We start from the raw sequence: 72,089 nt of genomic DNA on the forward strand, positions 1-72,089 counted from the left end.
TAATGTGTCCGAGTTATTACATCAAACCCTCCACCTTCAACCCTAAGGTTGTGGTTCGAGTCATTAAGGGAGCAAAAAAGGTGGGAGATGCTAGGCGGTTTAAGAAAAAAAGTACTCTATTGTTCTTTCATTTTTCTTTTAGCCCATGTTCCTTCTACCTCTCTAACCCACAAAGGTAGGGGGTAAGGTTTGCGTACATCCTACCCTTTCTAGACCCCAGTGGGATTACACTGGGTATGTTGTTGTTGTTGCCCATGTTCCTTCTTCCTATATCTATTTAAGTGCAAAAAAGGTGGGAGCTCCCAGGGAGGGGGATAAGGATAAATAATACTGTAGTAGTAAAAGAAATAGAGACCTTATCAAAGACAAATGTTTTGTCAATCTGCTTATTAGCTATGTTCTGCATAGCAGAAATTTCTCTTCTTCCGTCATTGCAGGAAATCACAGCTGGTGTATTCAATCTCATCTCATCCTCACTCAACGGCCTGCATATTCCCATCAATTCAATTCATTAACTTAAACCAACACTAAAGCTTCCAAAAATGTACTACTACTAACCTGCAACGCACAATAACCTGCACATTGACGCCTTTATCTTTGTTGTCATGCTTTCCACTCATATTTCCTTCCGCTAATCGCAGATCTCTAACCGCCTTTTCGCTAGACCGCGGTGTCTGCGATGGTGACCGCGAAACATAGCCTCTTCTCTGTTGCGATGACTCCATTTCAACAATAAGAATGCGCTGTAACAGTTTTAAGGATAGGTAAAATATCAACATTTTCACGTCAAATTGAAAACGATTGATCGATGCTAGAGAAATAACAAAATCATGAAAAAATAAATCCGTTGATTGATTCAACTGCATTTATACAAAAACAAATGATTAATTACTTACCGACGATCAAATCGCCGTTACAATGTGAAGAACAACAACGGCGATATTTTAGAGAGAAGATTTTGTTGAGAGAGAGAGAATTTTGTTAGTTTGATTTGAAAAGAAAGACACTTATGATTTTATTTTCTATTAATTGAGAGAGGAGCTGTGTGTGTATATGCGCGTGAGGTGAGATAAATAAAGTTGAAGAGAGAGCTCAGATTTTGTGGCTGTTACAGGGCTTTTCAAATTGATTTTTGACCGTTGTAACATAAAAACAAAAATAAGAAAAAAATTAAACTTAATAGAAGGATCATCTCTAGATATGAGATAGGGCATTCTTTTGCTAATTATTACATGAAATGCCACACAGTTTGAATATACAACAACCTCAATCACATGATAAGTAAGGTGATTCATTTATGGAGTTTCCAAAACTGTGAATCTTCTAAATCTCTTGATTAATAGGCATATCAGTAGAGAAAATAATTAAAGAGTTCATTAAGAATCCTAGAGTTATTATTGATTATACATAAAGAAGAAGTTTAATTAAATACTTACTGAGAAATTAATGCAAAGAAATAAGGCAACATAACATTTGGAAAATTCTTAAACGAGAGGCGAATAAGATGAAAAATGATTAAATGGTGATAATACACAAATTAAAATCGATAAAGAAGGTGAAAATGTAAATATGGTGTTTATTAATTTGTGTGTTAATAATGTGAAAATAGTTACTACTACTATTTACCTTTAAGTTTTTAATTCGATTACTACTTCATCTTTAATTACTTGTTAGCGCAAAAAATTATCAACACTCGATTTTATATTAAATCATACTAATTTAATATTGGCATAATTATGTAATTAGATGATTTTTTCATATTTATCTAAGCTTTACAATGGTAATATCCATTGAACCCATCAATATAGATAATTCATCGATGTGTCTTTTCCTTTCCCAAAAAGCATTAGGGAAGTCTGAACAAACTTCTCGTTCGATGAATTCTTGTAAACTTTTTACCTTAACTTCTACCTCCGGGGTTTTAGAGAAGATTCAATCCTTTTAATTGTAGCTACTTGATAAAATATTATAAGTATGCAGCTTGTGTAGGTTGGTCCAAACACTATTATTATGAGACGATATTAAAAAAAAAATGTATTTCTTATGGCATGTATAACGCCATATGATTTTTCTATTAAGGCTAATATATGAATAAATTATGCGATTCTATTAAATTCTAAAATATTTCAAAGTAAGAAAATGATGTTTAAACTAAAGAAGGTTGCCATCTCAAATTTTATTTATTAGAGCTCTGAGTTTACCTTATCAGAATATTCCAATAAAGTAAAAATGAGATTTTCTTAAATATTTCTTTATGCCCTTAAAAGACATTAGATGTAGTGGCTCCAAAAGTTGGACCACTTGAATGACTCCACAATTGAGCTGCATAGCTGCTTATCAAAAGTGAAATAGCCGTTAATATTTCCTATCTGAATTCAAAAGTTTATTAGTGTTCAATAATTGAAATTATATACTCCACAGGTTATCCTAATTCAATAGTTTTGGCCGAGATTGCATATACCATTTAAAAACCCACTAATAAGTATAAATAAATAAATTCTGAACCAGTAAACTAGATGGTGTGTGGTGGATTAAATCCAAATCAAACTCATAAATTCAAAATCCACCTCTATTATGTATCAAAATCATTATAAGAGCTATCACAAGGAACACGAGATTGATAAATTAGTAGAAAAAATATAAGATAAACAGGAAAAGCAAGGCAAAAGTGGGGTTAGTATGTGGTGCCAAATTAGAGGTACCCCAGGTGACAAGAATGATGTGAGTCCTCACATGCATTTAAATTGGTATTAAATTGATAAATACTACTACTTGGTCTGTTAAATTATGAGTACAACTTTGAAAAAGGGTCGATAAGAATATGACACTTTGAAAATTGAGCATTAATTCTTCTCATAGTTGCTCCTTAGCTGGTTGCTGTGAAGCTGGTAGATACTGTTACTTAGGGCATACTCAACGGTACGCTTTACTTCTCCTATTTTCCTTTCCATAAGAAAGCTCTGCACTCGCTGACACCAGATTTTGATAAAGATCTGAACTCATCCCTGTATGTGACAATTCAACACCAACAATATTTGTCGTGAGATAGATATGATCCATCCACCTTTAATTATAGGTCTCCGGCTCGAGCCCTGATTATAGAAAATTATGTTATGGAGCATTTCACCCTTAAATGTGTCTCACGCAGCACAAATTCAAATTAGGCGGGATCCAAATATGAATATCCGACTCGTGACAAAAGCAACGGAAAAAAAAAAAAAAAAAAAAAAAAAAAAAACCCAACACTTTCGGCAGATCTTGTTGGAAATCTTACGGAAAATTCTTCATTACGAACACGTGTAGGGACTTTTCTAAGCTTGAAGAAAATACCTGATCACGAACAATTGTAGAGAATTCTTCGTAGCTTGAGGCATGCCAATGGCACTGTCCTTAAGGATATTTCACCCGGTATGTGTATCCCCTGATTCAACAAGCTCTTCTAAAAGCATGTTTGCCCAGAAATTAATCTAACAAAGATTTCTCAAAGTAGAAAACCCAGCACAAAAATATAAGAGCAAGTAAATATATTTGTATATGTTTTCTCCTCATATTCTTATCTCGCCAAAGAAATAGACTATGTATATATAGTAGAATTAGTGTAATCAACCGAATAGAGTTTCAGCCTCTTGCAACGGTTAAGAAATATTTGTTGTTGTGGTAATAAAAGAAATTAATAGGTTAATAAATAGCAAAATGGTTAATGACCATAAAGATGTCAAAGAATAAAGATAATTGTCGTTTATGGTATTAAAGGCTATAATGAGAGATGATGGTCACTTAATGTTATTCAATTCACATAATCAAAACATTGAAATAGTTAATGAGAAATAGAAATGCCAATCAATATGATAACGTTAGAATTGGTTTATCACCAATTCTTTTTGAGATAATACTAATATAACCTTTGTATTAAATTCAATTGACCATTGGTCTTTTAATTATTTTGAGATACTAAGAAAATTAATATTTTTTAACAGATCTCAACCTCTCATTTAATTTCTCTCTAATTCTTTTAGTCAGAAGCGGATCTAACTAAGGTGAACATATCTAGTTAATTTACATTTACATTTTATTTGAAGTTGTCACAAGCATTTACATGGTTCAAGATGAAGGTTGAATGTCTTCTAATTAATTTGGTACTTACATTACCCTTCCTAGGTACGTACATATATTTATATTAAATAAATTGCAACTAACTTTCTACTTTTGCTCTTTGCACCAGAAAGCACATGCTAGTTTGTTATCAAGTCACAGCCATATTCAAACTCCATATCCGCAATATCATGTGGAGTTCTACTTTTAAATCCACGTGGATAGGTGAAGGAATAGAGAATGTATTGTTGACGCTTCAACATCCTCTCGCCCCAAGCATGTGTTAATGCTTCGGATTTTTCATAATTTGTTTGGGCAACTCACAGGGAATCATATCCATATTCATTTTTACTTATGTTTTCAGTAACACCACTTTGTAGTCCAACACAAACCAACATCTGACCTCAACATTTAAATAAATTGTAAGCCACACTGTTCTCTCTTACCTTTGCTTAATCCTAGGTTAATTATAGTCATGGAAGAATCATGGTCATAATCACATTAGTGCCAGTTCAATTAAGCTCCGTTGAAGAGTGTCAGTCGCGTTACTTAGTTCATGTTACTAAAGTCAAACTAAATGAATTTGCAAATTAAGTGTATGCAAGCATGGTTTACATCACCATAAAATTAATGGAACGAGTGCGTAAATCCATAAATTTTACTGAATTAATCTCAATTCATGAGTATACGCATGCATTATGAGTATTTATCACAAATCGACTAGTTTTACGTTGGAGCCCTTAAAGTGGGGATTGATCCCTACACTTCTAGATAAATAACTCAACCTTTAACCAAGTGCACCATTTAACCTTTTTGTTGTATGGATTCCAGAATATAATATTATACCAATTTTAGAAAATATATACATAACATACCTAATTTTACGGAGAGATCATGTGTTCACGTGCCCCAAAATTACTACACAAATTTGCCCCTGGCTGACATGAATCAAAAGGAGCAAACATTTGACTCAAATATAACATCGTCTTAAAGAGTAATTTCTCAAGATATATTCACACAACTTTTGAAAATAGGGAGCGACGACATAAAATGAAATATTTGCGTAAATCAGCCAGGCTTGTTGGCGCTTACCTTGACTTCTGAAATAGAAAAGGATCCAAGCCCAAAAAATTCCCCAGAAGGTCCATCTGGCCCAAAACCCGCTTTTCCATCCGAGGCGTCAAAATTTTCCCTCTCATTTCGGGAAAAGTTCTTCAAAACCTCGAGAAAGTAAACACAGCATAATAAAATTAAGAAAAAACAATTGCCAGGTCATCAATCCTATATATCCTCCAGACTTCATCTGGATCGTCAATTTCTTAATCAACGGTATTAAACGCTTCTCCTAACAATCACACGGATCGAAGTAGACAGAATCACCATGTATAAATAAAACCCCACCTCAATTCCCATCTCACTTGTCTCATCATCATATCATTTCTCTTCTTCTAGTTTCAGAGCTCACAATTTTCAGGTTGGTTCTATCTCCCCCTTTTCTTTCTCATAAATAAGTACTTAATTAATATTTAATTGTATATGTATTAATCGCAAATTTTAATGAATTCTGTATATCTTTTTTAAATTTATTCCCTTTAATTTCTACAAATCTAGAGCGTAGCATCAGTTTTTCTAAAATTGAATACTGCATTATTTGAATTTAACTCGTGGGTTTTCGATTTGGATAGCTAAATTGCTTGCATTTGTTGATAAAATTACAGAAAAATCAAAGTAGATTGAAAATGTCGGGACGTGGAAAGGGAGGCAAGGGATTGGGCAAAGGAGGAGCCAAGAGGCACAGAAAGGTGCTTAGAGATAACATCCAGGGTATTACAAAGCCAGCAATTCGTCGATTGGCACGTAGGGGTGGTGTGAAGCGTATATCAGGTCTGATTTACGAGGAGACACGTGGAGTCCTCAAGATCTTTCTAGAGAATGTGATTCGTGATGCTGTTACATACACTGAGCACGCTAGAAGAAAGACTGTTACTGCTATGGATGTTGTCTATGCTCTGAAGAGACAGGGTAGGACTCTCTATGGTTTTGGTGGTTAAGTGTTTGCTCTGCAAAAGTCTTGCTGTCAAGAATTTAAGTATTACTATAATGGTGTCAAGGAGTTGTTTTGTGGGTTGGTGTAATTAGGGTCATTTAGGAGTAGTTGTTTCGTAAGATAAACATTTCTCAGTTTATCTAGAACTAGAATATGCTCAACTGAAAATTTATTTCGACAGAAGGATTCAAGTTTTAATTCTATATATTAGTAACTACTTGGGTAAATTTTGTGAATCCTCTATTTACACTTCATTTAGTATTATGACCATATGTTCCAATATGTTTGGATGGAGGTGCTAAGAGGTGCATCTTAATTTTATGTGAATCCTCGTGTATTTCCCTCTAATTTGCTTCCGTTTGTCTATGGTCGTTTTGCAATAAAAAGTCCACTATGTTTTTCAAGCTTATATATATGCCATTGTGGTTCATTTGGAGGGCTGAAGAGTTAAGCAATATATGCCTATGTTACTTGCAATGCTGAAAATGATGATTATCAGAAAAATCTGGTGTGTTTGATCATATGATGCATGATATGCTGGGCGGAGTAGATATGTCCCCTTATGATCATATGTGATCAACCAAAAAACTCAAACGGATATATAAATTGGGAATTAATTAGGCGTATCCATCAAGATTCAATAAGCTCATTTAGTTATAAACTAGGAATAAGAACTTAAGAAAGGAAAACCAACTTATAAGAAGGGAGAGGAGAAAGAAAAACGACTTAGAAGTAGATATGTCTCTGTTTCATATGTGATGTATGTGAATCAAACTTATAAATTGGGAATTAATTGAATGACCTCTTTCCTAATTTGGAAATAAATTTACTTTATGTTATAAACAAATATTTAAAACTTATTTTGAAAACCAAGTTTTAAAAGGACGCTTTATTAAAGAAAAACGACTTAAATTGAAATCTATACAAGTTTTCAAATAGCTTGTATATATAGGTGTTGGACTATCTATAATGGTTAGTTTGATCCTATTAATTCTCCAACGGCTAGTTTGACCCTATTACATGCAAGATAAATAATCTAATAAATAAGAACCAGATGTAAAACATAATATTTTATTTTTAAAAAAATTCCGAACTAATGATGGACATTTCCTTTTGAGATAATATTAATTTGTAGCATCTCTTTGGCAGTTTCGGAATAAAAGTTCCATTTTGTTAGAGTACTATTTTTGCTTCGACTATTTTTCTCAACATAACTAAGTTGAAATTTTTAGTAGGTACATGGCATTGGGCCTGTTCTAGTTTTGAGAGCATGGCTCCGATTCAACCTGAAGATACAACATTAAAACCTAGCTAAATAAAATGAGGTGAGGTATATTAACATCCTGTTCGAGCTATGATTGTTGTGGTAGATCTCGTATTGCGAGCACAACTATCCGGAATGTCAATAATGGTGCAACTTTTAACATACTTGTCGATAAAGGAACATAAAGAAAAGATATGAGAGTTGTTATTTTAAGGTGGCTATGTCTAGGACCAGAGAGAGTCGATAAATAAGAAGTAAAATCTGGAACGTAAAACAACTTTTTATATAAAAGATTAAATTTCACAGCTAGTGTCAATTTCAGTATATATAGATTAAATCTTTCGTTTCTATTTGGATTTGTCGATTTCTTGTTTGATGGTGCACATGCAGTATGCCCGGACGCTCAACTAACAACTTTGCTGTATCCTGGAAAAGTTAGTGCTGTGGCTATTCCACAAGTCAAGTTCTTCTATGTAAATGGTATCCGTAGTGAATTAGTCCATATTCTTTATGATGGTCTTTGAAAATCTTTGACTTTGTTGATTCGAAAGCTTTTCAAACATTTATATAGGAGTAGTTGTTTTGAAAGATACGCATTTATTAGATATTCTGAAATTTGCTGAACTCAAAAATGTATGCTGACAGAAGGATTCAAGTTCTAACTATCTCTCAATCTATCTATTCCTTGAATTCAATGCTGGTTTTCAAGCACATACTAGTTGTGCATATAACTAAGATACCTGCATTTAAACGTCAATAATTTAGGTTAATTATGTGAATCCTCTACATACTTTTTATTCAATATAAGTTTGTATGTTCCAATAAATGTGTACTTAGTGACAATGCTGCTATATGATGATTCTTATTTTTCTAACTTAATTTGTATATAGAGACTCTCTCATTCTCAAATTCTATGGAGTTATGTGTTTGATTGTAATACCAATGGTATTTAGTATGCATTCTTCAGATAATGTTAACCTGAGCGAAGCCTGAGTCCTTTTGTTCTTTGTTTACTCCACAGTTGTGGTCATGAGTATCTTAGTAGGTATGGTAGCTTAATTTTCTAAAGGAAGCGAAGCTACTTGATACCCGAATAATTTTTTTTTATCTATGGTGGTTTTTAAAAAGGAGTTTTTAATTATATATATGCTTCCGTTGACGAGTTCAGCAATTTAAGCCCAAGTTACCTGCAATGCTCGTTATTGATCCAAATACTGGTTTTGCACTAAGGTGGACAAAAGGTCCATTATTGTTTTTCAAGCTTATATATACGCTGACTAGTTTAATTGCATCGATACAGGAATATTTCATTGTACTGGTGCTGACCAGTGTTGACGATGGAGATAGAGGATCAAGCAATTTAAGCCATTTTTCATGATAGTTACTGTTCTATGTTTTCAATTTGTTCCAACTTTTATTTGTTTTGCAAAGTTGAAATTTTCTTATTACAGTTTCATTTTTTAACTTATAGTCGAAGTCTTGATTAGTTTCAACAATTAATTTAATTGAATGTTGAAGTTCATATCTGTGGAAATGTAATTTAGGCCGGCTATCGCCATTTTTAATAAGGTGGTGGAGGGAAAGAAAATTTTAGAGGTGGAAGAAGAAATAGAGAATAAGGGTAAAATGACGTCATGCAAGATCCACCTTATCAAAAACATACTGTTCAACTTATATACAACTATATTCTTGATGGTATTTAGCGCGCATCTTCAATTAATGTTATCTTGAGCTAAGAATGAATCTGTTGTTCCTTATTTACTCCACTAGTTAATTTGCATGCCCTTTCCGTGGTCGAACATATCTTTTGACAAATGTAGTTACACAAAACAAATAAAAATATATATACTATAAAGAATTAAAAGAAATAAATATAGAAGACATACGTATGAAAAAAATTAAAAGAACAAATATGGTGTTAAAAAATTCAACAAATATATAAGTAACAACCTTGACTTTTAGAAAGTAACAAAGCAGCACGAACCAATAGTGAATTATAGGGATGTTGGGTAACTATAATTTAAAGATGAAATGTTGGAATATTCAATATGATGCTGGCATCTTTCCCCATTGTAGCATACACTTCTACGCTTCTTTTGAGAAAGTTAACTTGACACGCATGGTATGTTCGACCCACCACTAACCTCTGTCAAATTGCCTCAAATTCACTATTCAATGACAAATTCAATTAATTTGAAATTGTAGAAGCCTGCTCTTCATACAATAAAACGAACATTTGGATTAGTTTTGCCGCCATAATTCATTACTACATAATCGTCATTATTTCTTCATGTTTTAGTTATTTTTTACCAACTTATTTAACTACTCAAGGCATAATTTCATAGGACAACATTAGGTAGTGGTTTTTTAGTAATCACCTACTAAAAATAACTTAAAATGAAGAAGCATGTAATCTTGCTTGGTGAAAACGAAAGGAATTTTTTTCTGTTCCATAACCTGGAAAAGCAAACATACCAACAATCAAACATAAAATGACCAATAATATAAAGATCCAAATACCAATTAGTGCAAATCAAGAGGAAAAATAAATCAGCAAAAAAGAATGTGTAGGAACAATGAAATCTAAATATCCAATACCAGAAAGGATTAAAAATTGTGAAATATAAGTGAAATAACTAAAAGGCAATATCTTAAAAATATTAAATAGGGAATAGTTAAGTAGGGACTTAGTAGCTTAGTTGGTTGGCTACCTGAACTTTCACCTTGTTAGTGAGGGTTCGAATCCCCATATTGTAATCCCCTCCCCATTTCCCCTTCCCCTACCCCCTATGTAATAAAAACAATTTAAAAAAAAAAAAAAAAAGATTTTAAAGAAACATGAAAGAGAGAATAACTATATTTCAAAGGCAAAATACATGAAATCACACTTAAACTATACCCAAAATGTCGAATTCACACTCAAGCTGTACAGGCGACCTATTACACACCTGAACATCTAAAAACTGAATTTATTTGCACCCTGTTAGATGACGTGGCCAAAAAAATTATAATAAAACCAAGCGCGTATGCAATTGAAAATTAAAGCAAAAAATCAGAATCCCTCCCCCCCCCCCCCCTCTTCTTCACGCCCCACCGTCTATTCCTTCAACTTCATTTTTTTTTTATCACAATTCTCTACAACAACTTCATCAATCCATAACGATCTTCACAATTCTTTATCAATCCATATAGAAGAAATTCACCATGTTACAACAACTTCACCAATTTAATCTTTTTCACTATCCACAATCAAATCCGTAAACACCAACCATGGATTTCACTACCCCTCTAAAACCCCACCCTAACAATTTCACCACTACCAAACCTTCCACCACCAAAAGTCACAACACCACCATCACCTATTTCAACACCCATCACCAAATATCACAAAGAAGACCGCGCCACCACTAAAGGACGACCACCATCATCAATTTCATCACCTTCCACCAAAACCACCATCGAAGAATAATTCGGTGCAAAATCAAGAGAGGATTTTACAGAGAGAGAGAGAGAGAGAGAGAGAGAGAGAGAGGAACGGTCCAAGAAAATAACAAAGATTGAATTTTGTGCAAAACCCAGAGAGAATTTTCCGGCATCTTGGCCGGATTTTTTCGGCAGAGTCTGGCTTCTTTGTTTTCTGTCTCTCCTTTTCTCTCATCATCAAGATTCATTTTTTTTTTTTACGGTGGGCCGTAAAATTGGTGGTGATGGCATTTTTGTTTATAACTAGTAAATTTGATGGTGATGATGGAATTGATGATTGGGTTTGGGGATGGTGATATGCCACCGGTGATAATGGCGGTTTTGTAATGAGTATAGTAGAAAAGGAAAATAATAAAATTTATTTTATTTCCACGCGGCGCTGATGTGGCATGCGCGTGTGGAACACCACACACTGTGAAAGTGGTATAATGTCTTGCAGGGCGTAAATAAATTCAGTTTTTAGATGTTCAGGTGTGTAATAGGTCGCCCGTATAGTTTGAGTATGAACTCGATATTTTGGGTATAGTTTAAGTGTGATTTGATGTATTTTGCCTATTTCAAAATCATAAAGAAGATATTTACCTGGAGAATTCAAAGAAACAACAGAAGTCTGTTACAAAAGGAATTTTGATAGACAGGACCGTTGTTTTTTGTTTTTAACATATCACTGCTTTTTCTTCATTTAAAATAGGCAAAATTCTAAAAAAAAAATAGATAAATAGAAACCTTTTAAATGTCTTTCCCTTTTAATGGAGCAATGATTGTGGACAATTATCAACTTAGGCCCCGTTTGGACATGGTTTGAAATCATGTTTGGACATGTAATTTGGATATTTTAAGTTGTATTTTCTCTTATAGACATAAGAACCTCACAAATTTTGAAAATTATCAAAACATTCTCAATTCTTATACAATCTTACCAAATGAGCAAGTCATAGTTCATAACAAAATTAGTACACTATTAGAAGGCCTTTCTAAAAAATACAACATCAATTAATCAAACTTTAGTTCAATAAAAACGAAAATTTAACATGAATAGTAATGTAACTACTATTTAATATAATCCTCCCACATAAATTAAAGGTCGGTAGACATAAATAAAGGTTGGTGGAAGTTAATGAGATTGGTAAATGATTGATGGGGGTAATTGTTAAAAATATCTACCAACTTATGGGTCTTTTTTTTACAAAATATAAACTTATGGGTTAAATTTTATATTTAAAAAAATTGAAACCATAGTTTCAAACCCCAAATCATGCCTTTTTGGATGATTTGGGGTTTGAAACCATGGTTTGAAAACGCATGTCCAAACGCTGATTTGGGGTCATGGTTTCAAAGCATGATTTGAAAACGCATGGCCAAACGCCTACTTACTAGGGAATTTGACGCGGTTCGCACGGTTATGAAAAACATCAGTAAGTTTAGAAATAATTCTTCTATAAATTTAATCGAGATAGAAGAAACAAAAAAAAAAAAATTCAACCATAGAAATAAAAAAAATGATAAAATCACAATATAGACATTTTAGTAGTTGGAGCTTATAAGAATTACAATTTTATTTTCAAATAATCTTTAATATGAAAAGAATAATTTATTAAGAAGTTTAATATATTATGAGGTTAATACATGATTTTATTATTTTAATATAGTCCGAATACATATACTGTAAAATCTTGCTCGTGAATCTTTCTTCTATCCAAGTAAAAGAAAAAAGAAAAGAAAAGTGATGAAACTAAATAGGAGGAAAAATAGGTCAGTATCTATTTCATTTCCTTTTTGATATTTTTTCCTTTCATTGTAAAAAAATTCAACCATAATAAGAAAATGATAAAATCATAATATAGATATTTTAATAGAGTTGAAGCTTAAAAGAATTACATTTTTATTGTCATAATTATTTATTAAGAAAATTTTCATATATTATAAGATTAATACACGATTTTCTTAATTTAATATAGTTGTAATTCATATATTTAAGGACTTGATTTTTTTCATGCTTTTTTAAAATAATAAAACTCTTGTTCGATGAATCTTTCTTCTATTCAAGTAAAAGAAAAAAGAAAAGAAAACTTATGAGACTAAATAGGAGGAAGAAAAAAAGATAAGTATCTACTTCATTTATTTTTTTATATTTTGTCCTTTCGTTGTTCTTGTTTTTTCTCTCATTTTTCATCATCATCTAATAAATTCCTCTTGTTAATTTCATCTCTATCCTCTATTACAGTATTTATTTTCTATTCTGTTATTGCTTCTTTCTTCCCTTTTTTTTTTTTTTTTTTTTTTTTTTACTTTTCCTTCCTCTGTCCTATAGTTAATCTCTATTTGCCTACTCTAAGACATCAAAATTTATTGCTTTTAATATTTTCATTACCCGTCTTACAAATAAAGAAAACTACATCTCCAAAAAGAGAGAGAAGCAAATAGTTGGAAAAGAAGAAGAAGAAGAAGAAGAAGAAAACTTACATTTTACGTAATTTATAATAAATTTGTCTTTAGCAAAAACATTTAGTATTATTTTTCGTTTTACCTTTAGTCCATTATGAGCACCTCATATGACAATAGTAGATTGAGATTGTTACCTGTTCACATCATCTTTGCCTCAACCGTGATCAAGAATTTACTTGAAGATATTGCTGATCTTCTTATAAATAAATTTTAGTTTATTAAATTAGATATGATTGACTCTGTCAATCCTATTGCTAATTTTTTGAAAGTGGAAGAAATGAACAAATCTTTAAAGAAAACGTAGATGGTTCTTCATACCATAAGAAACACCTAAAGAGAAGGGTGTGTTTCAATACTTAATATATATTCCTTTTAAGCAATTAGTAGTATTTTTTGAACCTTCTTGATGTACTTGATAGAAGGATTCAAGTTTTAAGTACATCTGAAATCCCAACTTCTTAGGTTAATTATGTGATTCCTCTATTTACCCTTCATTCAATATATGATAGTATGTTTCAATATGTATGAATGAAGGTTCTAAAAGGTGCATCTTTATTTTATTGGACAACCTACTTAATCCTCGTATGTTTTCCTCTAATTTGATCCAATTTTCTGCTTCCTTATGTCTGGTGATTTTATTATGAAAAGTTCATTATTGTTTTTCAAGCTGATATATTTCCATTGAGTTTCTGTTTGGAGTATGGAAGAGCTAAGGAATTAAGCCTATGTGGCCAGCAATGCTCTGCTGTAACCCAAATACTCATTTTGAGGATGACGACCATAAGAAACACATACAACACAATTATGTGTCCACCTAATATCAAGTGTATGTTTTGAGTGTATTCTTGATGGTTAGTGTGCATTTTCAATTAATGTCATCTTGAGCTAAGAATGAATTTGTCGTTCCTTATTTACTTCATAGTTTTTAATTGTGATGGATATCTTAGTGGAATAGTGGTTTAATTTTCTCATCTAAGTTCTTAGGTGGTCTTTAACTTGTTACAGTATGTTTTCTTATGGTCTTCATTTTTGAAATGAGTATTTGGGTCACAAAATAGCATTGCACGTAGCATGTGTTATAATTGCTGAACTCTTTAGTACTCTAATTGAAGTGCAATGATGTATATCAGTTTGGAAAACGGAAAATTGGCATGGACATATGGAATCAAAACATTGACTCAAATTAGAGGAAAATATATGAGCACACCTCTCATATATTGATCAACAAATTAGACCGCAAACATTGATTCAAATTAGAGAAAGATATATGAGCACACTTTCCATATATAAATTAACAAATTAGACCCAAAACAGAGAGGCACCTCGAGGAGTCCACCAGAGGAAACATTGATAGAGGAACGAATGAAGGAACCATTGGTGAAGCCATTGGAGGAACAATCGGTGTTGGAGCTACAAGAGGAACTAACAAAGGAGCTCTTGGTCTCTCGACGTTGGTCCTATCAGGAATCATTTGTCCAATAAAGGGTTGAAGGCCATTCGGTTTGAAATCCACTTTACCAACTTTCTTTTCCATCATTTCATATATCCGTTTGAGGTTTGATTGATCACATAAGTGAAATCATTGAGACCATGAGGATGTATGTTAGGGGACATATCTACTCCACCAAACATATAATACATCATGTTAGTGAATCCCTTGATCCTGTTCTCTTTCCTTACCTTCCTCAATTGGTCCTCCAACTTCTTGATCCTTTGCTTAAGGAAAGGTAATAGGATCAAGGAGTTCACTAACATGACGCATGATATGTTGGGCAGAGTAGATATGTTCCCTTGTGATCATATGTGATCAACCAAACACTCAAACGGAAATATAAATTGGGAATTAATTAAGGCTATCACCAAGATTTCAACAAGCTCATCGGTTATAAACTAGGAATAAAAACTCAAGAAAGAAAAACCAACGTATAAGAAGAGAGAGGAGAAAGAAAAATGACTTAGAAGTAATCTATATACAAGTCTTCAAAACACCTTGTATATATAGGTGTTCCTCAATGACTAGCTCTAACGGTTAGTTTGATCTATTAATTCTCCAACGGTTAGTTTGATCCTAATAATTCTCCAATGGCTAGTTTGACCTTACATGTAAGATAAATAATTTACTTGAATAAGAACTAGATGTAAACCATAATACTTTATTTTAAAAAAATTCCTAACTAATGATGGACATTCCTTTTGAGATAATATTAATTTTGTAGCATGTCTTTGGCGAGTTTCGGAAGAAAGTTCCATTTTGTTAGAGTACTATTTTTGCTTCGACTATTTTTCTCAACATTACTAAGTTGAAGTTTGTAGTAGGTACATGGCATTCACGAGGGCTGTTCTAGTTTTGAGAGATGGCTCTGGATTCGACTAGAAGATACAACATTAAAACCTAGCTAAATCCAATGAGGTGAGGTATATTCACATCACGTTTGAGCTATGATTGCCATGGTAGATCTCGTATTGCTAGCACAACCATCCGGAATGTCAATAATGGTGCAACTTATAACATACTTCTCGATAAAGGAACATAAGGAAAAGATATGAGAGCTGGTATTCCCATTGAGTTGTTATTTTAAGGTGGCCATGTCTAGGAACAGATAGTCTTTAAATAAGAAGTAGAATCTGGAAAGTAAAACAACATTCTATATGAAAAACTAAATTTCACTACTAGTGTCAATTTCAGTATATATAAATTAAATCTTCCGTTTCTATTTGAATTTGTCGATTTCTTGTTTGCTTGTGTACATGTAGTATACCCGGACGTCTCAACCTACGGTTTTGCGTAACTTTGGAAAAGTTAGTCTTGTGGCTATTCCACAAGTCAAGTTCTTCTATGTAAATGGTATCCATAACGAAGTAGTCCATATTCTTTATGATAGTCTTTGAAAATCTTTTCTTTTGTTCATTCGAAAGCGTTTCAAAACATTTATATAGGAGCGGTTAATTGGAAAGATATGCATCTATTAGATATTACACAATTTGCTGAACTTAAAATGTATGGGGACAGAAGGATTCAAGTTCTAACTATCTCTCAGTCTATCTTTTCCTTGAAATCAATGTTGTTGGTTTCAAGCATACACTAATTGCATATAACAAAGATACTCGCATTTGAAACCTCAATAATTTAGGTTAATTATGTGAATCCTCTGTATAAATTTCATTCAATATAAGCTTGTATGTTCCAATATGTGTGTACTTGGTGACAATGCTGCTATATGACGATTCTTAATGTGCTAACTTGTTTTATGTATAGAGCTCACTCATTTTCAAATTCTATGGGGTTCTGTTTTTTATTGTAATATTGATGGTATATAGTATGCATTCTTCAGTTAATGTTACCGTGAGCTAAATGTGAGTCTTTTTGTTCTTTGTTTACTCCACAGTTGTGGTGGGTATCTTGGTAGGTATGGTAGTTCAATTTTCTTTAAAGGAATACATAATTCTCCAGGGACTAGTTAACGATTAGCTATAACGGCTAATTTGACCCTATTAAATACTCTTATAAGATAAAATAATATACTAAATAAGAATTTGATAGAAAAAAATTTAGTTTAAAATTAAATAACGTTTCCCAACTATTGATGGACATTCCCTTTTAAGATAATATTAATTTTCTAACATGTCTATGACGGTTTTGGAATAAAAGCTCCATTTTGTTTGAGTACTATTTTTTCTTCAACTATTTAATTTTCTCAGCATTACTAAGTTGAAGGTTATAGGTTCTTGGCATTCCTAAGGCCTGTTCGAGTTTTAATAGCATGACTCAGGATTCAATCTGAAGATAACACTTTAAAACCTAGCCAAATCCAATGAGGTAAGGCATATTCACATCTTGTGCGAGCTTTGAATATTGTTGTGGGCATCTCGTATTTACAAGCACAACCATCTGGAATATAATGTCAATAATGGTGCAACTTATAACATTCTTCTCGATAAAGGAACATAAAAAAGGATATGAGAGTTGGCCTTCTCATTGAGTTGTTATTTTAAGGTGGCCATGTCAAAGAACCTAGAGAGTCTAAATAAGACGTAGAATCTGAAAAATAAAACAACCTTCTATATATACAAGATTAAATTTTGCATCTAGTGTAAGTGTCAGTGTATAAGTTAATTTTTTCTTTTTTTATTATTTGTCAATTTCTTTGTTTGCTGGTGCAGTATGCCCGGACGTCACAACCTACAACTTTGATGTATGCTGGAAATTTAATACTGAAATTCCACAATATATATGTAAATGGTATTAATTCATACTGAATTAGTCGATATTCTTGATGGTGTTCTTAATTTGAAAATCTTGCTGTTGGTCATTCGAAAGTCGTTCAAACATTTACTCTACTATTTAAATGTTAGTTCCCCAGTTTCATATAAACTTAGTATAGACGTAAGAAGAAAGATTAAATTATAAGCCACCATGATACGAGCTCAATATTCATTAATCAAAACGAATCATCTTTTACCAAAAACTGAAAGTTCCCAATTCAATGGCAGGAGGGAGGTGCATACTAATTGTGGGGAAGGTAATTAATTGTGTGTGCCTGGACAAGTAGTGCGACATAATGTCATAAAGTATTAAAGGAGTAATATTTAGAACAATTCATATATACGCAATCATTTTAGTTTCTTTTATTGGCTGGAGTGTCCAAGTAAAAGTCAAATATACTATTCATATCCAGTAACACGAACAAGTGAAGCATACTGCATGACTGAATTTCACTACATATGTTTGAATTCCGAGATTTTTCGCAACTAAAAAGAAGAAAAAATACATTTGAGCGTACGAAACATCTCGCTTTCACGTAGGGCTCAGGGACGATCGTATTTCAAGAAAGTGTGATTTAGGCATTATATCTTATAAAATTATGATTTCACAGCTTAAGACCGATAAACATAAGTCATACAAAAACAACTTTATCGCTACTCCAAATTAATGCTCCCCTTCGTCGTTGGAAACTAAACAGGAGGTACCAATTTAAGTTAATTTCACCTTATTTTTAAAATATTAAAAATTAATACTCCCTCCGTTTCAATTTATATGAACCCATTTGACTGGGCACGACATTTAAGAAAGAGTGAAGACTTTTGAAATTTGTGGTTCAAAATAAGTCTTGAATATTTGTGTGGTTGTAAATCATTTCATAAAGTGCATTTGTTTCCAAATTAGGAAAGAGGCCATTCATTTTGGCACGAACTAAAAAGGAAATGGGTTCATATAAATTGACACAGAGGGAGTACTATACAGATGTCTTCCAGTACTCCTGCGAATGATGCCAAATTATTGCATATTTTCACCACCTACACACCTACAGTACCTACCAAACCTAATGCATAAAACCCCTTGAAGTAAAAATAATTCAATCACTCATGAATTTCACTACATCTCAATGATCTCAAAATTCTCCTTTACGACAAAATAGGTACTTCCTCGGTCTCAATTTATGTGATACAGTTCGAATTTCGAGAGTTAAACAAGAAATCTTTGACTGCAATTTATTTTTATGACCGGTAAATATTTTAAATTGTTAATTATTGTAACTTATAATACTTTTTATGATGTTTTTAAATATGTAATTATTTTTCAAAAAACATAAAGATTGTATGTCCGAATTCACGGTTAAAATAAATAAGTTTGACTCTCGAAATCCAAATTGTATTTCGTATAAAAACTTATTTTTATATAATTTGACTACAAATTTTGTAAGTTTGACCACTCTATCATACATGTATATATAGTTCTCTCAACCCCAGCAACATGGCTCTCTCACCCCCTTAGCTTCTCTCTCCACACCTATATTATACTTCTCTCCTTCACACAAAAACCCCAACAAAAACACAAACATCTCTTGAAACCTAAGCGTTGTTTCCAGTACTCATACTACACTTGCCGAAAAATCAAGATCATGGCCTCCACCTGCATATCAACTTGCGTTAACGACATCGCCACCAGAGCAGCACCGGTAAGAGCCACATACATAAACCTCTATAAATGGCCGGAATCCGATGCTGAGTTTATAAAGTCCGTCAGTTCAAGAATGAACCACAATAACACTACTCGTGCTCATCCAAAGGTGGTGGACAGTATTTCATGCAGGCAATTATACTTAAGAAGTTACACTTTTTCAAGAGAAGAAGAGTCGGTAAACGAGAAAGCATCAATGAAATGCTACGGAAAAAAGAAAAAGGCTCGTAATAATAATATTGGTGGTAGTAATATTAATTCAAGTGGTGGCCGGAAAAGAAAATGTGAAGGGCTTAGAAAGGCTAAAGAGACATCATGTGCTGCTTTCGCCACCATTTTCCGGCGACTATTATCGTGCACCATCAAGGTTGATGTGGTTGGTTAATAATATATACACTAAATTAGTAGTTATTTAAATATTTTTCCTTTCGTTTTCTTAATTTTCCATGTTTCATTTCATGGACCTCGTTTTTCTACTTTGGTTTTTGTGTTTTTTTTTTTTTTTAAACCACTAGAATGTTGTTTGCATATATGTATCCGAATATATATATATATTATGGTAATTAATGTATGTATTATATTGATCAGATTTGATACAAGAATGACATTTTTGTGGTAGGATTTTAATTTCGATCAAGGAAACTAAAACTGACCTTGAGGCTTTGCGCAGGCGTACACATAATTTTACATAAGCAGTGTCTGCTACTATTAATAAGGCTTTAATTAAGTAGTTTGAGTTTAAGACTTTGGCGATTTTGAAGCTTTGCTTGTATCGAATTAATATATATGTTATATTATTTTAAGCAATTTCATCATAGTATACATACAATTTCTTTTATAAAAAAATGTATATTATATTATACATATAAAATACAAAAAAATTGCCAAGCAGTGTCGGATCTCCGTCATTCGTCACTTAATCTTGATAGAGACAAAAAGAATAAAGTGTATAATGTTTATCATGTCTAAGGGTGTCTATTCCATTTGGGTATACACAATATCAATAATTGCTAAAAGTAAAAAAGAAAAAGTAGGAATACCAAAAATTTTAAAAACTAGGAATACCAAAAATTTTAAACTCTTAACTTTCTTTTGTGAGCTTTAATTTCTTTTGCCAGAAAAGAAAAGAAGTCGTCACAAAAGGTTCTTTTTCGGACTAAAGGTATTAGTGATTGAACAAGAAACTTGATTATTGATCCCATGCTTTTTATCTACAATACTATAAAAGCAGAAACTTGCGTCATTCTTATCTCATAAGATATACCATTTCCATTATATAATCTCAAAAGTAAAAGTCATATTCACATAATCGGATTATCGAATCCAAACACTTTCTTTACTAAAAGGAATTCTCCTTTTTTAAACTTTTGTAGTTTCCAATTTAACGCCTTAAATTTCTATGTACATTATGTTCTTGAACTCAAATTACATTTGTCTATTTCTTCAAGAAAGTCCACTTCATCACAAATCGTACTTGTTACACTTACCACATTCGACAATATGATTAGTTAGTTCTGTTAAAGTCATGTGTGCTTACCTGTTACCATATAATAACCACTCAAATGTATGCCTTTCTGCTTGGAAGGAGAAATTAAAGGAACTTGGTGGAAAGTATGATGAAGAGAAGAAGTAGATCGAAAGAAAAGAAGCAAAAAAGGAATGGACCAACCAGAAAAAGGATAATTATAAACTTTTAGCGATGAAATTGGAAAATAATGAAGCTTAGAAAGCAAGTTTAATTTAATTTTGTGTAAATGTCTGTGTCACTAAGTAATTATTACTTGGTGCACACAATTAATCATCATAAATTAAAGGGCCACACCCTACAGAGACTTCAGTATCATTTCATTCACTGCAGTAACATTATTTGTCTAGTCTAGGGGTTTCACGATAGATGTTGCAATTATAGAACCACTACATATCACTCTCACGTTACTTAGTTATCTTATTTAACATTTGAGCATTGAATAAAATGTTCTAATGAACTATATATACATAGTCATCTTTCTCAACATAAGTCTTGTAATTAACCTGGATTCTTAAGATTTAAATTTACTTATGAGCAGAGGAGTGATATATTTTCTCTTTTAAGACTCATATATATGTGTGTCTGTGTGTGAATGGAAATTTGATTGGCAGTATACCAGGAAAAAAAAAAACATTAAAACTAAGGCGGGAAAATGCACAAACAACTTAAACAAGAAGATTGTCATTAAACGGACACTCATGACTAACAATCTAATACAGATTATTGATGGTCGATATAGGTATAAAAGCTTGAGAGCTTTTTCCTTTATCGAAAATTGATTAAAAAAGATTCCCTTGATCAGTAAGTATCGTATATATTATATGATGGTAAGAATTATTTTAGTTATCGCAATTTTGTTGTATGTGTCATATAGGTTAGAAGAATGACAAGCTATATACATTAATTTCTATAGTAATATATACTAATCCATCCTATTCTTGCTGAACTTTAATTTGCCAGAGGTGTGTGTGAAAAAAGTATAATTATGCTTTTAAAGAACACAATCATGTACATAGGTGATAGCACTGAATTAGCCATGATTTCTGTTGGTGATATTACAATGAAATTACAATTACAATTGAAAAATAAAATGAAGAAATAAAAATATCTTCTACTTATGCGCGGATATCTCGCTCTCTTTAAGGAGATTCAAGCCTTGCTAAGAAGAAATCTCTTTGTCCAAAGATGTGTAATCTTTCTGACTTGTCCCCTCCAGGATACAACAGCCCGATCACGTCGTATAACTCAACAAACTCTGGACAAGATGTTGAGTCCAAAGCTCCACCAAAAAGAAGAACACCTTTCTTCAACTAATAAACTCTCTTTTATTTTCCTCACTTTTTAAGAACTCTCCAAAATATATTTTTCTCTACTCTACACAAGTTAAGGATGACTAACTATTTATAGCTAGGGAAATCATCCTTGAATTAATTTGATATGAATAGGGTAGTAAAGTAGGTAGATAAATGAAAGAATTATTATTTAGAAGTTACAAGAAGAATGTGCATGAATATTGAGTTAATGGAGAGAAGAGTTACAAGAATATTATTACCACATTCTTCCACAAAATAAATGAGTAATGAAGTAGTGGTCAATGGAAATGGGGCACAAAAAACCGTAGGAAGTGGAGTAACTTTCTGCCTTTTAACATGCAGAAGTCATTTGGACATAATAGGCACTTTATGACCCATTTTTTTAATATTAAAATGCTAATTAGTCCCATCAATCCCCCACTCATTTTCATATTAATATAAGAGAGTTTATTAGTGGAAGGAGAGACTATTATGCATAATGAAGGTGTGCTCGCATTGAACCTCCATTTAGTAAAACAATAATCTTTACTCCGAGCCGTAGTGGTCTCGGACTTGAACTATGATCGCTTTAGGGAAATAAAGAATTATTGCTTACATAATAATCAAGGTGTTAACATGAGCTTTAACGGCCAAAGACATTACGGCCTTGTGCTATCCCGGTTTCATGAGTGCTTTTGAGAACGAGACTAATTCTCATAGGAAGCGGCCTACTTCCACACTCACATAGGTGAAACGTCAAGGGTGCTTCTCAGAATTTAACACCCCACTCATACGAGCTACGAGAATTTCATTAAGAGTTTATAAACTCAACCTCCACAAACCATTACTGAGAATAATGCACCCATACCATAGGGAGGGAATAAATAAAATAGTGCATTTTCTCAAAAAGTCATCATATGATTCGTTCTTTTTCCCATTGAACCGGTTATAGGATCTCCTAGTCCCCGAGTTGGGTTTCCTCATATACGACTCATGAATTTATGGGCTTCAATCCCATCCCCCGATGTGCTCAGGTACCTTTTCTCTTGCCAAGGCCTTGGTTAGTGGATGCAAGATTATCACAAGATTTGACATAATCAACGTTAATGGTACCATTTGTCAAATATGATCTCTAATCTTGTGCTTTCTCCTTATAGATCCGGATTTACCGTTATAATACGGTTTTGAACTCTGATTAGCGGTGCTATCACAATGAATTAAAATAGGAGGAATTGGTTTTTCAAAATAAGGAATTTGAAATAATAAATCTCTTAACCAATTCGCTTCTTCACTGCTGCCGAAGCTAAAGCAATTAGTTCGGCCTCCATGGTAGAGTTAGCAATAATAGTTTGCTTTTTTGATTTCCAACAAATAGCACCACCTACCAACGTAAAAATATAACCGGTGGTAGAACGGAATCACGGATAAAGTGTTCCAATGCATCGAAAAGCCTTCAATACAGCAGGATATTTTTTATAAAACAAGCCATAGGTTTTGTACCAACTAAATATTTCATAACTCTCGTTATGGCATGCCAATGTTCATTACGGCTTGCTTGTAAAACCTACTAAGTACTCATTCGTATTATCACGCAATATCGTGCCTAGTGCAATCGGTCACATATCTCAAACTTCCAATTAGCTAGCATATTCCTTTTGATTTATCACATCATTTTCACTTTGAACAGAAACAAGTGAATACTTGAATCAAAAGGAGTTACAACATGTAACATGCTTTTAATCAAGAAAGTTATATTTTTTCAAAATTTTCTCAACATAATGATACAAGGTCAAGAAAATTCCATCACATGTTTTAGTAATTTTTATTCAAGAATAAAATTTGCCTACCAAGATCTTTCATATCAAAATGGCTTCTAAGAATATTTTTAGTTTCACCAATAACATTATATTAGAGCCAAAGATCAATAAATCATCAACATAGAGGCAAACAATAACATGTGAATTATTCAAGACTTATGATAAATACACTTATCACACTCATTTGTTTTAAAACCATTTTCAATCATGCGGGAATCAAATTTCTCATGCCATTGCTTTGGTGCAATCATGTTCAAGCCATATAGGGATTTAGTAAGTTTACACCTTTTGCTTTCTTGGCTTTGCTTCCAATAAAACCTTCGGGGTTGTTCCGTATAAATTTCCTCATTTAGGTCCCCATTTAAAAAAGCGGTTTTACATCCATTTGGTGAATATGCAAATCAAAAATTGCAGCAATAGCAATTAAAGTCTTATGGATGTAATTCTAGTTACCGGAGAAAAAGTATCAAAAAATTCTAGGCCTTCTTAGTTGTTTAAAACCTTTAGCAACTAGTCTAGCCTTATATTTATCAACAGAGCCATCCGGTTTTAACTTTTTTCTAAGGACCCATTTACAACCAATTGTTTTACAACCCGGTGGTAAATCAACTAACTTCAAGTTTTATTGGAAATAAGTGATTCCATTTCATCATTTCTGACCTCTTTCCAAAAATAGCATCATGTGAAGATAAAGCTTCTTGTAAATTGAGAGGGTCATTTCCAATATTAAAAACATAAAAATCAGGACCAAAATCTTTTTCTACTCTAGCTCTTTTACTTCTTCTTAACTCAAAATCATCACTTTCTTTATTTTTCAAAACGGAAGTAGAAGAACTAGGTAGTGACAAAATATTTTCGTTAGTCTGTGACCCCACTATTTTTAGAATCAAATGGAAATTTATTTTCATGAAAAATAGCATCACTCGATTCTATTATTATATTATCTTCAAGACTAAAAAATCTATGGTACATTTGTACTATTTGAAGCATAACCAAGAAAAGCACAAGTAGTAACTTTTTTACCCAATTTACTTATTTTGGGATCCGTTAGCCTTACATAAGCTAGACAACCCCCAAACTCTTAGATATCCCAAATTTGGCTTGTGACCTTTCCACAACTCAAATGGTGTCAATTTAGTCTTTATGAGGCACACGATTCAACACATAACAAGCGAGTTAAAATAGCTTCACCCAAAAAAATTTAAGGTGCACTAGACTCAATAAGCATGGCATTTGTCAACTCGACCAAAGTTCTATTTTTTTCTCTCCGCTACACCATTAGACGCGGGAGAATAAGGTGGAGTAGTTTCATGAATTATTCCCAATGATCTAACAAAAGAATTAAACTCATTAGACTCATATTCACGGCCTCTATCGCTTCTAATTCTTTTTATTTTTCTACCAAAGGCGATTTTCAACTTCATGGAGATAAATTTTAAAATTTTCAAAAGCATCACTTTTATTTTTCATCAAGAAAACATATGTATACTTAGAAAAATCATCAATAAAAGTAATAAAATATCTATTTCCTCCACGAGTTAAAATTCCTCCAAGTTCACAAATATCGGTATGAATTAACTCTAATAATTCGAGTTTTTTCTATCAACTTGAAAATGAGGCCTTTTTGTGATTTTGGCTTTACTACAAGCTTCACATTTTTCAAAATCCTTTTTAATCATTGGGATTAATCCTAAACTACTCATGATTCCCACATAACGATTATTAATGTGACACAAACGAGCATGCCAAAATTAGTGGAAGAAAGCATGTAAACGAGAATTAGTAACTTTATTCATCTCAACATTCAACTTAAACATCCCGTCACAAACATACCCCTTTCACAAAAATACCTTTCTTCACTATTACATATTGATCAGACTCAATAATTTGTTTGAAGCCTGCTTTATTAAGAAGAAAACTAGACATCAAATTTTTTCTCATGGAAGGAGTATAAAGTACATCTTTTAAAGTTAACACCCTTCCTGAGGTAAAGCTCAACTCGACATCTCCCTTTTCACTTGAGTAGTGTGAGAATCACCAAGCATGATGGTTTTGGGCTCCTCAAATGGAGTATACACTTTGAACCAATCTTTGTCATAGCTTGGAACATGACGGTTTTGCACCGAATCAGCCACCATCCATCAACATTTTCAACCATATTATATACATTATCACCGCCACAAGTGGCTCTTCGGTAACGTTCTTTGAGGTGTAGGACCACGTTTCGAAACTTGCAAAATCGAGCAATATGCCCACTCTTGCCACGGACAAAGCATGGTCCTCCATCTTGTGCTTGTTGATTTTGTGCTTGGTTGTTACCACCATTATTTTTCTTGGGAGGTCTACCGTTATTTTTCTTGAATATTTTCTTCTTAGGCTTCATAGAGGTATTTTTGTTAGCATTAGGAGCAGCATTATTTGAAGTAATTAAATTTACCTTATTTGTGACGGGTTGTAAGTTGCTCTCTTCCGTTTGCAAAAGTGCATCTTGGCCTCTTGCCTCTTCGCTCTCCACGGATTCGCATAATCGACGTCTCAAGAGAGGTTTCCTTTTGTTTGTGGCGCATAGTTTTTTGAAATTCCTTCCATGAAGGTGGAAGTTTATCTATTATGCCACAAACAATAAGGTTATCTCAATTTTAATCTCCTCGGACCTAAAGCTCTCCAACAATCATTATAAAGTCTTGAGCTTGATCTGCACCGATTTGTTGTCCACCATTTGGAAACGAAAAAATCTACTAGCGATATATTTTTCGCTCCCAACCCTCCCTCGGTATCATATTTACTCGCAACGCTTTCCAAATTTTCTTTGCGGTAGAGTAAGTTCTATCATAATAATCATAAAAATTATCGATAGACAATTAAGTAGATAATACCGACACTTGTATGAATCTTCATCGTACTTTTCAATTTTTTCTTGAAGAGAAATAAGTTCTTCATCATTCATGGAAGAGTTGTCTACTTTATTTGGATTCTTCTCAGTTAACACATAAGAAACATTGAGAAGACTTAAGTAGAAAAGTACTTTACCCCTTCCATCTCTTAAAATGAGTACCGTTGAACCGAAATGGCTTGTTAAGATCTCCTACTTTGACATCCGCCGATTTTTCAATTGTAGCCATATGAATTCTCCTTAAAATTGTTGGTGATATTACAATGAAATTACAATTACAATTGAAAAATAAAATGAAGAAATAAAAATATCTTCGGCTGAGGCGCGGATACAATGAAATTACAATTACAATTGAAAAATAAAATGAAGAAATAAAAATATCTTCGGGTGAGCGCGGATATCTCGCTCTCTTTAAGGAGATTCAAGCCCATCGCAAAGCAAATCTACCAGTCCAGACGTGTAATCTTTCGACTTGTCTCCTCCGGGATACAACGGCCCGATCACGTCGTATAACTCAACAAACTGCGGACAAGATGTTGAGTCCAAAGCTCCACCAAAAGAAGAACACCTTTCTTCAACTAATAAACTCTCTTTTATTTTCCTCACTTTTTAAGAACTCTCCAAAATATATTTTTCTCTACACCCACAAGTTAAGGATGACTAACTATTTATAGCTAGGGAAATCATCCTTGAATTAATTTGATATGAATAGGGTAGTAAAGTAGGTAGATAAATGAAAGAATTATTATTTAGAAGTTACAAGAAGAATGTGCATGAATATTGAGTTAATGGAGAGAAGAGTTACAAGAATATTATTACCACATTCTTCCACAAAATAAATGAGTAATGAAGTAGTGGTCAATGGAAATGTTATGGCACAAAAAACCGTAGGAAGTGGAGTAACTTTCTGCCTTTTAACATGCAGAAGTCATTTGGACATAATAGGCACTTTATGACCCATTTTTTAATATTAAAATGCTAATTAGTCCCATCAATTTCCATCCTATTGCCCCTACTCCTTGTACTCTTTGTACACATTTGTCCATCGCATGATGAAATGCGGAGAAATACATTGGTTAGATTTAAGGACCTGATATGAAGCTCCATTTACTAGACATGCATGCATTGCTCGAAGCCATCATACATAACAGACATACAATATGCTATGTATATACATACTTTACAGTAATGGCAGGTTTTCTTGCGCAGAATCCAACACATAAAGAAGTAAATACAGCAGATCTAACATTTATTAAATATACATAAACTTTAATTTTGATATTATATATATATATATATCGTGTAATTTTCGCGGCGAAGAGAATTCAAACAATTATGCATATGCTTCATTTAAAATTGTTCACTAGCTATGCTTTTTGTTTACCCCTTAAAAAGGTAACAATTCAATTTGTATGTGGTTCAAAGGATACGTGGTTTGATTCGTTTGTAAAATAAAGGAATAACAACGATAGATAAATATTAATGACAAGAAAGTAAAGAGATAGTCTCAGTGGATTTGAAGAACAGCTCGACGTCTGATCCAAACCAGGCCAAAGCACTTTGAACCCGAGCCAATTGGTATAAAATTCTATTCCCTTTGATGCTTACAGAGCTTAAGAATTAGGGTTTAGTATAAAGATGTAGAAGAAAGTAAAAAACATGAGATGCCTTCTCCTGAGGATTTACCTCCCTATTTATAGTACAAGTATTTGTATTTTACATGATAACTAAATCATCGTGGATAGTGATTCCCTAAATCTCGGGCTTGACAGCTGCGAGACGCGTCGTGCGGAGAGAAATCCGCAACGGGCTGGATTTCTTGGACGTATCAACGTGAAACATCACTCCTCGGACCTTGCTGTGTCCGAATGGCTGAGACCGGAACTTTCGTGTCCGACTAGTCGAGCTCATACTGACCCATCTCCCCTCATTCTTACTCCGAACCTTCGGCCATTGGGTCGAGACCCCGGTTTTCACCGTACACACTTTTGACAAAAAAAGAGAAAAAGGGGGAGATACTACTGTAGGAAAGGATAATATTTTTAAGTGATAACCCAGCCTTTTTAACAATTATTTCTTCTTAAACTATTAAACAAAGTTAATTATACGTACTTCTATATTGGTTAATGTGCATTTGTTTCTTTGATCACGGTATATTTGAGTAATTGCAGACAATAACTCCTTTTTGGAATGGTATTTTATAAACAGAAAACGTTGATAATTTAGTGATTCTTAATATGTAATCTAGTGTTTCCTGAATCAAAAATCAGTGATTTGGACCAAACTAACCAGTGAGTTGGGCCAAAACAAAATAACAATCAATTCACGGAATAGAGGCCCAAAACAATAAAGCGGACTGGGCAAGAAAACTTTGGGCTTAAGAATTGGGCAGGGGCCGCGCGAGCGCAGGCCCCCACTATCACAAATTATGACGTAGACTCTGCCACTTGGGCAGATCTTAAGTGGACACCCCTCCAAAGTGCAACGGAGGTCACCAACTTATGCCATGGGCCTTCTTGGTCGCCCAATAACCCCGTCCAGGTAAGTATGTATCCATGATCCACCACCCTCTTATTTTATATGACTTCAGCTTCTTCTTTCTTTTGCTTTCCAGCGATGTGGTACTTAGTAGGCGTTTGGCCATAAGAATTATTCACTTTATTCCGAATTTTTTTTTTTACTTTTGAGCGTTTGCCATAAGAATTTTGAATATAACTTAAAGTTGTATTCCGGAATTTCAAAAACTTATTTTTCAAAAAAAATCACTTTTTTACAACTACATTTCATCAAAAACTACAATTTCAAAAACTATGGTCAAACACAACTCCAACTCCAACTCCAAAATTCCAAAAAAAGTGATTTTTTTTTTTTTTTTTGGTTTCTATGGACAAATGGGGCCTTAGTCACATTAAATGCCATTACAAATGAATGCAAGCAGGTATAACACTTAACCATATCAAAGTCGTCACACAAAATGCCACTACAAATGAATACAAGTATAACGCTTAACCATCTCCAAATCTAACCTTTTTATTCCTGGAAATCTGGGAAAAAAGAAAAAGTATTTGCTATGTAACCTTAAACAATTAAAACCCCGGATAATTGTCCGCCATTTAAGATAATTATCTAGGGAAAGGTAATCTCTAATTTCCCTTTCTAGTTCACTTAATTGCTAAAAGAAGCGGTCATTTAGCGAGTATTAGGGTTGTACATGAGTCGGGTTGGTTCGGATTTTTTTAGATACCAAACTAAACCAATTGTGTGGGTTTTTAAATTTATAAATCAAACCAAACTAACAAAAGTCTGGTTATTCAACTTCGGGTTTTTTCGGGTAAAGTCTTCATACAAGACATATAACTTGTACTTCAAATATTTCTTTAGTCCTAGTGAGATACATCTATCTAATTAAGGTGTTTGTTAAGAAAATAACACAAAATGTGAAATGAGTGATGGCATTGTACTAAAATATTCAAAAAAAAATAATGTAATCGCTAAGCCATAATGGAAATGATCATAATCTAAAAATACTAAGTCATGCTAAAATAAATACGGCTAGCAAATATTAATTACATGACTAAATATTAAAAATAAATAAAATTTATGTATTTTCACTATTTAAACCAATGCAAAACTAAGAATAGATATCCAACATTATTGTTATCTTAGTGTTATAACATAATTTCCTTTGTTAGCATTGGTATCAATCTGGTTTTGATTTGAGCTTCATTTGAGTTACTAACATTTGTGGGCTATAAAACTTATTGGATCATTCAAAATTTTAAGTCAAAACTTGAAATAATATGTTAAAACAATGGAAAAAAAATATTTATAAATTACATTACAAATAAATGTTTTATGTATAAAATATTTTTAAAATTGTATACACGTAATGTCGGGTTTGATTGATCCGGTTTGACTTTTTTAGTTAAAACCAAATCAAACCAAAAATTATAGTCGGGCTTTTTTTTTTTTTTTTCCAAGACCAAACCAAGTCAAACCAAACTACTAGTCGGATTTTTTTTCTCGATTTGACTTGAATTATCGGTTTGGTGCCATTTCTCAGTTTTCTTTGTACACCCCTAGCGAGTATGGACGTTTTTCTAGTTTGAGTTAGTTTTCAATATCGTTTGTTTTAGTTATTTTTCGATATCAAAGATCATCCATCATTGGCACAAGACAGATGATATGTGTTAGTAAATACTCCCTCTTTTCCAGTTTACGTGATATACTTTCATTTTTAGTATGTCCCGAAAAGAATGATACATTTTTATATTTAGAAAGAATCTAACTTAAAACTTCCCCGTTTACCCTTAATAAAATAATTTACAGTCACACAAATATCTATGACTTGTTTTAGACCATAAATTTCAAAAGTCTTCTTTTTTTCTTAAACTTTATGTCTAATCAAACTATATCACATAATTGAGACGTAGGGAGTAGATATAAACATTGTGTGTTGCTTGTTCCTATAAATTATTGTTGTTGAATGAATCTTCTGCTACATTTTTCATGTTTATTACGTGAAAAGTAAATTCTTTAAATTCGGCTTCGTGCAAAATCTACGTTCAGTTTAAAATTATTACGTAATACGTAATAGAAATAAAAAACTAGACATATAATATTAAATTCACATTAACAATACAATTAAAGATAACATAATTAATTGGTTTATCCATATACTCACTTTTCACCATGCTTAAAGAAGAGCCCGACATAAGATTTATTTTTGACTCACCACTATATTGTAAACGAAACAGAAAAGGGGAGGCGGAGATCACTTCTAACAAGTGTATGCTTTCGATTTCAGGTTTTCACTATATTATTACACTTTAAATGTAACGAAAAAGGAGAGGCAGAAATCACCTCTAACAAGCGTATGCTTTCGAGTCTAGATTTTCACTATATTATATACCTTCAAATAAATGAAACAAAAAAGGGGAGGTGAAGATCACCTCTAACAAACGTATACAGTTACTACTCTAAATTTTTACTATATTATTTTCAGATTACATAATATGATTTAGATAATAATCTTTCAACTAAATTTAGTCTATCTATTCATTATGTTAAAAGGAAAACAAGGTTTTGACCAGAAAACAAAAACAATGGGCTGGTTATTTGTATTTTGAGCACGCGCCAACTAGCAAGGGGCAAAATGGGACAAGAAAGATTACGTCAATCAATCCTACGCGTCTCTTCCCCAATCGCCAGAGTGTTGAGACTTGGGGGGCAAACTACAGTTTTTTAAGAGTTTTGGGTGTCTTTCGGGTCTTTTTACTTCAGTTTTCTATTTTGTTCGATCTTTGTCACTCGACTTCTCATCACCATCCAGCATCACTACAATCTTCTCACAGATCTTTACTCTGGTAATACTTCTTTCTTCGTTAACAACATTTTTTCCCTTTCAGTTATCTCTTTCTTTGTTAATTTATTTGTGATTCTCAGTTGAATTCGTATATACAACTGTTGATTTGTATATTTAGATAAATGCTAGGGTTTGAATTTAGTAACCTGTATATGTAATGTTTTACATGCTGATTTTTTTTTTTTTTTTTTTTTGCTTAGGGATTAGGTTTTAGGTACTTAGTTTTATGAGAGTGGAAGACTGGTAATTTGATTGATGTTGATATGTTTGCTTGTTTTAATTTAATTTGAGCAAATTGCCTGAAGCTTTTTCTTTTCATCTGTAGTATTGGATGGGAAAAAGGAGTGTAAAAGTTACTTATTTGGTTGTTCGATGGCGATAAAGACTACAAATTATTCAAATTCTTTTTGTAAGTTTTGAAATTTTAGTATGACATTGTGGATGGTGATGGTAGCTTTTTTCAAATTTTTCTCGTATATTACTGGTTTGCACTAGTGCTGCCAATTTTAACCCATAATTATTTGACCTGCTCTGCCCCCCATAGTAAAACCGCGTCCAACTTGTCTATTATATAAGTATAGGTTCAACATGTTATAAAATGGATCGTATACGGATTTGAAATTTGTTAAAAATGGTCAACTGCTCACTGGATAAAATCACATGTTACGCTTGCACTGCTTTGGATTCTCTGATGAAGTAAAAAAATGATGTGCATTGAAGTATAAAGGAGAGTGTATTAAAGAACCCACCTAAAGCCTGGACTTCTATTGCTAGTGTTGAATTTACGTCTTCTTTGAGGCTGGAATTGAGACCTTGCTATTTCGATTAACGTGTTCAAGTATCTCAAGCAACTTTCTATGATTGCCTCAGATAAGGATAAAATCTTCATGGAGTTTCTTCTGTTGGAGCCAAAGAGTAAATGCACATAATTTTTTTTTTTTTTTTTGATGACATGGGAACCCGCAGTCGCTACCCTTCGGGTGCGCACAGTTAATGGTGGACACTTCTTGAGTTAATGCCTTGATCCGGATATTCAGTCTAATTAAAAATGGAAATAGAGCAATTTAGGTACCTACTGGGTGCTTCCTAATTGTGAAGTAGATTATGTTACTGCGCTTTGTTGCACACCAGAAAACATGTGAAAAATGAAGAATCTGAGAATTTAATTTATATTAATGTGAACATTTTTTAGCTTACTCATAATTCTATTTGTATGGCATCACCATAATATACTACCTTTCCTTTTATACTTGAGCCAAAAGAGACGGAAAATCGTCATACTAAATGTTTTAAAACTTAATTGAGTTGTACCTTTTAAATGACTTCCCTTTTTGTTTAGTTTCTCTTTCTCTTTGCTTCAACATTAGTGAAATTGAGCTCGTGTGATTGTGTTCGATTTATCAATTGTTGTAGAGTTTTATTATAACAACAAACTATTTTAGGGTAGAGATGATACTCCACTGCTCTTATGCACTGACATCTTCTTCTCTTGTATGAATCGAAAAGATCTTCAAGGTGAAATTGAGCTCTTGTAATTGTGTTCAATATATCAGTTGTTCTAGAGTTTTGTTCTAAGGATGAATGAACTATTTTAAGGCAGAGGTGATGCTCCATTGTTCTTTTGTGCTGATATGTTCTTTCTCTTGTATGAAATGCAAAGATCTTTAAGATGGCTAAATGAAAATTCCTGAATATTGGAAAAGAGTTTGAGCTAACCAGACTTTTGAGGGAAATCCAGTAGAATGTGTGAGTATTTTACAATCTAAGTTCCATTTTAACTATTTATTGTAAATTATGTATAAAACATGAACGGCTTTTTCTCACACCTATATAAATCAGTCAAACCCGTTTTGACCAGAACCGTTAATTACAGTGGTTGAGCTGCATTAAATATGGGGGTTAGGACTCGTAACTGCCCTTCTTTGTCAAAAGAATATGGGTGGGTTGGGTTGTACCCCATTTTTTTCAGCACGTTTTCACCAAATAAACCCAACCTGTCCATTTGCTAGCACTAGTTTACATCGTATGTGCTATAATTTGCTTGTTTATGGTATGTATGTATGTGCTTGGTGGATGTCTCAGCTTGTCTCAAGGTTTTTGGTCCCTTCCCCCCCCCCCCTCTCCTCTTTTAATACGTTACGATGAATTCTTCTTTCAATAGTTTTGATGGTAAAGATTATAATATTTTTTGACTGCCTATTCCGTTGACATTGCTTTTCAGATAATCAGTAATTACACATTGGAAAGGCTTCAAAATATTCTCCCAAAACCTTTCTGAAGAAAAAGGAAAAGGAAGCTTCTGTACGACAAGGAAAATATTGTGCATGACCTCTTGACATTTCTTCAATGTCGGGGTTACTCAATGTATTCATCTTTCTACACACAGTTCATTGTATTTGATACTCGTGTTCCTTTCTTGTATTTATTGCTTTTTCGGTTGGGTTCTATTTATCATTTTCCTCTTTCTGGAAGAACATGTTGCTCATGTCTATCAACCTTATCACTTAGGTGTTCAGAGTTATTTCTATGTCACTGTGAGGGTGAAAATTTTGTTGGTGCTATTAATTATATTTACTTTTGTTTATATAGTTGGTTAACTTCATTCTATGTTCATTACTTTAATGATGGTATTGTTAACAGTACTAGATCATTCTTTCGTACAAAAACTATAATTATGCTTCAATCCCATACTAGTTGAGGTTATACTTTAAAGTAATCCTCGTAATTTATGTTGAGCAGTCGATCAGAATAGTATCTTCTGGTCTCACTATCTCTTATCCAGACTTATTGGGAATTATTTTAGTACATTTAACCTTGTTCAAGTTTTTATCCCTTCTCTCTGGATCGTGTTAACTTATATTCTAAGTTCTTTCCTTGAGCTTCGCTAATAACCATATTAGCTTCTTTACCTTCTCAAACAAAAAAGAATAACCATATCAGCTTCTTTGTTAACTCTCTTATATTCTTTAAAGGATTCTTTGCTGTCGGTAAGTTCCTATAGTCCCGTTGTGCTTTGATAGTTCTTTGTATCTCCTCACTCTACCACCAGATTTTTGTGGTCATGATGCTGCTTTTTACACACCTCGAACTTCATTTGTTACTTTCTCAATGCAAGTTGACATTTCCTTCCAATACATCAGCTTTTAGTCCTGTATTCAGTCCTTCAATAGTTTGTCCATAAATGTTAGTTTGTGCTTTTAGTGTCCACTATTGAATTTTCGGTTTGTCCATGTCATTTCTTTTGATATGAACGAAATTTATTTATAGTGACCTCACTTTTAAATGTTCTCACATTTACCTTGTCACAAAAGAAAATGTTATCACGTGTGATTCCCTCTCGTTACACTAGGAGTTAGCTAAAACTAAAGGTGATACAAACTCTGAAGTATTCTTTCTTTCATTCCTAGTGTCATAACGACATTTTAATATGCTCGGTTGGATATGTCACTATATCTACTCATATGTCCATTTAGGCCTCCACAATAAAAATCAGTAAAGATCTGGCGGTCATTCCAGATCCTTCAAACTGAGTTACTCGTATCTTCTCCAAACTTATTTTAGTTATCTTATTTAATCCTATTTGAGGAGCATAGCCTTTTTCATCCAACATAAATTTTTTGAGGAAATCCGGCATTTTTGTTGAAACGCGAGGTAAGGATGCTTACATAGATCTAATATGGTTTGACCCTTTCCCAAATCCTGCGCATAGTGGGAGCTTAATGGATCAGGCTGCCCGTTTATCAATTTTTGAATGGAAACTTTGATGTAGAACAAAGATATAAGTATCTTTGCAGAATAAACTAACATCAACTATTTGGTAAAGAATAGAGTGTCGTGTTATTTCTTCTAGTTTCCTTTGGAACAAAGTATACATACATTTCCAGAATTTAGACTTAGTTACCTCGTTTAGCCATATTTGTGGAGTATGGAAACTAAACATTAAATTCTTTCATCTAAAATGAACTAATGAGCGAAACTTTGCTATTACCAAATGCAGTTCGAGAAATGCATAAGTATCACTGTGGAGAAAATTGACATTAATTGTTTGGTAAAGGAGCAATATGAAGTGTCATGCTATTTTCCCCTAGGTTCACCAGAAGAGGCTTAGGTGCTGAGCTAGTCATTGGAACTTCCAAAATGTAGATTACCTTTTGTGGCTGTGTTTTTATCAAAACAGGTGATCTGATATTGATGGATCCCCTAACATTTTATTTTTGTGATACGTCAGTAATGCAGTTCCGATTTACACGTTGGTTAAAGTAATATATATGCCCAATTTAGACAGCTCTTGTTTTCCTAGAATATCTTCCCTCCAAAGAAACCAACATCTTGCGCCAGAAGAGTATTGAAAACTTCCATGTATGATTTGTTTCTTTTTGACTGATGAATTATATATTCTTGTTCACGTCAGTTTTAGATGTCTTGTTGATGCAGTGTTGTCAAAGGCGCGCTTAAATCGCGCTTAAGCCCTGAAGCGAGGCTCAAACGCTTCGCCTCGCTTAATGTGCTCTTCAGGTGTTGTCATCAAGGCTCTAAGACATACTTCTAATTGCCAATGAGCGTCTCATGAAGAGGCGACACTATACAATTGATATTTCACTTTATCGTAATTGTTTTTCAATTTCTTTTTCCATGTATCTGTTATTCATGCTTACAATTATTAGTCTTGAACTAAACACATATATTTTGTATTTTTATCCATTTGCGCCTTTTTTCATTAAAGCCAACACTTTATTTGCGATTTGAGCTTAAAGCCCCAAATGGACCTTAGAGCTTTTTTGGTGCTTTTAGCTTTTGATAACACTGCGTTGATGCATGAAATGGGTACTGCTGACTGCTCTAATATTTAGTGGTCCACACTCAATTTTTTCCTGGTATGGTTGTAGTCATCTCTAAACGGGTCAGCTTCAAATCTTCCCGACAACACCGGACGCTCATTTCCTTCATCTTTCTCTCCTCAATCTGGTGCGGCCTCCCCTCTTTATCATCACTCTGGTGAGTTGTTTTCTGTGTTGTCATTACTTTCTGATTTTTGAAGGAAGTGTACTAGAAAACTTCTTCCTCACAGGTAGTATTCAGGGCCTTCATAACATTCATGGGAGTTTCAATGTTCCTAGCATGCCGGGTACACTTGGGTCAAGAAACACTGCAATAAATAATGCCCCTTCAAGTGGGGTCCAACAATCCGGGAATAGCCTCTCTGGTGGACGTTTTGCATCAAATAATATTCCAGTAGCGCTTTCACAGGTTTGTGTATTTCTATTTCTTTTTTGTTTAGTACATTACCTATGTAATGGAAAAATAACAGAATAAGTCAATCTTAGATGGTAATGTTGATATTTTCTTGGTTTGGTCTCTCTCTCCTGCACTTGGTGAAAACATAGTTTGAGATGGTGGAGCAAATGCTTTTTGAAAAATGGGAAAGAAGATTTGATTTTGTGAAATGGTTGTAATTTGATTTTGGAAATGTAGATTTTAGAAAAGCTCTTGAGAGATATACTACTAATATTTGTTGAAACCATTTCAAGCATCGATTAGAATTAGTTTCCGAACTTTACCTGCATCAATTTTTCCCTTCTCATTCTTTATTCACACAGCACTCAGAAACTCTAGAATATCATTACGTTGCCTATCTCTGTTCCAGATATCCCAGGGAAGTTCTCTTGGTCATTCTGGCATGTCAAGTAGAGGTGGTATGAGTGTTGTTGGTAACCTGGGATATAATAATAACACTAATGGTGTTGGGGGTTCTATTCCTGGGATTCTTCCAACCTCTGCAGCAATTGGTAATCGAAGTTCTGTTCAAGGCCTTGGGATGTCCCCAATTTTGGGAAATGCAGGTCCAAGGATGTCAAACTCAGTTGGAAATATAGTTGGTGGAGGTAACATTGGGAGAAGCATCAACTCTGGTGCAGGATTGTCTATGCCTGGTCTTGCTTCTCGACTAAATTTGAGTGCGAACACTGGTTCTGGAAATTTAAATGTTCAAGGATCTAATAGGCTAATGGGTGGCGTTCTGCAGCAAGGTAAACTAACCTGACATGTTGATAGTTTCTCTTCTTCTAGTTTTGCTAGTTCTGTTCATCGTGCTGTCTGTTCTCAGTTTTTCGTATCCAAAACGTTCTCTGACGTTATTTTCATACTTGATAGAGGCTTAGCTAGTTTTTTTCTTTCTTGGATGAAGTACCTAATATTAATTATAGACATTTAATAATCTTCTTTGCGTATCTTCTTTTGGTCTGTTTCCTGAAATATATGAATTCAAGCTTTTATGTAGCTTTAACTTGAAATATGGGCGTATTTATGTTGATATGCTAAATCAGGTACATATGGATTGTTAATCTACAATCTACATTTTCACTGAGGAGGTTATGTTTATAGGCTTATGTACCTCAAGTGAAAAACCGCGGAGGATAATTCCTTCATTTGGATTAAAAAAACTGAGGGAATCCATATACGATTGTATATTACAGAAGCTAGGTGGTTTATCTGCCATTAACTAAATTCTGAGGGAGATAGTCCTATTAACTTTTTGGCTAAATTCATAAGCGGGCCCCCTAAACTTGCCGCATCTTTCACTTTGACACCTTATTTAAGACTTGTTCTTATTGATAGTTTAAACTACTCAAAAAGTTTACCTATTAAACACCTTTTGATAATCAGACAAATATATGAAGTGTGTAAGTGACGAATGAACTGACGACATGTGGTATTTTGGGTTTAAAATGATGATAATAATGAATAAAAGCTACCAGTTTCAAAAAATAAATAATGATAATAATGAATTATGAGGAAAAGAAAAACTACATTTTAGCAAAATAAAAATTTAAAAACCTATTTTCTAAATCCTAGCCCCACCCACCCAAACCCCTCCCCCTCCTACCATCAGATCCCAGCCCCACCCGCCGGTCGTCCCTAAACCCATGCTTCTTCTTTCTTTTTTTTTTTTTTTTTTTTTTTTTTTTTGGTTCTTTAGATCTAGTTCCTTTTTGGTTGTAGATCTATTTTTTGGATTTTAAATCTAAATTTTTCGGGCAGAAGAGAGGAAGAGAGGGAGAGAAAGAGAGTGGTGGCAATGTGGCGGTCTCCATTTCTTCTGGCAAATAAGGTCGCAATAATGGCGGTTGTTAGATTTAAAGAAAAAGCAGGAGACAATGGTGGTGGTGATTTTCAGATCCGAAGAAGATGAAAAAAGTGGTGATTACAGTGGTGGTGGCATTGGCCGCGGTGATGGCAGAAGGTGGTGGAGGGTGGAGGAAGGGGGTGACATAATGAGAATAAAGAAGAAAAGATTTAAAAAAAAAAAAAAGAGAGAGAGAAGCTAAAAAGTGGCTTTCATGCGCTGGTGTTGGGTGTATCACATACACCATGCCATGTTAACAAAAAGTGTCTAATAGCTACACTTTTTGAGTAGTTTAATGTTCAATAGGAACAAGTCTTAGATAAGGTGACAGTGAACGATGAAAAATTGAGGGGGCCGCTTATGCCTTTAGCCTAATCTTTTTCTTCTTTTTCTTATAGCCCTAACAAGAGTAGTTTCAAGTAAATCTGATTTTCGCATTAAGCTAGTTTTAATTTTTTATCATTTCTACTTGGTTCTTCATTGACCTCCTTATAAAGCTATTGGCTATTTGAGTGTTGAGTTGGTTTTCTGCTCCCCATTTGATGAGTTTGTTATCCCCCACCATAGACCTCAAGTTGAAAACCTTTCTAGGACTTCATCAGTGTTTTTGAGACATATTATTATTTGATTCTGTTTAATTTGATTATGTAAATTCACTTTGATGAAACTTACTTTAAGCTGCTTTTGCCATTAATTCTGCATAAAGTTGTTATTTGTTGGTTTTGCGGTGAACTAGGCACCATGTTATATTATGTGGTAGGTCGATCTGTCTTCTGTGCTAATGTTACCATCTGGTTTCAGCCTCTCCGCAGGTAATGTCAATGTTAGGTAATTCATATCCTACTGCTGGTGGTCCGCTATCTCAGAATCATGTTCAAGCGGTCGGCAACCTTAGTTCCATGGGAATGCTGAATGATGTGAATTCAAATGATGGATCTCCATTTGATATCAACGATTTCCCTCAGCTAAGCAGCCGACCTAGTTCTGCTGGAGGGCCTCAAGGACAATTGGGTAATCAAAGTGCCTTTCCTTCCTGATATTCTGCAGAAATGATTTTATTTAATTATTCATTGAGGATACTGAGGAAGGAACAACCTCAGGTTCATTGCGAAAACAAATTGCTCAACAAAATCAGGAATTCAGCATTCAAAATGAAGATTTTCCGGCCTTGCCAGGATTTAAAGGTGATTATATGCATGCAAAAATCTCTTCTCATGTTTTCTTAAGTTAGTTGACAACCCACTCCTCCCGTATGACTTTGGTGTGGCAATTTGTTTGGGGTGGGCGGGGGCGGGGGCGGGGGCGGGGGCGGGGGGGAGGGGGTGGGGTTGGTTGTGTCAGAAAAAGGAAAGGTGGGATGGAGGGAAATAGTCTTATATGTGTCATTCCCCTGTTTTGTTAGGAAATAACCGAGGGGAGGTGAAAGTACTAGTTTGCATACCTCTGTGAGAGTTCTTTCATTTTCTTCATTTTTTTTCATCGCAAAGGAATCTCATTTTGTTTTTCATCGCAAAGGATCTGATTGTTTTTTAAACATAGTGTTAGTGGATGCACATTCTCAATTCCTAGTATGAGGTTGGTAGTGCACCCCACAAACTAAACTTGCTTCCTAGTCCTGGGATTTATCTGGGTTATAGCTCTCTTTTCCCCTGGGAGGGCTAGGAATTATGGTTTGAGCATGCTTATGGGGCTTTAATCTTTAGTTGTTTCCAGGTCTGAGCTTGTTTGTCTGTTTCTTGTTTTGATCTTGCTTTATGTATAACTAGAGAGAAGACTAGAAAGAGAAAGAAAAAGAGACAATGTAACTTTTTCATGTTAGGAATCTACTAAATGGGATTACTCTCATGCTTGCTTAGGTGGCAATGCTGATTATGCTATGGATCTTCACCAGAAAGAACAACTTCATGATAATACTATTTCTATGATGCAGCAGCAGCACTTCTCTGTAAACACAAATTTCTGAAATACTGGATTCTTTTTTTAATGTTGTGATTAATAGTGAATGCTTTAACCTCATGACTCTGCCACCTATCTCTCATTATTTAATGCACAGATGGGCAGATCTGGTGGTTTTAACTTGGGAGGAACATACTCATCGCTTCGCTCACAACAGCAGCAGCAGCAACATGCCTCATCGGGGAGTAATAGTGGTCTCTCTTTTTCAAATGTAAACAACCAGGATCCACTACATTTACATGGTTCAGATGTCTTCCCGTCATCACACTCCAGTTATCACCAACAGGTGCATTACCTTTATACATTTTGTTTTTGCTTTTACTCGTTTTGTTTTTATCTGTTTGTCTTCTCTTTATATTTGGGGGTGGTGTGGTGTGGGGTTATGGAGGTGAAGTATGGATCACATTCACTCCACATAAAGAGATGATTGAGGCCCTCCTTTGCAGTCGATTTTCTAATAAAATTTTGAAGACTTGTTTCCCCTTCCTCTGTTTCTATTTGAGGTTTTTTTTGTTTTTTTGTTTTACTTATTCTTGTTTTGGTGGGGTTGGGGGTAGAGTTGAGATTGGTATACCTTTGTTTCTGAGTACTTGTGGACATTGGCTGATTCCAAAGACAGAAATTTGGTTTTACCAGAAGAGCCATTTGCTTTTAAGCATTACTAAGTTTTGTTATGACATGGAAAGCTAAGAGTTTTTGTTAGTATTATGGTGAAGAAGCTTTTCTCATGCATAATTTGTAGCGGCTACAAGGGCCATGTTCATACAGCTTTAGGTGATACTTTACTCGCTTTTTGCTCCTTTTGATTCAGTCTGGTGGATCACCTGGTATCGGCTTACGGCCTCTTAATTCTCCAAGTACTGTTTCTGGTATTGGCTCATATGATCAGCTTATCCAGCAGTATCAGCAACATCAGAATCAATCCCAATTTCGGCTGCAGCAAATGTCCGCTTCAGGTCCGCCATACAGGGATCAGGGCATGAAATCCATGCAGGCTCAAGGTGCTCCTGACCCTTTTGGTATGCTTGGTTTGTTAAGTGTAATAAGAATGAGCGATCCGGATCTGACCTCTCTTGCACTTGGAATCGATCTAACAACTCTTGGATTGAACTTGAACTCTGCCGAAAATTTGCACAAGATGTTTGGTTCCCCGTGGTCTGATGAGCCTGCCAAGGGTGATCCAGAATTTACTGTACCTCAATGTTATTATGCCAAGCATCCACCTCCTCTGAATGTGAGTGACCTCTATATTCTTGTTTATCTTCATCTTTTTTACCTTTTCTTTTAAATCTAGTGATGCGTTTTGTATTGGCTGCAGCAAGCATACTTTTCCAAGTTTCAGTTAGACACCTTGTTTTACATTTTCTACAGGCAAGTCTCGCTCTGATAAGCAATTCCAGTGGTCTTGGCCAGAAAATTTGAATCTAGAAATAACTCAATCTGTTGTTCTTTGCAGCATGCCAAAGGATGAAGCGCAATTATATGCTGCTAATGAATTGTATGTCCTTTCTTTTGTACAAAAAAATGGTTTTACAGGGAACTCGTTCATTCTACTGTAGTACCTGATAGCATTTAGCTTTTGATTGCTTCTTGGGATACCGCATACTACATAATTAACCTATTTGGCTTGCATTTATTCTTAGTTGTATCTATTTGATAACATTTTCGCATCATTTCATACAGGTATAACCGGGGCTGGTTTTACCACAGAGAACATCGGTTGTGGTTTATGAGGGTTGCCAACATGGAGCCTCTTGTCAAGACCAATGCCTATGAGAGAGGATCTTATATTTGTTTTGATCCAAACACATGGGAGACAATCCGCAAGGTATGGATTGCATTTTACATTTTTTTAGTTTATGTTAATTGTAGGAATTGAGGTTCTAGTCTTCTGATTTCTCTGCAAATCCAATGCAGGATAATTTCGTACTCCACTACGAAATGTTGGAAAAAAGACCTGTTCTACCTCAGCACTGACGATTATATTCAGCTTACAGTTGTACATTTTTCACATAATCCCATTTTCTAGGATCCAGCTAGTTCTTACCTGTAGTTTTCAGCTCAATTGGGCTTTTTGGCAGCCGGCCATTGTTGCTGTAATGTTTTCTCAGTTGTTGATTTACCCCTTGTATTTTTAGATGCTGCAAGTCAAAACGAAAAAGATTATCAGTACAGTTCTCTCATTTTTCCTGTCAGCTAAACTTTTGTTGGTGGGAAATGCCGTTTTTGAGATGATTATAGAAATATAAGTGACTTGTTGAAAGCCTTGCTAGCTTAATGTGAACCCTTGCTTATTCTTCAACCGCCCAACCTCATCCTGTTACATTCCGACAGGGAAAAAAGGAAGTTACAGGTTAATGTACTTTATCACTCTTACAGCCCAGAGCCCGCACAAAACCTTATAAGCTCTATAGTTGACCAATTATGAAGGAATAAAGCCATGTTATCCATAATGCCGTTCTTCAGAATTGTAAGTAAATATCCTCATAATTTCTCTGCCTCAAAACTGTTCTTGTTGCTTTGTATTGTAAAGTAGTTAGTGGTTGATTGGCCCTTGGCTATTTAAGTTCGTAACATTCGCCTGCTGCTTACCTTCTTTACCTCAAGATCAGGGAAGAGATTCATAACAGCAAAATCCATCTCTTAACTGTAGTAGAAATTATTTGTGGAATCTAGAGAGAACATGCCAGATGGCTGGTGCCTGTAAGGAGGCCTTTATTCATTTATTCTGTCTGATTAGACACGAGGGGCAAGTGTTTCCACTTAGATCAAACATTAAATTGAAGTGAGAATACATATTACTCAACCACGGTGAGTTGTAAGTGTGTATATATTAAACAAATGGCTTGCATCTATTTTTTTTTTTTTTTGGTGTAAATACTTGGTGTGGATACGTTTTTTTCATGGTAAGAGCCTATAATCTCCTACCTACTTATTCCGGAAAATACTTACCTATGCTCATGTTTACACCAAATCATATGAACTTTTCTTGGTTAAGTGATAAAATGAGGTGAGAACGTGTATCACTAACCATGGTAAATTGATTTTGTTTTTTGTGCGAAACACATGTTATGCATCTATTGATTTGGTGTAAATTGCTAGGAGCCAGATCGAATCCAGAAGTGAACAATTATAATCACCTGGTGGCTGTCACCTTAGTGAAGAAAGATTGACCAGAACTTTCATGATGTAGAGCAATTACCTTTAATTCAAGAGTATGCACATGAAGGTAAAGCCAAGGATCTATTATCTCACAAGACAAAAAAAAAAAAAAAATACAATTTGGGGTAGGATCTACAAGGATGCTATTTTTGTTAGTTATTTTATATAGCATACATTTTCTTGTATTCATTGTTTAGAACATCTGAATCAGAGACAACTGAGGCTGACCAAGATAAGGACCTGCTGGCCATAGAGTTCTTCCGGATGTTCCTCTTGTTCGAGGATTCTATCCTATGCATTATGACCCAATAACACATGGTACCTAGTGTTGTAACTAATATAACTGTTCCTATAATAGTCACTACAATAGCCAGCCACTTCTCATTTTTGCCAACCACAACATAAGACAGTGCCAAAAAAGACACTGAAATCATCACACATGCTAACCACATAAGCTTGTTTATGATTGCCATCATTTGCTTCTTTGCTTTGCTTTCGGTCACCACGATAGATGTCTGAACAATCACAACTGCAAGAGAGATAAAAAGGGCAACAGAGTCGAATACGAAGAAAATTAGGAATGAGGGACTTGGAGCTATATTTGCTTCTCCAAGTGAATGACCTGGAGGGACATCTTCGGGATACTCGATATACTGGCCTGGAACAGAGAAAATCGCTGCAAAAGCAACTGTCGCGATGAGCACAGCTACGACAGTGGTGGAATTGATGGCATTGTTAAGGCCTTCAGCGTGCATTTTGTCAATGCGTTTGGCAATGCCATGTATGCGTTTTCTTGTCTGTCGCGTATGTTCCATTTGATAGTGCACTTCGTGTTTTATGTCACTAACTGTTTGTTTCAACTCTCTTCTTGGATTTGTAGTCTGGGGCTTGATGGCTCGGGCGCTTTGTACACCGGCTTCCTGTAGGATGGCTGCAATATTGACCTGTCCCATTTTTTCTGCAGTGTCGAGGGCTGTTTCCTTTGATCTATTGACAGCTTTAGTATCCGTCTGGTTCTGCCCAAGCAGCAACTTAACAATCTGCATATGTCAAAGCAAATATGAGATGATTTCAGAACCATGGTCCAACCATTTACTACTCAAACTTGGCGGGTTGGGCAGGTCATGTTTTCAAGCTAGTTTTGTCACCTACATACAGTAAGGGGTCGTTTGGTTGGTGGGATAAAATAATCCTGGGATAAAATGCGGGATTAATTTACCCCACCATTTCTACTAAAATTGCGGGATTAGCTATCCCATCCTACCAACCATACTACTACTTAGTGTAATGTTGTTTTACAACTTACAGTGTATCTTAGCGTGCAGGTTACCTGCCTTAACTTTCGGCTTACAAATCTCAGTTTTTTTGGATGGTTATCATAGTTATATTTTCTACACGACCAGTATAGTGTAAAAAGGTCTACCCTATCAGTATATAGAAGTGAGATACAAAGTCAATAAACAAAACTCCAGAGAATCTGAACAAGAAAACCTAGCAGCATACCTGAGCCCTTCCTTTCCGGGCTGCAATGTGCAATGCTGTATTTCCCTTCGTGTCAACGCTATTTATCAAGTTTGCATCTTTTCTAATCAACTCCTCTACAACCTCAAGATTTTGTCCTTTGACGGCCATGTGAAGTGCAGTCTGCCCTTTTTTATCCATCCGGTTCGCAATCCCTGGCTCCTTATTCAAAAGGGCCTTTACTACTTGCACACGTCCATTTCTAGCAGCAGAATGAAGGGCTGTTTTCCCATTACTTCTAGCAATAGTTGCCAAACTACTCTCTGCCTCTAATAGATAATTCACCACCTGAATATGCCCTTGGTTTGCTGCGCTATGCAAAGCTGTTGTATTTGCAACATCAACAGTCATTGAGAGCTCGGGATGTGCTAGCATTAGTACCTTCACCACATCTGCAACATTAGCAAAACAAAAAATTCATCTAAAGTAACCATTAAACCAGAACCAGAGTCTAGAGAGTAGAGCAAATGGAGATGTTTACACTACCATCAACATACCTAAATCCCCTTGTTTAGCAGCAATGTGCAACGCATCAAATCCGTTCCTAGCTTTGATTCCAGCAGCAACAAGATCATAGTACTTAATCATCTCTTTAACTAACTCATAATAACCATATTCTGCTGCAACATACAAAGGGGTCTCTCCAGCCGAATTTTGCTTTATCAACATCTCTGTCAATGCTTCCTCCCCTTTGTTATCGATAATCTCTCTTATTTCAACTAGATTTCCAGCTCTAGCCAGTGAATGCAAGACGGTGTCCTCGCGTTTCCCTGTTAGTTGTTTCTTCATCGTCTTCGGGGGCATGGATGCCTCCATCTTATTCAATTGCTCCAAAAAAATAACTTTTTCACTTAATGCTAATCTTTAACCAAAAGCCTCTTCTTTTTTCCCTCAAATACCCAAATCAGCAATAACATCTTTCAACACCAAGAAAGATTCTGAAACACACTGCTGGATTCTTCAAAAGATATAAACTTGAATTTCATTCCCACCTTCCAGTTCAGGTTTTGGTAGATATCAATGCCCTGCTACCTTTTCTTGAATACTACTTATATAGATGTCGTCTTTCAAGAAATTCAGGCGAATGGTGCCTGTACTTGAAAGAATTAGTGCGTTAGGGGAAATCATCTGCGCCAGTGTGAAAAAAGAACTCAACACTTTTACAGTAGCGAGGAGAAGGAAAGGAAAAGTATGAATTAGCTGAGAAAAAAATCTTAACTATGTTTTTTCTATACTAAGGAGATCATTCATTATACAGTAGCCACCATAAGAGGAAACTGAAAATCTGCTATCTTTTAGTTTTGCACTATATAGCTAATTATTCCAATTGTCTTATCCTTCCTCTTTAATGCTTTACACCTAAAAAGATTGCCATTTAGATAAAGCAAAAGACAATAACATACCTGTATATGAAGTGACTACAATATCTTTGCTCTAATTTGTCATTAAAAATCTGAGAAGCCACTAGTATGTGATGAAAACAACCTGTTTTATTGGTTCTTAGAGATGGTAACAAAAAAAAAAAAAAAAGCTCTACAGCTTTTTTGGCTGATATAAATTTGAACAAGTTGGGAAAAAAAGGAAGAAATAGTAGAAGGTTAAGAGAAGGGAACAATAGAGGCACATGTATGCAAATGCAACACACAAACTTGACATACACATGTATGTAAATATAATATATGTCAATCACAGACAGAGCTCTTAAACTCCAAAAAAGAACCAAAAAGATTCCACTTTTGTAAAGTTGGTTATGCTGAAGATGATGGTGATGGTTTTAACTTTGTATATTGAGAAGAATCAAAACTAAAAATGTGTTTCATGACGTGGATTCCCTTAGTTATAATTTTTTATAGTACAGAATTTCCCTTTATTTTAGAACCTCAACTAAACTTGTTATTTTAACATGAATGCTTGTGTAAGTATGTCGTATAATGTGCACCACAGGCCACTAAGGATCAGGTTAACCATGTGAATGGAAAAAATTCTGGAGAGAGTAATTTCCCCTTCAATAGGCCCTTAAGCAGTGCAAATGTAGATTAGTCGAGGCCCAAAACGAGTACGGGACACAAGGTGAACCCCCCCAAAAAAAAGGTTGTATAATGTGTAGACATGGCGATTCCAAAAATATTAGAAACTAGAAAAACCATGAGTTCTTCTTTTAACTTTTTCTTGCGTTATTTACAGATCAATCTTGGCAAAAGTAATCAATTTTTCGATAGTCTAATAACGGCTAAAAATATAAAAACTGCTTCGTGAGGGTAGTGCAAGATTATGAGCTTCATTAAGTTTTTCTCGAGTAACTCAGTTATCATTTTTGATTGATATTCACTGATAATACGAATTTCATCATCCCAATCATGTCCAAAGTATATAACTTGGTGTTTATTTATTCAATTATTTTAGATTATTTTTATCTAGTAGACTTCATGCAGAGAAACATCTTAAATTATGTTTACCGACCGAATCCATCTCAAATCTCATTAATTTGTTTTTGTTATGGAACTTGGATAGACAACGGCTTCAATCAATAAGATGCATTATTTGTATTAAGAAAATATATCAATTATCTTTTTAGTCGCTAATAATCTAAGAAATTGAAAATTTCCGAATAAAAGCCTCACATAGTACTAAAATTGATATAAAATACTTAGTAAAGTTGAAGAAGTACACGCTATTTCTTTCATTTATTAGTGGTTAAGTGGTACTGTTAATTATTGACGAGCTATAATTACATAAACAACGATAATTTGGACGCTCCTAACAAGTCGTAGCTATAGTTGAGCTAATTAAGGCTCGTAGCTACTAATTCATAGGGTGTATTCCGCTGTATCAATTTGGTTGTATTCAATTCGTTGTATTCAGTTCGGTTGTATTCAATTCAGTTGTATTCATTCGTAGCTACTTTTATCCTATATTTAATTCATTGAATTGAAACAAAAATTCAATAAAAATTCCTTTATTAAAAAGAATAAAAAGGGCCTAAAGAAATTAATATTGATTTTGGGGATATCAAAAGCAAGAAAATAGCGATGAGCGTTCAAATCAAGCCATAATTTTGGGAACATCAAAATCAAGAAAATGTTTGTTTTGCTTAGTGATGAAGACTTTGGTAGGGCAAATTAAAGTGGGATGCAAAAATAGGAATACCCCACAGAATCAAACCTTAAAAGTTAGATGCATGTGGGCATTCTGTAATCCACCCCTTCTCATTTTTCAATTAGACGAAAGTGGGCAAGAGAATTAATCCCATCACCTAATATATTATTCATTAATTGGAATATGGATTCTTATATCTATGATTTCAGATTTATTAGCATAAAGACAATTCTCTGAAATCTCCTTTAGATCATCTAGAAACCCACGTAGGGGAACATGTATTAGCAATGGCTTACGCATAAGTTTGCATAAGTAATTTTGGTCTTTCAGTACAGAGGCAAAACTTTCACTAAGAAGATTCAATATTTATATATAATACATAAAAATTAATTTTAACTTTATACAAATGATGTAATTTTCCGATTGCCTTGCGGCATTAGCGCTGTCCTTGGGTCTATTATCATAATTTTGGGTTATAAGTTCGGTATGAAATGTAGTGCGTAGTCATCTCGACGCAGTGTATATATATATAAAGATTTATTTTTAAAAATATATATTTTACATATAAACTGATCTTTCTTTTTGCAAAACGGTGCATCTACTGAAGAGTGTCAATGGAATTGTGTTTTAGAAAATGTCCGAGGAAAAGAATGAAGATAAGAAGGATGAGCATCACTGTTCTAAATAAGTAACATGATTAGCACAGCAATTAGAATAAATCACCCGACAATTACTGAAAACCTTCAAATAAAACAATTAAATATAATTATTACATTATAAGAGTCTGATTCCTCTTTATCCTAAACAAGCATATATAGTACAACAATGGAATTAAGAAATTAAAAAGAGGTATAATTTTATTTCGTTCTCAAACGGCTGAAACTAACAAGTAACAACCATGACCAATATATATTAAATCCATATACCTGACAAATAATTTTAGAATCTGAATCATTTATATGTTCACAATAACGTGTATTTGTGCGTAGCTGCTGATTCAGATATCAGATGCTCATTGACCTTGTGCCTTGTAACCAAGTATGTCCAAAAACAATTCTATAACATAAGACATCCAATAAAACAACCACATAAAAGTACAAAAATAAGTAAGGTTTTAAAGAAGTATTAGCAAAAAAGATACTAAGGAATACACTGGACAATGGCTGAAGTAAATGAATTTTGGGTTAAAAAATGAATGCGCGCATATTTTGCAACTTCATCAGAAATAAAAATGTGCAAAAATTATTTATATCCTTTAACTCTGCTTTAAAAATTAAATTTTCCTTTCAACTATGAATGATTAACATCCCCTCACCCTCCGCCCTCTTTCTAACCTTCTTTACTAACATGTTTCTAAAATACTAACTGTAACATTCCGGAAAATACTTTTTTGAAAAAATTATTCTAACAAAAGCGTTTCTCAAAGCAAACAATTTTTAGGAGTTTGGACAAATATAATTACATCCAGTGACCCTGAAAATGGGTAATCTTGAACATTCGATCCCCGTTTTTTCCATGAGCAAACCTTTATGACCAAAGGCAAAACTTGTTGACCTTGAAAGTTTGCACATAGGCAAAGTAAGATTAAAAGTTCAAGATCATCCATCTAAAGCCATTCCAGTAAATCACTCAACATCTTCACGATAAGTCAGCTCAAGTAGGGGCGAATGCTGCTGTGTGGCTGCGGGTTCACCTGAACTCTATACTTTCAATTAGAAAGATAATTTGTGTAAAAATTCATTAACTTGCAACAAATAGATGTTTGACCTCATAACTCAAAAAAGAAAAGTAGTTCAATGCTTAAAATTCAAATATTAAACTCATAAAATTTTAATTCTGAATCCCTCTCTCTAGTCAAGCAGAAGCTTCTATAGTTGGATCACTATTATTATAGTTGATTGACATAAAGAAAAGGAGATTATGCAGATATATATTTCGCTTTCAGTTCTGACTGATGTGTTTAAACCGGGAAGAAAAAAAGATCAAGACATGTACATGAACCAACAGTCAAATCAATTGTGTAAGCTAAAGAATGCGTGGACCCTCTAAAAGCAACTAGACTAGAAAATTTTAGCTAGAATTATAACCCAATTCCAACAACTCGGGTTGTATGGTTCACTGATCACTTTCAAGTCTTTAATATAGGTTCATTCGCACAAATGCTCCTATTTCGGGTGGTCTTTAATTTTTATCCCTCAAATTTGTGATTTCTTTAACACTTTTCGAGTGACATAACTTTAAATTTCACTTGGCATAGTTTAGATTATATCACAAAGTTATGCCGGACACAACAAAACTTTCAAACTCTACATGCACAGGACTTATGCCGAGTGAAGCAAGAATTCAGCTACTAAAGATAAATATTACAGAGCATATGCCGAGCGAGGTAGGTTTAGATATTTTCATTAAATGAGTAAAAGGGACAAATAAAAACCACAAATATGAGAGACAAAAATTAAGACCAAGGCGTTTGAAGGCCAATGACCTAATAATACCTATTTAAGACTCTATATTATAAAACATAAGGATACTTTTTCTTATTTATAAAATATATCAATAAGTATACCAGATTTGGGCTTAATGAGATACCCACGATTTTAAGTTTTATTTAAAAAAGAAAATCTGATTTTAAATGTGGACTTAATTATAGGATAGTTACCATTCAACTTCTTCTTCTTTTTAAAAATATTTTTTTTTCTCTCTCTCTCCCTCTATGATAGACACCATTTTCATACCTAAAATCCATCTTCTCTCCTAGTATAAATTTTCAAACCAATATTACAAAGTATTTTTGATTACTAACTTGTGTATTAATTGTATATAAAAATTGATTTGTATCGTTTTGAGATATATATGATCATTGTGTGTTTTGAAATCTGTATAAATTATATAAACTGTAGTTTTAAAAAATGTTGAAAACTAATATATGTATGAAATGTGTATGGAGTTTGCTATATGTCATTTTTTAGATATATGCGGCACAATGTGTATGAAATGCGAACAAATTCGATATCAATTAGTCTTAAAAATGTTGAAAACTGATATGTGTATGAAATGTGGATGGAATTTGGTTTGTATCAATTAGAAAACTTATTATACATATATACTTTCTCATAATCTATGCATACTTTGATCAAATTTTATACAATTTATATGTACTTTATCATAGTCACAATGTACATACAACTTTTATACATATTTCATACGTAGAAATTATAACGAATTTATACATTTATAGATATTGCATACAAAAATTAATATATCTTTATTTCTAGTGTATGCACTTTGTATGGAATCTGGTTTGTATCAATTACAAGTTTATTATACATATTTTTCTCAAAATTTATACATACTTTGAGTAGATTTTATACAATTTATATGTACTTTATAATAATCAAAATACACCTACAATTTTTATACATATTTCATATATAAAAATTATAAGAATCTATACAGTTATACATATTTCATACGAAAATTATACACATATGTTTTTTGGTGTATGAACTTTTTACATAAAAATTGCCGATTATAATGGGCTTTTGAGTAAAAGTTAGAGAAAATTAGATAACAATATCTCTTAATTTTGAATGAGGAGAGAAAAGTGGATGAAATAAGGAAGCAAAAGTTGGAGAAAATCAAGAAACTATATCTCTAAATTTTGAATGGAGAGAGAAAAGAGGATAAAATAAGTAAAACAATTTCCTTACCTTATTTAATGTGTTTTATTTGCTTCTTTTTAATTTACCTAATTCGTATAGATTTTGTAACAAGTCTATTGATATATTTTGTAAACTGAAAAATATCGTCATGTTCTGTAAATATATCATCTTACTATGCACATATATGTTTTTTGCCCATCAAAATTTTCCAGTAGTGGACAGTGTGTATTGGACAGTCTTAATAGTGATGGTCCTGGGCTGAGTCCAATGCATGTTTCCATATCTTCTAGTCCTAATCCATCTAAATTCCAACTCCAAGCCCAATGAAAGCTACGAGCTCGAGATAATAAGCCCAAGTAAGCATGTATACGTGCTGCATACAGGCCCAAGATCAGAATGTTAGACGAGTGGGTCTTATTGGTGATGATCGTGTAATTATAAGATGACGTACAATTTCATTCTCTTAGGGTCATTATTGAAGATTGTAATATCTGTTGGAAGTGAACAGCACTACTATCACGCAAATCTGGGCGGAGGCAAACAAGTGCACAAATTTTGTTGCGAACGAAGGACTAAGTCATGTTGCTCACGAACATACTAAGTGATTTCTTTAGTTTCTCCAATGTATCGAAAAGAAGAAAAAAAAAAAAAAAAAACGGGTTTTATTCTTCATTCATCCTATTCTTTCTTCTACATCAATTCTCAAATAGGATACTTTGACTATTCGCGAAGTATTGAATTGAAAATACTGCTCGTCATGCACCGCCAAAATACTTCATATTCTCATAAAAATGGTCAAGTAATTCTATTAGCTTTAAATATTCAGTATTGAAAAGGTATGTAAGATATAAAGTGAAATTAATATAAAAAATCGTATAACTTATGTTACTTTATTAGCTTGAGATGTTTGATGGTTTTTGGGTATCAAATGGACGGGTCGAATAATCCTATTAACTTTAAATATTTAGTATTGAAAAGGTATGTAAGATATAAAGTGAAATTAATATAAAAAATCATATAACTTGTGTTGCTTTATTAGCTTGAGATGTTGTTTGTTGATTTTTAGGTATCAAATGGACGGGTTGTGGCCAAATTAATAAAGGAGTAGATCGTTAATCCGTCCAAAGATTAATTGGACTGAAATTGCAGGGACAAAGTGGCTAAACAATGGATTATAGGCCAATCCACCCAACTCTTACCAATTTTTAAATTTATTTGTTTGTTTTTTATAATTTAATAATTACTTAATAATTTTTTTAATTATGGTTTATAGCATATCAAACAAAAAAAAAACATTAAAAAATTTGATAAAGTTTCTCATTGGTTAATTTGGACCATATCAGCCCAATTTTAAGATGTGTTGAATTGGGCGGGACAAAAAGGGCAATTCGCAGAATTGCCCTTCTTTTGGGGTGGTCTTTAAATTTTGCCCCTCATATTTGAAATCTTTAAAATTTGCCCTTCGGCTAACACCCATAGGTTTCAGGTTCGAACCCACGCGCAGGCAAAATTTTAAAAAAAAAATCGCAAGGCAGAGTTTAAATTTCGCTATCGGACCGGCATACTTTTGTTAAGGAATTACCAAAGTTATGCGGACCAAGCATACTTATGCCTTGTGGGGCGGACTTGGCATAAGTATGCCGGATCCGGCATAACTTTGATAATTCCTTCACAAAGTTATGCCGGGTCCGGCATAAAAGTTTATGGATAAAGTGGATCCATGCCTACTATGTCAAAGAGTAGGATTTGACCAATTTAACAGTGCTTGGCCAGACATATTGGATGGTTAGACAAATTATTGGTTCTTGGAGAATCCTGGAGCAAGTGCATACTTCTTCTCAACCTGGAAAAAGCTTGATTCGAACTAAATTCTTGCAATTATTAGGTAATCCTGAAAGAGTCAACCGAAAATTTATGGTGTTTAAACATGCCACTCGACCAAAATATATTTCACAATGTGATTGTGCTTACATGGAAGAGGCTATTGCTTTTGCTAATAGGATCATACTGATGGGGCTTGAGTGTAGAACCAATTTGTGTTATGTGCAAGTGTTGTGATGAAGAAAGTTTGCCCATTAAAAGTATGCCCCACCGACATAACTTTGTGAAGGAATTATCAAAGTTATCGGGACCCGCATACTTATGCCTTATGGGCGGACTTGGCGTAAGTATCTTGGGATCCGCATAACTTTGATAATTCCTTCACAAAGTTATGCCGGTCCAGATAAACGTTTATGGATAAAGTGGATCCATGCCTACTATGTCAAAGAGTAGGATTTGACCAATTTAACGATCTTGGCCGGACATATTGGATGGTTAGACAAATTATTGGTTCTTGGAGAATCTTGGAGCAAGTGCATACTTCTTCTCAACCTGGAAAAAGCTTGATTCGAACTAAATTCTTGCAATTATTAGGTAATCACCGAAAGAGTCAACCGAAAATTTATGGTGTTTCAACATGCCACTCGACAAAATATATTTCACAATGTGATTGTGCTTACATGGAAGGCTAGCTGATTCGCTAATAGGATCATACAATGGGGCTTGAGTGTAGAACCAATTTGTGTTATGTGCAAGTGTTGTGATGAAGAAAGTTTGCCCATTAAAAGTATGCCCCCACCGCATAACTTTGTGAAGAAATTATCAAAGTTATCGGACCGGCATACTTATGCCAAATCGCCATAAGGTATGAGTATCTTAGGGTTCGGCATAAAATTTGTAATTCCTTAACAAAAGTATGCCGGTCCGCATACACGCGATTCAACCCTTGTCTTGCGATTTTTTTTTTAATTTTTGCTTGAGCGAGAGTTCGAACTCGAAGCGCGAAGGGCAAAAAAAATTAAAGACCAAAGAATATGAGGATAATTTAAAGACCACAAATATGAGAAAAGAAAATTTAAAACCACCCTAAAAAAGAAGGCACCCGCACAAAAAATTGGGACAAAAATGGGTCGGCTTAACCGGCCCGAACTTAAATAAATTGGGCAAATTATATTTTTATGAGCTAATTTTTTCACCCTAATTGACTGGTTGAATCAATCAAGTAAATTAGCACTCAATTTTTGCATGTGATGATGGTCACAACTGTTGTCGTTCCGTAATTGAATTATTATCAAGTCTTGATGGACAACTGAAACTTCAAGGATAGTAGCGTTAATTTGACCTACGTGTATGTACGATTCCACTCGTACCAAGCCCTTTCAAAGCCAAATGTGAGTAGTATTTTACTTTCTTATTTGTCGCTTTTGATTTTGAATGGTCTAGAATTCATCCGAACAAACAACATATAGCATTAGTATACTTGTCGTAAAGAACCAAGTTGCCCGCCTTTATTAGTATTTTTGTCGTAAAGAACCAAGTTGCCCGCCTTTATTAGTATTTTTGTCGTAAAGAACCAAGTTGCCCACCTTTATTGCGGGCACCAAATTGGTGACTTTTAAATCAAACTACAGTAGACAAAATAATAGCCACCAGAAAACATTCAAATCAAACTATAGTAGACAAGAGTAACGTTGCTTCAAGGGCAACACCAGGTTACAAGAATAAATAATTTGAATTGTAGCATACTAATTTGACTTTTAGCAATCATAAATCATAAGGCGCTCTAGTCCGTCCTAAGTTCTTATCATATGTTTGTTATAATTTTTCATGCTTTCAATGTTGAAACGCGTTTTCTACATCAATGGCAATGAACTTGACATAGAGTGTATCTGAACTTTAGAATCTTTCATTTTTGTGCTTATCTTAGTTGCGGGATTAGTTAGTTATGCACGAAGACAAATGAGGCACTGAAACGATCTAGCTCTTCCTTGCTCAATCATGCTGTTAATGTAGTTATCTTCAATTTCAAACTGAGGCTTACCGTTCAAATAAAAGGCATGAAACAAATAACCAGTAAACTAAAATTAAACTTAACCCCATCTCAAAATTTAAAAACTTGGCAGTTGATGCTATTTGCTTCCTATCTCGATAAAGCTAATCAGAATTAAGAAAAGGACGAATAGAACCAAACAATATTCTGATACAGAAAAAATAGAACACAGTATAATTACTATTATGATTCGTTTCTAAGTACTAAGCATCATGAACAATGTTCAGTTTTTGTTCTTATACACAAATGACAGAACACTTTCTGCCTGCATTGTTCATGCATTAATTCTATACAATACCTTTACAGGAGTACTAAGTATAATTTATTACCGGCCCCGTGATGGCGATGACCACGTTGAAGTAGAGCCATGCGATGTCGTACTACCATTTTCTGAAAAACCATTTCCATAAAATAAATCAGACAAGTAATTTTGCAAATCATCAGGGACAAATTTGACAATTGACTTCACTTCACCACAATGCTTCTCGTAAAATGGTCGATAAGCCGAAACAATCTTCTTCGCCAGTGAAATTTTAACTTCATCACGTAGTTTCGGGTCGGGTATAACCCATGAACTTTGTTTCCTATACGCCTCCTCAAAACCGGAATTGAATTTACAAAAACACTCATTCACTTCCGTTGAAGAAATCTCAGCCGTTAAATCCTCCGGAAGTGACGTCATCACCTTGATCCAACCGACCCTCTCGTAATTCCGCATGTATTGTTCTACCTTAGCTTCGTGGTTCGGAATCCAGTCCGAACCTAACAAGAGCTTCAAACTAGATTCCCTTACCTTCGAAACAACGTAGTTTAAATTGTTCGCTAAGAACAAATAAGATAACGCCACGTCATTATAAAACCCTGCTTTACCATCAAGTTTACATAGAAGAACAAGGATAAGCCATGAGAGTCGTACGGAAACGACACAAGAAGGTGAGTCCACGTCATCAGCGATTGGACTTAAGAGATAAGACTCCGGTAAGGGTGACTTTACTCTTGCCGGCCAGTCAGCAATAATATCGGAGATGGGCCCACTGTAATCACTTAAGAAAATAAGATAATTCATAACGTAACGGGTTAATGGATGAATTCCACCACCTGGCACTACTTTAGATGTATCTTTCTTAATTGCTGTTTCAAATTCCGACAGCATGGTACGAACTGCTTCTTTGAGTTTGACCATGCCGGTCAACCCCTGAGATTTGACAACTGATGTAGAATCAAACCCGAATATCACTTCAATTTCACTCATAAGTTCAGAAATAGAATCGTAGAGATCAAGAATACGGAACATTTTCTCTAACGAAAGCTTCTTGTATTTTGCTACCGTCTCAGGGAAAGTGAACAACATTAAAGCACTGTCTTTAGCGATTTCTGTGAAACAAGATTCTCGTATGTTGTCGGAGATAGAGAATACTTGGTCACAGAGAATTCTTTCACCGTAAAAAAGAGTACTAACAGCAACCTTAACAGCACCTAACCAAGTTTTTATTTTCTTTTCAAGAACTTCCCATTCCATTTTTTGAACCGTTGAAGAGCAAAGATTTTCAACCCCCAAGTAATATAATGTTTCATCTATGACTGATTTTCGATTAAGTTGGTAAATCATCGCGCATTCTTTTCCATACCCAGCTTCAATCATACAATCAGCAATAGCTTTCAGATCTACAGCTATGGAGACCTTTTCACCTTCATCAGTAATTGAAACCTCGTTAAAACGAGCTTCAATTTCAACATTATCATCTTCATCTGAACTGCTTGACCGGGTTGATTCTTTAGAGACATTTTCTGAGTCTAAGAAGTATCGATTTCCTGATAAAATGGTGTAAAACTCTTTCTGAAGTCTTTTAGTGGCGGTTTGCATGAGATTTTGAGCTCGAACAAGCAATTGGGAGCTGGAACTTTCTTTAACAACAAATTGCATAGCATGTTGTAAGTCAATTACAGTGTCAAGAAACTGCTTAACCTCTGCTCTACTCTCTTGGAAGAGATTTGATACTGTGCAATAAGAGTTGCCATCAAGTTCCCATCTTGTAATAATGGGCTCAGCGTTATTTAAAGTATCCTCCATTAAAGTATCAGAGAATTTGTGAGGTGGGGATGGAGGAGAAGAATTATGTGGAGGTGATGGAGTTTTGGATGAAGAGAAAAACCCAGGCATTTCTTTGGAAGTACCTTTACGTTATTTAGTTGTAGTATTAAAAAAGAGTTGAGTAATGTATATATTTCGAGAGTTGAAAGAAAGACAGAGACTTGGGGAGAGAAGGGGAATGAAGAAAATTCAATTTGATGGGGATATGAGTGCAAAAAAGAAAGAAGAGTACTTATATAGAAGTAAAGCTGAGCAAGTTTGACTTAGCTAGGGGCTGACATGGAAGAAGAGCGCCGCAGGCATAAACTAACGGTAAAGTCTATGATAATAGATTTTTATTAAACCATTCATATGGTTATATCCAAGGTCCACTAAATATTATAAAATCCTTCTTGTCGACTTTTTTTTTTTTTTTTTTTTTAATAATTAAACTCGAGATTTGTAGTGATAATAGAGGTACTCCAACTATTTTACCATTTCTTGTTACGCTCTTCACTTTAACATATGTGGCCTTTTTTAGTCAGTTAAAAACTGTTTACTTTTTATATTTAATTAATGTACTTAATTTCAACATCTCAAATAATATACTTAGAGGTCATTTGGTTCGCGAACAAAATTATAGTTCTAGGATTGTAATTCTGGGATTAACTTGTACTACCTCTGAGGCAGAATAAAATATAACACCAAATTTAAAGTACAAATTTATTCTGAAATTAATTATATCTTAAACTAAATATAGTATAAATTTTAGACTCAAATTTAATCATGAGGTATTTCCCATGAACCAAACCACCCCAAGATTTTGAAATTTAAATAATATTTTAGTATATTAAATTCATCTTTAATTTAAGATTAAAAATTCAAAAGAAAATCCTTAATTTCTAAGATTCTATATTCAGTCAACTTAAAATATAAGAGGGAAGGAAGAAATAAAGTTTTCATGCTGAATGGATGGTGACCAAGTTTTAGTAAGCATTTGGACATGCGATTTCATGTCATGATTTCAAGTCATGAGATGATCAGCGTTTGGACATGCAATTTCATCTCATGAGATGAAATCCCAAATCGATCATTCAAAAAGGCATGATTTGAGATTGCAAATTATGATTTCAAAATTTTTAAATGTCAAACTTGACCCATAAGTTTATATTTTTATAAAAAAAAAAAACCATTAGTTTGTAGATATTTTTAACAATTATTCCCACTAACCTCATTAACTTCTATCAACCGTTATTTATGCTCGTACCATGTGAGAGGGTTATATTAAAGAGTAGTTACATTACTATTCATGTTAAATTTTCCTTTTTATTGAACTAAAGTTTAATCAATTGATGTCGTATTTTTTAGAAAGACCTTCTAGTAGCGTATTAATTTTGTTATGAACTATGACTTGCTTATTTAGTAAGATTGTAAAAATTGGGAAAGTTCTGATAGTTTTCACAACTTGTGGGGCTTTTATGTCTATAAGAAAAAATACAACTTAAGAAATTCAAATTATATGTTTAAATATAATTTCATCTTATGATTTAATTTCATAATTTTAAATCATGTCCAAACGGCATCTTATTTGAGGAAGATTACAAAGCAAGCTGACTAGATAGTTATTCGTTTGACGTTGATATTTCGATCGAGAGAGAGAGTGATTGCTAATGCTTAAATATAACTTGTGGGGCTTTTATGTCTATAAGAAAAAATACAACTTAAGAAATTCAAATTATATGTTTAAATATAATTTCATCTTATGATTTAATTTCATAATTTTAAATCATGTCCAAACGGCATCTTATTTGAGGAAGATTACAAAGCAAGCTGACTAGATAGTTATTCGTTTGACGTTGATATTTCGATCTCGAGAGAGAGAGTGATTGCTAATGCCTAATTGCATAAAAAGGAACTCTGGGGGAATTTTCTTTTTGAACAGTATAGCTTTAAATGGGACTGGATAGAATTGTGTGGATGGAAAATCTCCGCTAGTTGTTTCTTTATGGGTTAATTCATTGAATTGTTGACGTGAGAACCAAATTGGAACGCGGTTCATTTTTTTGGTGCTCTTACATCAAATTAAAGAGGTTTTAGTGTCAAATAGTACTTCGATATTTGTGTTGATGAAAGATAGTAAACTGAAAATTATTACTTTATTATTTTAAAATATTGCGTATTGCAATAAAAAAGAAATCGGTTGTACTAGTAAAGGAATATAGTACTGCAATAAAAATAAGTGTTATTTTAGGTTAGCCTGACTAATTTTCTCGAAAATAATTAAATATCACTTTAGAAAGTCAAGATATATTTTTTTTTTTTAAACCTACTATTGCTCCGATATATTGAAACTTGGAGGAGATAGTAATTTGAGGATAGATAAAGGGTAATATAATCAAATGATTAATAATATGAAATGATTTTTTCATATTTGTGATCTTAAGCAACACTTACAGATGGAGTATTTTATTGGCACAATCATAATGACGAAACACAATTCTGTTAAAACTTAGAAGTTGGACTTCTATTTAAGCGAATCAAAATGTTCCTAGACATGTTACTTAATTAGCTTGAAAAGAAAGTAAACTAACTTAAAATATTGCTTGAAACTTGGAAAAGTCGTTTACCCAAGTCGAATAACTCATCATTATATATATATATATAGAAAATACTATTATTAATTTACGTCAATTAAGTATCATGAACCGTGACTATACGATTACGCACTTTAATTTTCCTAATTATTTCCCTGGACCCTACCACGAAAAGCTTTCGTCTTAAGAAATCATTACTTCATCTATTTAGCTGAATTAGAGTACTTGGTAATATTGTCTCATTATTGCACAATGGATAGGATTCTTCCCTCATAGAAGTGTACATAATAAGTACAGTATTAATTAGGATATTGTTTAGTGAGTTAAGAGTAGACCCTTCAACGCTTTGGACTTTGCAACTAGTAATTTTTTATAGTATGTGAGATTTTTTATCCTCAAAGTCTCGATAGCTCCAAATTGATTGGAGTGATTGTAAATTGTAATCATTTTTGTTTTTACCATTAGTATTTCTACTGGGTCGATATTATCGTGATCAAATATTTGCATCAAATTAATAGAATATGCCAATAAAGTTCCTTTAATTTGCCAACGCCCAAACTGCATTCGAGGCCTCGAAATAGTGTGCACTTATTTTACACTAATGATCTCTCTATATATATATATATATATATATCATACTATAATATACAGTAGTAGTAAGTATAATAACTTCAGTTTAATAATCAATTAAACATTAATAACTTCAGTTTAATAATCAATTAAACATTCTTTTCTATGAATCTATTTAAGTTACATTCAATTCATAATTGAAATGACATGATTACCATGCAAAAGTTAACTTGTTTTTTAAGCAAGCATAATTAAAGAATATATCATGCATAGTTTTCTTCATCATTTTTCTTACTTCTGCTTACAGAATTTCTCTGTCCACTGTTTTATTATAATTTATAAGTATCAAGTTACCTGGAGATGATTACTCCCTCCGTCTCATAATAATTGTCACCTCAGCCAAATTTTTTTGTCCCATAATAAGTGTCACCTTAGGAAACCGTCATATATTGACTAGTGTTTTCCAACTTTGCCCTTGGACCAAAGAAGTAGTAGTACTCTAAATGATGATGGTTGGATTACCAATGTCAAAAGATGGACTACTTGTGCATGCTCTAATCATCAAGAGGAAAAAGTAATTTTTTTTAACATAAGGGTAATTTGGTAAGCTTCACACTTCATCATTGGTTTTTAATATGCGTGTTTTTGGCTAAGATAATACTTATTATGGGACGGAGGGAGTATTTGTCTTGAACGTAAATTATAATGAACCCATAGAAAATTGGCTGGATAACGTGAAAACTGAAACATAGTACTACTAAAACAATTTCAATTCATTTTCCTGGTATAAAGTCGGTGCTAAACTGCTATAAATAAATACTACTACTATAAGATCGTCGGTCATGCATGTCGCAAAAGCCAAATCATATGACCGTTTTGTCTCTACGTTCTTTGTCTTGGTTCTTACTTAATTAGGCCCTCTATCCATATTCATTACTATAATTAAAACTTCCAAACTATATATTTCTACTTTCTAGCTACAGATAAAATATCTACCGACTGCCGGGCACCGGCCCAGAGGATCTAATTCATGTTAGTTAAAACTTATGTTTCCAGTTATCGGAAACAGATTCGATGAATATAAATAAATATATACTAGTGTTGATCAAGTACTACTTGACTCTTTCATAAAAATCGACCAATGAGGAGTAAGTGTCGGAAAAAGAAATAGTTTTCTATTTTTGTTTGGGGGGAAATGTAGTTATATTATCTTTGTTACTCTTGCTTCCCCTCCATAAGTGGGATATTAATTGGATCTGGTGCCTTCTTCCTGTCGCACTAACATGTATAATCATCAACAACAACAACAACATACCCAGTTGAATCGCGGTGTGTGGAGGAGAGGGTTAAGTGTCTGTGACCTTACCCGCTTGGAAAAGTAGGGAGGTTATTTCGAAAAGGCATAAATTTCAAAAGAAAACAAGGGAACGCACTAACATGTATAATCAACGAATGAAATAATATTAGGAGGTTGTTTGGATGAACTTATGGCTTTTGACTTATAAGACATAAGTCATAAGTCATAAGTTAGGAATTCTAATTTATAACTTTTGATTTATTTTTGTTATTTTGGCTTAAAAATAAGTGCTTGAAAGTATTTTTTTAATTTTACCCAAACACTACAAATTAAAAGTGCTTAAAAACTATTTTGACTTAAAAGCACCTAAAATAAGCCAATCCAAGTAGGCTCTCGGTACTACATCCAGTTTTGTACCGACTCGTAGGTGCGAAATTATAATAAGTGAAGATGTTAGAGAAGAAATACAAGAACTTAAAATCACATATAAGGAAATCGATTCAAAAGACCTACAATTTCTTAAAACTAAGATATGCAGACTTGGCCAAAGATAAAGCACGATGAAAGTAAAAAATTTAATTTTATACTCCCTCCATTCAATTTAAGTGTCTTACTTTGCTTTGTGGTCTCTCCCAAAAGGAGTGTCTCATTTTATATTTACTAAGTTTTTCAATTCCAACATTCTAGCTGACAACTAACAAGTTTAAGACCATAAGATTTAAAGGACTGTATACATCTTTAATTTAAGGTCACAAGATTCAAAAAATTCTCATTATTTCTTAAACTCCGTGCCCAATCAAATTAAGATACTTAAATTGAGACGAGGGAGTAGATGATATCAACTATTCAATAGGAAATGTTTTAGTCACTCTAATACATTTATATTAGATCCTTTACTTTATAAGAATCTTCTAATTAACTTCTAGTAATTATTTTCACTTTCATCTTCTTTTTAAAAAAAAAATTATATTAGTCTAAGATGATTTTAAATGAGGAATTATGGTTAGTGAGAATTTATATAGCTAATTTTATTTAGAATTGATGCATGTTAATAAACGCTTGCCTTTTAACATAAGAATAACTACCCACCCACGCAACCCAAACCAAAATAAAAGAATCACAAACAAAAATAAAAGAAAAGAAGAAAGAAAAACTGTGAACTACCCATAGCTCATCAACTTGAGGTTGACTCAGGGGAAGAAATCTTTCATATTAATTAACCTAATTAGCTTGCATTCCTAACTGAGATTCGCGTACCAATTAAGTTGACTAAAACCCAAAAGAAATATGAGGTGCTACAAAGGAACAACCACGTGGTCATTTGTATGATGCAAAGCTAGATTAAGCCACATAATTAAGTTCATTTTATTAACAATGCTATACTTCCAACTACCTAGATAGATCTTTTTCTATGTTGACTCGTTCAACAACTTGTGAAAAATACAAAAAGTAAATCAATGATTATTTGATCATGCATCTTTTTAAATATTGCTAATTTGCAGTTTAAATGTAATATACAATAGAAATTTTATCATTAAATATTGTGAGTTGGTACTTTCCTTCATCCTTGATAAGAAGTTTCAGTTAAATAATACGAATGAACTCTCCTTTGATAGAAAATACTTTATCTCCCAATTAAGACTTCTTGAGATAAATTCAAATTAATTAGGTTTAAAAGCAGATATCAAACATAAAATGAAAAATAAAATTAAAAAAAGCAATTGGTTTCTTGATTCTCTTTCTCTCTCCCCCCCCCCCCACCCACACACCCCCCCCCCCCCCCCCCACACACACACAAAAAAGAGATTTGGTACTGTACAATAAATAGTTGTTTTCATTTGGAATCAAGACAAATAAACTAATAATTTATATTATCACTTTGATTCGAAATGTTTCCCCAAATTGATTTTCGTTTAATTCTTTATTTTTTTCTGCAATTGCCTTCATTATGTTATTCTTTTTGAAATGCAAAATATTGTTTATTCTTCCGCTAATAATGTAGAGAGCTTAAGTGAGTAGTTTGCAAAATAGTAGATTATAATTTAGTTTGGACTTGTAAAAATCATCTTAAAAAAGAAACGGTTTTCTGAAAATGTAATATAAAATCATAAATACGTACTCACATCTGGTGCTTATAACGAAATCAGCATCTAAAAACTAACTTAACATATTTTCCAAAAATTCATTTTCAAATTTATATTTGCAGAAACTGTTACTCCAAAACTTTTCAAAAAATTATATCGAATATTCTGTAATTATGATTACTTATACTTTGGTATCAACTCAAATTCTTTTTAATGAATTTCATCTCTTCATAATTTCCAGACAACATAACAAAAGAACTATTTTTGTTGAATTATCCATGAAGACAAAATAGAAAGAATAAAAAAAGAAAAAGAAGAAGATACGATGCAAAATAAAAAAGATTATGTGCGTATTAATTAAGAGGCTTTGTGCCTCCTTAGGCTTACAATCCAATTAAATATGTCTTATTATTATTATCGCGAAATACATGAGGTATTATTATACATCGATCTCCCAGAAGCTACTTAAACATTTTCCTCTTTTTTATTTCCAAGAAAGATAATTTCCCCATCCCCATAACCAAAAGAAAAAAAGAACAATAAAAAAAAAGTGTGGTCGACTCATAAATCGTCAACTTTAAATCGACTCACATGAAGAAATCTTTGATGTTGATTAACCTAATTACGAGATTTGGCATACCAAGTTGACTAAAGCCAATACGATAGGAGGAACAACAAGAGAAAGTAGAAAAAACGTGAGACATTTGTACGACGCAAAGCTAGATAAATTAAGCCGCCACACAATTAAGTTCATTAATTTAAAACGCCATCTACTCCCTAGTTGTGTAACTGTTGACTCGTTTTACAACTGAGATTACTTGTGAAAAACACAAATGTTAAATTTAACGAACATTATTTGATAATCAGTTCCGTCTCAAATATTGCTAATTTGCTATCTACATACGGAGGTATAATTGTAGGATTGGTATAATTAACTAATGTTCTAATCTCTTTTTTGTCCCCTGCAATTCCTTTCAAGTATGTGGATCGTTTTTTAATTGTTTTTATACTTCCAATTATCTTTTGAGTTGCTGTGGTACCAAAGTATGCAACATAGTCAGAACGTATGTTGTTTTGCTGTTTTCTTCTAATATTTTCGTAAGAGGGGCCGAACTAATAGTTCAAGCGACAGATTTGCGAAACAGTGTATCAGAATTTTAGTTCTTATTTTTTAAAATTATTAACTTAAATACAATTAGTTTCAGAAAACCAGCTTCCCAAAAATGAAATCAAAGACTAACTCGTTTTCCTTAAAGTTCCATTTCAAATAATTTTATCATGTATATAGTTTATAACTATAGTGTCCGGTCTAACTTGTGTGCACCCTGACCAAATTTGATTTCTTAAGTATATTGTAAGGATTCATTGTGACTAATTTTCTACCGACCGTCAGCACATTGTAACTCCCTCTCTTCAATGAGGCGAATTAGGATCGACAAGGTGAGCTAGTAAAAATATTCCAAAAAATATGTTAGTTCTCGAAACCTAAAATAATATTCAATCTTAAAGTTGTGCACGTTAGAAATGTTGAAAGAAGAAAGGACTGCGTCAAATTATTGAAAAGATGACGTTAAAAGATTGACGACAAGCAAAGGAGAGGCACAAAACTAACCAAAAAAAAAAAAAAGGAGAAGCACAAAACTCAGATAAAGGCAAAACACATGCTGCTTTGACTCAAGAATTGACAAATACATGATATATTTTTGAAGCAATTGTTTATTTCTGACCAATTTTTTCTAGAACTGATAGAGCCAATTGCTTCAGAACTCTTCATCAATTAGATATTACCTTATACAGTCAAATCTCTCTATAATAGCATCGTTGTATCCGAAATTTTTCAACCGCTATAAAAAATGGTTGTTATAGACCTATAATAGCATTGACATTTAAATAATATTTCGCTATTATAGGCAAAAAAGATGCATAAAATTCAATTTTCATTTTTAATTGTCAAATTATGAGCTTAATCACACTTTTTATAACGAAGGAAAATCGTTTAATGATGGAAATATATAAATACATATGATATTTTTTTTTAATCATAAATAGTGTATTAAGTGATCAAATATTTGGTCAAAATCTCTACACTTATTTTTGGTAATTATAGATATTTTATTTTTATAAAGATGATTAATTATTATATTACCAAAAAAAAAAATAGTTGTTATATGGGAGGTAATTTGACAAAAAGCTTATTGTTATAAAGTTGGTTGTTGCTGTTATAAGTGAAATGCTGTTATAGAGAAGTAAAATATAACATAAAAAATCGATTCCGAAAAAACTTGACTGTTATAAAGAAGTGTTGTTATATGTGAGTGCCGTTATAGACAATTCTGACTCTATGCATTTCAATTTCAATGAAAAGGAAAATAACTGGCGATCTAATTAATTGTGCAACCCATGCCAAGGTAGAATCTCTTATTTGTACTGACAGTTGATATGAGTTATCATTACTACTTAGTTATAATTTTTTAGTCAAAACATCTAGGACTTTTTTTGCTTCATCGTGTATTACAATTGTGACGGTATAAAAAATAGTACCGAATAAGGTGTATTAGCTATGCAGAGATTAGTTATGATGGAATTATTTCTTTTCCAATGTTTAGTTTGGTGTATTACGGACAGTTCTGTCTTTAACCATGCTTATCAATGTATTAATAACCCTTGTATTGCTAATAGCCTAATTCCGTGGTTTGCTATGTATAGTAATACTAAATAGGGTGTTCGGTTGAAAAACTCAATCAAACAAGGGATTAATAATACCAAAGCTATTACATGCATTATTTCTTTAATACACCCTAGTCCTACTAAAGAAATAAAGAATGACGTTCAATGCATAAGCTTTACATACAATACACCGAAAGAAATAGTGCCATATAAAGATTAGAGAAAGTAGAATCTAAACACACAGATATGAACTAACAAAATATTAGAGTTTGCCTTTCTTTTCTCGTTCAATTAACTGGACACCATGCACCACTCGTTCACATTTGTTTCACAAGAAAAAGACGGCAATGTTATAACCGGAGATTAGGGCGATTGGAGAAAGTGATAAGGTGAATATTTTTTTATTTTTTTTTAAATTCTCTATTCATGAATTCATCCAACAGGCTACATGACAATGAACTGAAAGTGAAGAATTTTTGGCTGAATTGGTCAAGAAATTGCGTGCATAGACATTACTTCTAGCTACGAGTTCTAAAAAGGGAACTAAACCGGAAAATAAAATAAGCAAAAGTTTACACTTCATAATGCAATGTTTTAGGAAGTAAAACAACTCAGTTTGGATTGATCCACCCTTTTGCTGGGGAAGTGCTAATATCTCAGTGACTAAATTGGATGAATTCAAACCTTAATGGCATACTTTCTAAGTGGAAAGTACATTTCTTTCTTCCTCTCTCTTTCTGTCTTCAAAGATGCCTGTACATTAAACCACAGGTATGCCATTAACTCAAAGTAAACCGGCAAGTGCCTCAGCTATGCAGAGTAGAGAGACACACAAGTCAAGAGGCAAAAAGGGCATTGCAGCGGTAATATTAGGTATCCGAAGAACAATATTATGAGTTCCTATGAATTCATAGGACATGGAAAACCTAAAGGCAATTTCTTTCAATTATAGCATGTGGTATTTAGCTGACATACACTAACAGGAAGCGGGGAAAAAGGACTGAAATTAAGGTAATCTAAAGAATAGACAATTTGTTTATATGAATTCATAGGGCATGGAACACCTAAGAATCATTTCTTCAAATATAGCATGTGGTAATTACCTGAACATACACTACCAGAAGGCCAAAAAGACATCACCAGGGTACTTTTAGTTATTATTCAAAGGGAGATGTGATTTGTTTCATAAATTCAAGTCAAAGGACATGGAAGAGCCATATCTTTCAAATATAGCACCAGGTAATACCTGAAATGTCAGGAGTGTACATTGATTGCCAGGCCAGATCTAGAGTTAATAACCCATAGTTCCACAAAATAGTTCAGCTAAGACTAACTGGATTCACGCTATAGTGGTAACGAAACCAATCCGAGCATACCTAGTTTGTAATTTGAATCTCGGATAAAACTATAATTGCAATCAAGCAAATGATAAAAAAGAGCAATCAAACAAATACTTCTCATGCATGATTACTGGATATACTTTATATTCAACTTTTGTAAAACTATCACTCAAACAACTAACCATGCTTATATCTCAAACTAGTTAGGTTGATTGCAGAATCTTCTAATCTACTCCGCTCTATGAGGGGTCATTTTATTCCAATACTATAAAATTTGACTATTAATCCAACTCAAAAGTTCTCTATATCTAGATGTTCTTCAAATCTCACTTATCCATGTACAGACACACAAGTTTCTCACCATACTAAAAAGAATTGGCACCTAGGTTTTACAGCTAAGTCACAACTCTCAATCTAGGTTATCCAATTAGCTGGTGTAGCCTATACAGATTCTTTACATCCATTTAATTTTTCCCCCCCTAAATCAGTATTGATTTTGAGAGATGATCGGTCTTTTGAGACTTTTTTTCTCTGCATGATTTTAGGTTTGTCTCCCCAAGTTAAATAACAAGAGAGATGACAATCAAGCAAATACTTCTTATGTATGATCATTGGACCTAATTTGTAATTCGTTTGACTAATTTACTCAAAGAAATAAATAAAAATATCCCTCTACTTTGTTTTAATGGCTAAAAATATCCTCCATTACAATTTTGGGTCATTTATGCCCCCGCCATTATGAAAGTTAACAAATAATTTTGGGTCACCTATGCCCCTACTGTTATGAATTCAAATAACCCGATTTCACAAAAAATAACCCGCTCCCCTATTTTACCCGCCCCGACCAACCTCCTAAAATAACCCATTCTTCCTTCTCTCCTCCGGCGAACTCCATCTCCGACAACCACTTCTCCCATTCCCTTCCCCTTTTCTTGATTTTATATCCCGTTTCAGAAATTTTGGCAAAGTAGCCATCTCCGGCGAAATTTTTGATGGGTTTATGACTGTGAATTGGCTTTTTATATTGAAAGACACACACAAACTCATCCTTTGCCATCATCTGTGTACACTTTTTCTGGTAATCAATTGTTGATAGCTCCAGCCATTGAACTATGTACATATTGTGGCTCATTTATCGACTCATTTATGCCATTAAATTTATCTGAGGTCTACGTCCTTTAATTAAACCAACCTAATTTTTTAAATACCAAATTAATAAAATAATTTCAGTTAACTCATACTGGTATTGTAAAAATTTTAATGAAATATGACATGGATGAGTCTTTTGGATTTCTATTTGATGATCAACCTCAAGCCTCTGTTACATCGAGAATATTTATATTAAGAATGGTTTATTGATTTCGTGGTTCGCCGGAGATGGCTACTATGCCAAAATTTCTGAAACGGGATATAAAATCAAGAAAGGGGGAAGGGAATGGGAGAAATGGTTGGTCGGAAATGGAGTTCGCCGAAGGTGGAGAGACTATGGGAGGGAAGAATGGGTTATTTTAGGAGGTGAATCAGGGCAGGTAAAATAGGGGAGTGGGTTATTTTTTGTGAAATCAGGTTATTAGAATCAATTTGGGGATTTCCGTCAAATGAAGGGTATATTTGTTAACTTTCATAACGGCAGGGGCATAAATGACCCAAAACTGTAAGGGAGGATATTTTTAGCCATTAAAACAAAGTAAAAGGATATATTTACCCTTTTCCCTAAATAAAAAGACAAAATAGAACACTCTGCATAATTGTTCTTTACAAGGTAATTCAATTTTTTCAAGCACATAGAGGGAAGGGCACTACAAGGTGGGGAATCGAATCTTCACCAACGAGGTGAAGGTTCAAGTAGCCAGTACAACAGAGCTCTGAAGGTAATTCAATTCGTTTACGGCTTTAGGATGATAAAGTTAGGAGCTTGGAGAACTCAGTTTTCCAAGTGAATTCACTACATAAAGCATAAAAGCTCAAAGTCTATTTCCATCCAAAGTTGGGCATTATTGATCCGGTACATGACTATCAACTAAAATTTATTGCTTTACTTCATTCTTGTCAAATAATAAAATAAAAAAGAAACTGTGTTTCTTCCCTCCAATATTCCCCCTTAACCTTTCTAAGTCGTCCCTCTATCCAAACAAATTGCAGACTCCACCTAAGGTAAACGGATACAGGACATGCTAAGATGAGCTGCAGATTTTACTTGTGGTTGATCGAGATAATCAAAATGATTTATGGCCAGGGAATATAAAAAACAAAATCCACCAAACATGACATAAATTGAGCATAAAAAAAGATTGATTGAATATTGCGTCTTTACAGCTACCAAAACATGCACCACACATTTCAAGAGCCAACAAGTACAAAAACTAGCTACCGCAGAAAATGCATGACAATATATTCAGTTTACTAAGACAATAACAGAACAGAGTACAAATCACAACAATGCAGCTCTTTCTTACTAAAAGATTCCTTATATTTCCCAGAGCCAAACAAGTACAAAACCCGTAGCAACATAAAACTCAATAACAGAATATTCAGCTAAGAAAATGACACGAAAGAGTACCGAATCACTACAATGCAGCTTTTCACTAAACAGGTAAACGATGAAACTACCATAGAATAACACAACACAACAATTCAACAGGTCCAAATATAGTAAAAAGTACCTGGTGCTTAGTAAGACGTCTACGAATAGCTCTGGTTTTCTTGGGACGGAGATCAAGAGGCAAGTACTTCTTGTTCTTGTATACTTCCCTCAGTGCTGACTTCTGCTTCTGCGATATCACCGTCAACACCTGTGCTATCGACAACCTCACTACCTTTCTGCACCAACCCATTTCATTTAAACATAAGTTATATATGTATAAGTATTTAAATATAATGCAAATGGGTA

The 72,089-nt window shown here is 33.6% G+C and overlaps 6 protein-coding genes and 2 non-coding genes across 9 annotated transcripts in view; 2 read left to right on the forward strand and 6 right to left on the reverse strand.

The window, feature by feature from the left end:
* The window catches only part of LOC132052813 (kinesin-like protein KIN-5D), a 7,087-nt gene extending 6,339 nt beyond the window's left edge, over positions 1–748 (reverse strand). Inside the window, exons 1-2 of the mRNA XM_059444501.1 lie at positions 559–748; positions 356–485 (exon numbers count right to left, since the gene is read on the reverse strand). Coding sequence (XP_059300484.1) covers positions 356–485; positions 559–725 — 297 coding nt within the window. The 5' untranslated portion in view covers positions 726–748. The remainder of the gene's footprint in view (positions 1–355; positions 486–558) is intronic.
* Positions 749–5,413: 4,665 nt separating this feature from the next.
* Positions 5,414–6,487, forward strand: LOC132052815 (histone H4). The gene is made up of 2 exons (XM_059444503.1): positions 5,414–5,566; positions 5,811–6,487. The coding sequence occupies exon 2, from the start codon at positions 5,832–5,834 to the stop codon at positions 6,141–6,143; it is 312 nt and encodes a 103-aa protein (XP_059300486.1). The 5' UTR covers positions 5,414–5,566; positions 5,811–5,831; the 3' UTR covers positions 6,144–6,487.
* A 22,721-nt stretch (positions 6,488–29,208) lies between these two features.
* LOC132054954 (U1 spliceosomal RNA) lies at positions 29,209–29,369 on the reverse strand. Its single transcript, XR_009414428.1, has one exon. It is a non-coding gene; the product is annotated as a U1 spliceosomal RNA (small nuclear RNA).
* Positions 29,370–31,904: 2,535 nt separating this feature from the next.
* Positions 31,905–43,542, forward strand: LOC132052818 (probable NOT transcription complex subunit VIP2). Of its 2 annotated transcripts, none has more exons than XM_059444504.1 (14): positions 31,905–32,186; positions 34,407–34,549; positions 37,072–37,180; positions 37,254–37,432; positions 37,830–38,211; positions 40,110–40,319; positions 40,409–40,492; positions 41,165–41,253; positions 41,362–41,550; positions 42,076–42,498; positions 42,583–42,635; positions 42,721–42,762; positions 42,948–43,092; positions 43,182–43,542. In XM_059444504.1, exons 2-14 carry the CDS (start codon positions 34,532–34,534, stop codon positions 43,239–43,241), a joined length of 1,983 nt encoding a protein of 660 aa, XP_059300487.1. In that variant the 5' UTR covers positions 31,905–32,186; positions 34,407–34,531; the 3' UTR covers positions 43,242–43,542. The 2 variants fall into 2 exon arrangements, with proteins under 2 accessions (XP_059300487.1, XP_059300488.1); XM_059444505.1 differs by lacking the exon at positions 31,905–32,186 and adding an exon at positions 32,574–32,594.
* Positions 37,100–37,180, reverse strand: LOC132055053 (small nucleolar RNA snoR35). The gene has a single exon (XR_009414516.1). It is a non-coding gene; the product is annotated as a small nucleolar RNA snoR35 (small nucleolar RNA).
* An 891-nt stretch (positions 43,543–44,433) lies between the features above and the next one.
* Positions 44,434–47,271, reverse strand: LOC132052819 (ankyrin repeat-containing protein At5g02620). The gene is made up of 3 exons (XM_059444506.1): positions 46,445–47,271; positions 45,930–46,339; positions 44,434–45,466 (listed from the first exon to the last, which is right to left on the reverse strand). Exons 1-3 carry the CDS (start codon positions 46,761–46,763, stop codon positions 44,588–44,590), a joined length of 1,608 nt encoding a protein of 535 aa, XP_059300489.1. The 5' UTR covers positions 46,764–47,271; the 3' UTR covers positions 44,434–44,587.
* A 9,217-nt stretch (positions 47,272–56,488) lies between these two features.
* LOC132052820 (exocyst complex component EXO70H1-like) lies at positions 56,489–58,864 on the reverse strand. The gene has a single exon (XM_059444507.1). It carries the CDS (start codon positions 58,735–58,737, stop codon positions 56,902–56,904), a length of 1,836 nt encoding a protein of 611 aa, XP_059300490.1. The 5' UTR covers positions 58,738–58,864; the 3' UTR covers positions 56,489–56,901.
* A 9,240-nt stretch (positions 58,865–68,104) lies between these two features.
* Positions 68,105–72,089, reverse strand: part of LOC132052821 (large ribosomal subunit protein uL29-like) — a 4,526-nt gene continuing 541 nt past the window's right edge. Inside the window, exons 3-4 of the mRNA XM_059444509.1 lie at positions 71,863–72,019; positions 68,105–68,612 (exon numbers count right to left, since the gene is read on the reverse strand). Coding sequence (XP_059300492.1) covers positions 68,538–68,612; positions 71,863–72,019 — 232 coding nt within the window. The 3' untranslated portion in view covers positions 68,105–68,537. The remainder of the gene's footprint in view (positions 68,613–71,862; positions 72,020–72,089) is intronic.

Source organism: Lycium ferocissimum, chromosome 4, assembly GCF_029784015.1.
Source record: "Lycium ferocissimum isolate CSIRO_LF1 chromosome 4, AGI_CSIRO_Lferr_CH_V1, whole genome shotgun sequence".
Lineage (NCBI taxonomy): Eukaryota > Viridiplantae > Streptophyta > Magnoliopsida > Solanales > Solanaceae > Lycium > Lycium ferocissimum.

Bases quoted from the DNA above. Each gene is read 5' to 3' on its own strand.
- LOC132052815 (XM_059444503.1), top strand. From the start codon at position 5,832: ATGTCGGGACGTGGAAAGGGAGGCAAGGGATTGGGCAAAGGAGGAGCC.
- LOC132052820 (XM_059444507.1), bottom strand. From the start codon at position 58,737: ATGCCTGGGTTTTTCTCTTCATCCAAAACTCCATCACCTCCACATAAT.
- LOC132052819 (XM_059444506.1), bottom strand. From the start codon at position 46,763: ATGGAGGCATCCATGCCCCCGAAGACGATGAAGAAACAACTAACAGGG. The intron at 46,340-46,444 runs GTATGTTGATGG...CTAATGTTGCAG, and splicing joins TGCTAAACAAGGGGATTTAG to ATGTGGTGAAGGTACTAATG. The intron at 45,467-45,929 runs GTATGCTGCTAG...TGACATATGCAG, and splicing joins CCCGGAAAGGAAGGGCTCAG to ATTGTTAAGTTGCTGCTTGG.
- LOC132052818 (XM_059444504.1), top strand. The intron at 37,181-37,253 runs GTGAGTTGTTTT...TCTTCCTCACAG, and splicing joins CCCTCTTTATCATCACTCTG to GTAGTATTCAGGGCCTTCAT. The intron at 41,551-42,075 runs GTGCATTACCTT...CTTTTGATTCAG, and splicing joins ACTCCAGTTATCACCAACAG to TCTGGTGGATCACCTGGTAT.